The sequence below is a fragment of the Ischnura elegans genome, chromosome 2, assembly GCF_921293095.1.
Source record: "Ischnura elegans chromosome 2, ioIscEleg1.1, whole genome shotgun sequence".
NCBI classification, from domain to species: domain Eukaryota; kingdom Metazoa; phylum Arthropoda; class Insecta; order Odonata; family Coenagrionidae; genus Ischnura; species Ischnura elegans.
This window is the reverse complement of record NC_060247.1, coordinates 77,291,578-77,363,666: the sequence shown is the minus strand read 5'-3', so window position 1 is coordinate 77,363,666 and position 72,089 is coordinate 77,291,578. Positions and strand designations below refer to the sequence as shown.

General features: G+C 37.8%; 2 protein-coding genes across 5 annotated transcripts in view; one reads left to right on the top strand and one right to left on the bottom strand.

Moving 5' to 3' along the window:
* Positions 1 to 12,567, bottom strand: part of LOC124154004 — a 259,170-nt gene extending 246,603 nt beyond the window's left edge. For both annotated transcript variants that reach the window (XM_046527473.1, XM_046527474.1), the window contains exon 1: positions 12,053 to 12,567. The gene's annotated coding sequence lies outside the window, so the exon portion shown is untranslated. The remainder of the gene's footprint in view (positions 1 to 12,052) is intronic.
* A 26,120-nt stretch (positions 12,568 to 38,687) lies between these two features.
* Positions 38,688 to 52,008, top strand: LOC124154003 (hydroxymethylglutaryl-CoA lyase, mitochondrial). 3 transcript variants are annotated; one of them, XM_046527471.1, is made up of 6 exons: positions 38,688 to 38,768; positions 39,671 to 39,837; positions 42,086 to 42,209; positions 43,792 to 44,004; positions 47,927 to 48,139; positions 50,443 to 52,008. In XM_046527471.1, exons 1-6 carry the CDS (start codon positions 38,712 to 38,714, stop codon positions 50,701 to 50,703), a joined length of 1,035 nt encoding a protein of 344 aa, XP_046383427.1. In that variant the 5' UTR covers positions 38,688 to 38,711; the 3' UTR covers positions 50,704 to 52,008. The 3 variants fall into 3 exon arrangements, with proteins under 3 accessions (XP_046383427.1, XP_046383425.1, XP_046383426.1); XM_046527469.1 differs by lacking the exon at positions 38,688 to 38,768 and adding an exon at positions 39,103 to 39,262; XM_046527470.1 differs by lacking the exon at positions 38,688 to 38,768 and adding an exon at positions 39,269 to 39,595.
* The last annotated feature ends 20,081 nt before the right edge of the window (positions 52,009 to 72,089 follow it).

The window sequence follows — 72,089 nt, the reverse complement described above, 5'->3', positions numbered from 1 at the left end:
GAAGGATACCGTAATGAAAATACGATATCCTCTTAACGGTAGCGATCCCTTGAGAATCGAACGGGTCGCCTCCGCAGCATTTCCCGAAGGAGACCTTGTTGGTCTGGAGTGGTAAGGGGGTTGTCCATGAGTCGCGGTGGTCGTGCCTATAGGCGGAGATATGGAGGGGGCAGTAGATTATGGAGGGGTGGGGAATGGAACGGGTTTGTGGGAGGAGAGGGGGATGATGGGTAATGATGTGAAGAGGACGAGGGGAAGGGTAGGAAATACTACCTTGGCCACAGGGTCCAGGTCGAGTCGACAGAAACTTTTTAAAAAGCGAACGTCGGCTCCAACAAGGGATCCAAAAGTCATGTTCGCGTCGCTCCGACGGAATTTAAAAACCATAGGCGGGTTTCTAGACGAAATGTGACCTCCTGCCAAGTCCAAAACTTGACTCGAAATTGTGGAATTCTGCCAAGTCTCGAGGGTAAATACGAGTAAAACCATTGGTCGGGAAGTTCCTAAAGGCTTGGCTACGCGGTACACTAACATCTACGAGTTAATGTCTAAATGTATGAACCCATGAATGAACACGAAAATGCACCTCGTAACCACCCAGCTTGAGTATGATAATGCATTCGTACATGTTACTTTCCGGTCCACTAAAATCATTTATTCGTTCACACATTAATTCGTACGTGTAAATGTACCGAGTAACCAGGCTTTTAAATATGCAATCCTTTCGATAGCCTTAAACCAGCAATTCCACTGTCTTCGCAGCGTTTCAATTGTTGGATTTAAATCACACGTATACGAAATAATTTTATTAAGTTAGTTAATTAAGAAAATAAACAATACAAAAAAGTTTCTGAATGCAAGTAAAAATTTTGGAGGCAGGGAAATTTCTTTAAAGCACAAACAATATTGCAACATACCTGAGATCATCTCGGAGAAATTTCACGTACCGCAACTGCAGTAAATGCATTATCATTCCAAGTTTATGGCTTCTAGAATACAGCTAATATATGTTTATTATGATAGGCAATGAATCGACGGAAGCAAAATACCACTCCAAAATGTCTTTGTGGAATAATATGTTGAGTTATCCTACACCAAATTCAATATAATTAAATAGAAATAATACATATCATAATAATTATAATTACATAAGTGTGATTATTATATAAAATGGATTGACCGTGTGAGTAACAAGGAAGTGCTAAGGAGAGTGGGAGAAAAGAGAAGCCTCCTGAAAACATTAAGCAGAAGAAGGGACAACTTAGTTGGCCACATTTTGAGGCACGATGGTCTGATGAAGACAATCGTTGAAGGACAAGTGGAAGGGAAAAAGGGCAAGGGACGGCCCCGAATGAGTTATATAGGACAGGTTATAAAGGATGTAAAAGAGAATAAATATGTAGCTATGAAGAGACTAGCGGATAGGAGAGAGAAATGGAGAGCTGCGTCAAACCAATCTTAGGATTGTTGACTAATGATGATGACGATGATTATTATATTATATTATGATTATTAGTATTATTTATATTTAACTATCTTAAATTTGGTATAAGATAATGAAAAATGCTCGCTAACTCGCGCGATTTCTAGGCTCCCTTCTAATAGATACATAATCATACTAAGTGATCGAAGGGAAAATCGCACGGAACCAATGAAAGCCAATTAAGTTGACAAAGAAGTGAGAAAAAATGAGTGGAATACGTGAACACGACCGCACTCCAAAACTCACGAAGAAATATTCATTTACGTTTGCCGATGCATCTAGGACCCTAGGGAGTTCACTGACTGATGGACACGATGAGCTCCCTCATTGTTCCTCCCTATTCTTCGATCTGAATCGACCCACGGGCGAAGAAGGCCATTCAGCTCAGCGGGGAGGGGACATTGGAAGAGGAAGAAGAAGGCACGATCGACCTCTCAATTCATTTGCGATGCACTCTCTTCGCTCAGGCATCACCTATAAGATAAGCATCGCGTTTGAGATTCCACGCGCCACCCCACAAAAGATTCTCGCTGCTGGAGTTTTCCCCGAGGAATAAAAGAAATAATGGAATAAAAAAAGGACAACACTGCCTCCGACTGCTTCTCGATTCTTTATCGAATTTGTTCGCGCGTTCGCCACGAGGTGAGAATGGGATTCGAACATGTTGAGGCGGCTGAGTTATTCTCTTCCACGAGCGCTGCCGAAGCGAAGGACTGAACTGAGGCTCATCTTTTACGAGGCTGGGGAGGGGGGTTGTCCATTTCGTCGTGGCCAAAGGGGGACTGCATAGAGGAGGCCATATTCCATCCCTTATAGAAGGTTGATTTCTGTTGCTACTTCGGTCGCATTTTAATCGGTTTTCAATAATGTCGATGATGAGTGCAATACGATCCACTTTTATCCAATATTTCAAAATATAATGTTTAATTGCGAGGAACAGCACTGAAAAGTAATGAATTTGATAGATCACACCTAAACGTGTATAAATTTCGGTTGATACCCCTAATCATATCTTATTTCCCCGTGAAACTCGGATCAATTTGTCCGTCAGCGACACGAGTGGCGACTTTAGTAAACTCATTTATATTCGCGATGGGTGACAACATTGTTAAGCTATCATGAGGGTCCTCATTTGCAATATTCGTGGTCGTGGCCCTGCAGCCAGCGTAGAAGCCATGCCAGTTTCGGAGCACACCATTCGAGTTTGAAAGGGACTGACTACCTACAAGGGAAGAGTAAAACTAAAAAATAAATGGAAATTACTGGTCCTTCGTGTTGATAGACGCTTCCGCGCGGCTTGGCTTCAGGTTTGGAGTGTGACCTGAAGACGACTGCTGCAACGCCGGCGAAACTGTCGTACAAAGACGAATCAACGTGGAGTAAAACCCGGAGTCTTAGCTGCGCCTACTGGCCCATCATCTTCGTATAAAAACTACACGCAGTTCTGCAATTTAACGCGAAAAACGATTTTAAATTTAATTTAATGAATCGACTTTTACGAGTTTTCAGATTTTTCCTGCCGACGAACTTTTTTTTCACTTTCATCATTGAAAATTTTAGATCCGTAACCCTTACAGTTTAGGCTGCTGTATCAATCACCCAATCAGTTAATCAGTTTGCAGCTTTTGTATGCAGGATTGGATGTTGTTTTCATGCAAATTTAAAGGACCAGTCTCTGCTCGTGTTGGGTTGAATTTTACTTTCAAGAATTGAAACTGCATGAAAAAGGTTGAAGATCGTAAGTAATGCTATTTGAAGGTCTGTTTATCCTCAACGTAAATAATAGGAAGGAACAGAGTACCATGACGATGCATATTTATCCTTTTCGAAGAATACTCTTCCTGTCCCAACGGCAGCACTTAACTACCTACTGAAAGGAATATTCTGATTTTCGGCAGCGATTTTTCCAACTAGGTTGTGATCCGCTTAAGACAAGAGTGAATTTGTGCAGAGGATTAAATTGCGCAAGTATCGACTGCCTTAACTTGACTGACTTAACCCGCTGCAAGAGTATTGCGATATTCATTTGCAGGTGTGAACGCCCATGCAACTTTTTTCAACTTCCGCAAATGTGTCTGCAGAGGCGTTCGCACCAGTAAACTATGTCACAATCCAATTGCAGCAAATACATATGTAGAGGAAAACTTTTCCTCGTGCAATCTCACCTACTAATGAGGTTGCACTAGTAACTGCGTGGTTAGCTTTATGCAGATGATTGAGTAACGATTGGTCAATACGGCCCTTATGCCAGCGGATCACATTACCATTAAAATGTGGCAAGAAACTCATGCAGTTAAGTGACTGCTGTTACCTTATCTTCTTGGTGTAAAAAATACATATTTTTTAATGATTCGTGCCGGGTTATGTAAATTAATCTCAAACTTCTATCTTTTTGTAAACAATCTTAATATACCAGCTGAAATTCGGCGGTCAAGGGGGCAATAGTTTTGCCAAATAGGTTGACAGTACTGAAAGTACAGTAAGTACGGAAAGATAATCATTCATTTGGCTGAATTAGAATACCCACAGCGGCACTTTAATTTTTTGCCCGTATGTAATACGTAACAAAAAACTTCCTTGTTCACAATAAAAATGTACAAGTAATCCTAAAAATACTTGGATATCTAATTAATAATTGGCAAATTTTCACGAAGAGACTAAGATAGAGACTAACATTAATAGAGAGAAAAAACAATCCGTTAAAAATCACCACTTGCGGATCAACGGTCAAAAGTAATTCGGGAAAATTACTCGGTAATGGTCGGGAATAACATTTTAGTTCATTTTTACCTCCAACAACTGTTGCCCTGTGATCTTTTCCAGTTCTCAAGATTTCGCAAAGCCGTAATAAAAAGATAATCACGAGACAAAAAACCGAACCGTAGATTCCACACCTGATACCACTTTTACCTCAGACAATGAGCATAAAAGGACACGACAGAAACTTTTATGGCATCGCCGCAGTTGGAAAGGCATTCCTCGTAAAAACAGCTGATATCGCATCAACGAGATGATTACAAAAAAACAAAGCCTCTTGAAACATTTAGGATCGGAGAACGAGTGACATAACATGTTGGGAGAAAATCTAATTTGTACTGTGAGTTTTTCTTTCTAGTGAAGGCGACTGAAAGGTAAAAACCAGCAGCAAGACAGCTTCCATTTTTTTTCTTCAGGGCACACGGTTCTTTGTTATCGGTCACGCTGTCTAGAATTCATGTCAGCTCCCGTGCCATCAACGTAGGGGCAACTGAGCTTCCTCCCCCTCTTCCCATTCAAGCTAAAAACTAACTGTACAGCGCCTTAGAAGTCAGGGAAGCAATCAAAGACGATGACGACATGGGTGGCGTCGAATAAAAAACTACTACTCATGAACGGTAGCGAAGGCCATCATAACGTCTTTTCCTTCAAGACAAGTCAAGCCTCATCAACTCGCGCGCTACATTCGGAAATTAATAGTAATAAAAATCTTGATCTCGTTTGTGGAGGCAACAAATATGTGGCACTATGCGATATTCTCGGAGTAGTCTACACGCATGCACGCATAGTACTACAAACCTATAATTAGTACAATGAAGCCCTAAAATTCCCTCTTTCCCAAGCTAATTCCTTCAGTTTGTTGACATTCTTTTTTTCGTGTGTCCTTATTTATCCATCCAACTCTGGGTTTTTCTTCTGGGACTTTTCCTTTAATTTTTCCATCTATTATATTCATCATGTATTATCGGATTTCCAGAGTGGTTTATGACCATCGAGAATAGCATCACTAGCAATATTTGTGAACAACTGAAGCGCTACTTATTTTTAATACCCTTCAGAGTAAAGTCTAAAATTAAAAGTAATTCAAGGTAAAATAGTACGGAGGCGCCTCCTGAGTTTTCATAAATCGGATATTTTGTCCCATAAGAGAAAATACCGGAAAATAACAATTCAATCTTTCTAAAAAAAACACCAAAACAACTACTAATCGTTTTAAAGGCGTGAAAGCCATCACTAAAATCCTATGCATCATAGTATGCTTCAAACCAGGACTACCTAGCAAATTTAATGTAGCAAAACTAGTTATGGAAGAATGTATCTATTGATGTACTAAAGTTATAAGAAGGAACAATTAATCCATTAGATCCAAAAAAGAAATTTCAACTAATGTTGCACTTTATTCAGTATGATAATTTTCTCAAAAATAGAAGATTATAGAGAGGCGAGAGTACGCTTATCAACAAAACAAGTTAATTTTAGACTAAAGAATGTAAAAATGCTAATGAATGGAGTATGATAATACATGGGCACTCCAATTGCACGAACACCCACTAAATACTTCAGAGCAAAGGTAATAAGCAGTGAGTTAATATCAATTTACAACCTCGAATGAGATTCGCGAGTGTACCAGTCTGCGGAATGCAACATATCACACTCGTAATAGGTCTCCATTTCCGAAAAGCTGGTCTGAACATCGACGCGCCACGACAGAACATCCATTCCAAAAGGCGTCTGCGCCGCCATTTCCGGTGGAGATGCAGAGAAAGCATTAGAAACGGGGCTGTTATTCCCGACTGATCTACCGTCCTCGTCTTACATATTCATGGAGTTATCCACGCGAAGAAGAAAACAAAGAGAAGCGAACGGACGAGAGAGAAACGGGGCTCGGAAGAATAGAGAAAGCACTCGCCAAGTCAATTTCTAATAAATCCACTCGCGCTAAGTAACACACTCCCACTCGTGCCGGTGCCTGGGGAATTGGAAGGGTTGCCCCTAGGAAAATACCTCGCGACTCGCAGTCCATAAATTTTTAAGGGAAGGAATTTCAATCAACGTAGGGCCTGGCTGGTGCAACATACAGCTCAGCACGTGAGAACTCCGCCCCTGCGTTAATCAGCGACAAATCTCCATTTCTATGGCTTCGTTCCAGGATGACACAGCTAGAATGCGTGGGACTAACTGATTACTGACGTTTCCTAATATCTGAAGCGATCTTCTTCATTACTGTGTCTCACATCAATGACGCTTAATGGATGAGATTTAAGCGCTCGAGTAATCACACCTGGACTGAAACTCCGGGGGCGATGGGTCGAATTTCTAGGGGTGGAAAGATGATTGACGATAAGAAGATTGAGTTAGTGTGTGTTGAAGGAGAAAATTATTTCCAGCTACACCCCTTCTTAATTGCAATCCGCAAAACGAACTCGGCCTACGTGCTACTGAGGATCTAGGATCTTTCTACCGAGCTGTACCGAGCATTATCGATTACTTTGCATTAAGAATATACAATACAGCCTTTTTCATTTTCTTGGATTGCTTAATTATAATTATTAAAACAAGCTACGTTTTCATAAATCCGATAGTATATGCCTACCTTTCACTTGCTTCAGCTGATAAATCTTCAATGGGATGTTTATCATAACTTGGCAACTTTATTGGTAATTTATATTCATGAAAATGTATCACAGTCGGCAAAGCACTTTAAAGTTAACAGTGCCTATTCAATTCGTTCGACTTACGGCGGGCTATCGCGCAATTCTATCAACTCGAAGGCAAGAGACCACGGGCACTCACGTAAAAACAGATGAATTATTTCAAATCAGCAACTGGAAAATTTAATAATATTGCCGTGGGATTGCACCATGTGGTAAAATACATTGTTAGGAATGTATTAATACCATAGATATTACCGTATAATCTCAATAAAATTAAAATTTCCATCACAGAATTGTAATCATGCCGAAGCACTGTGACTCAATTTCTTCATCAAATTCCATTGAACAAGCATATTTAAAAAATCCGGTGAGCATGCAAGAGATAATGTTTCAGCTTGCGCTTGGTAAATTTTCGGCATTCACTTTTCCGTGACCCTGTGGTGAGAATTAGGGCCTTCCTTTCGAAAGCAGCATCTGGCAAGCGAAGGTGACATTACGGCATGCAGAGGAAGCTATAATTTACAGCTTCTCTACCAGTGAATCTAGTGCCATTGAAAGAAAGGCGACAAGATACGAATAACAGCAATATTTCAAGGTAACGAGAAACCAAGGTGATAGCTACTTCCAAACAAATTCCAGATTGATCTGACCACGGATCCATATTAATTTAACGAAAACATACCAAATGTGTTTGCGGAATGCATTTCCATATCATGGTTTTCCCACCTATTTACCAAGTCTTGATGGCAGTAAACACGCATTCGATCCACGGGAGTTTATTTATGACTGCAATGACCTTAGAGAGGGGTTCAGAAGTATAAATATTACGTTAACGTTCTCTAGATAAGCTTCAAAAGAATCAGGTGTTGTGGATGCTTTATAGAAGCAGTGTGGATTTTACGAAGAATACAAAATCATGGAGGGCACACTGGTAGACGAACCTACGCATATTTAGTGGAGCTAGCTCGAAAATACCACGCTATATGCTTTGCTAGGAATTTCAATCATTTCTAAGTATAAATAGTTACCAATGTAGTATTTTCGTATTGCCCAAGGAATGTATAAAACTCTTTCACAAACAAGGAACTGATCCTGATGCTAGCAGGTAAATCTTCAATATTTGCAGAAGAAAATGACGTTAAATGCGTAACATAATGATAATATGTGACAAAAAATTATTGAATGCATTAATTTTGAAGAAATTTTTTCTTATCTCGCTCTATCAGAACATTAGGAAGAGAATTTCGTAGCAACTTGAAAAGGTAAATAATTTTATCGATCCATTAACTGCATCATTCGCGTGTGTACATAAAAGAGACGCATGGAATTTTTTTGAGAATTTTCTCTCAGTTCGATTTATCAGAATATTAGGAAATGAATTTCTCAGTAACCTGAAAACATGAGGAATTTTATCGATCACTCTCGGTTGTGCATAAATGAGAAACTTATTGGACCCGATAAGCTCGTCAACAAATGTTATCGTAGCTCTCTTTTTGTCCGGAGTAAGATATCCTCCGAGGCGATTCTCTAGGAGGACACGAGTTTTTTTTTCTGCGATCGGCTCGTCGAAATCGAGCCTCGAGTCTTCTCCGAAATGCAACGCCCAGGCGCGCGCCTCGACGCCTCCGGAAGCGACGTTTCCTCCGCGAGAGAGCCACGGCCCGGGGGAGGGGGGGAGGGTGGGCGGAGAGGGGAGGAGAAGAGCGAGAGAAAGAAAGAACAACCTTCTCCTATTATCGAGGGCAAGGCGGCGGCGAGCGTGCTCTCCGGCGAAGAGAAAAGGGAGGCCTGCGGGGCATCATACGGAGAGAAACACCGACACTTTCATCCGATCCCGGTTTTAGAAGCACGCGTCTCGCGGACGGTGTCTACGACTACACTCCGCACATTCCTATCCGAGACTCAGCCATACGCCATTTACGGTCGTAATACATCGCTTGGAGTTATTTGCGGGAATATGGAACGAATCAACGATTCTACGCACACAATCCCTTCTATTGACTTCCTTCCTCGTTGGAGAAGGTTCTTCTACGCCCGGCGAAAGGCTAACTACAATACATTGAGATATAAAAATAATGTATAAGTACTATCATAAATTTAAAATCTACAAAATCATTCTAAACATCCATTCAGCGCATTTAAATTTTGTAACCTAGTGTGCTATTTAAAGGAAGGATGAAAACACAGGCAGGTAGTCTTCGACTATGTACAAAAATCCTAATCCTAAGAAAAAAAGCAGATAGATTGTATACCCTTAACCATTGACGGATGACAACGGTTTTGAGTTTAACTTCGACAGATACTTACATGACGAGTGATTTTGCAGACAAAGTAATTCAGCAATATCCTGTATATTTCAAATTCAAAGAGACGGCATAGCGCCGTTTCATTTATACGGTAATGAAAAGTATTCATCGCAATTTTTATTATGTGGCTTCAAAAGTTAACTAAAATTAAGTCAATAAAAAAAGCGAGAAGTTATTATCTCCAGGTCTATCTATTTATCTTCAAAACAATTTTTGACCGTTAGAAGTATGCGATAGTGTAGTAGAGTATTATATGATGCATGGGAAAAGTAGGTGTAAATTTTTTCATTATTTTACAACCAAGAAAATTACCAAAGTGAGAACACTCTCTCAGATTTAAGTGCTTGTCCTTTAAATGAGCCAGCCTCTAGTCTTCTGTTACCTAAGGCGTTTTGTATTATCTTGAGTAAAGGAACTAATCATGGAAATAAATTCATGAGCTTTCAGCCGGGCACATCACAGATATAATGCCATTTTTCCAATTCTATAAATGCAGTCTCATCTAATTTGTCTATCTACATAATGTTATAAATTGTACTTTTTCAGTAGTCCACATCCTGAAGCAATGTTCTTTGCGGTGTTTTTTCTGTCACAACGCATTTCTGAATCTTTAGGTAGCATTTCCTGATTTGTGTTTAACGTGCACCTTATCCATAAAAATTTATTTTTCTAGAGAGAGAGTTCAAACACTGCTGAAAATGCTAGTGAAATTATCGCATTGACAACTAACTTGGAAGAAATCAGGCGTTATCCTAGAAAAAAGGTACCAATATCACAAAAATAAAAAAAATTGAATCAAGACCCGGTTTAAGCTTTTTACCGTGTCCTTAAATGGGTACATCATGTCAGCTGAAATAGCTAGATAACAAGAGGGGCTGAAGATGCTGTAAAATGCAAGGCCTGATTCTGAAATTGTCAGATATTTGATTTCTTGGGAATAGAATCCTTTTTAAGTACGCCGAAAATAAGTGGTATAAATGAGGAAAACGGTGGCGATTTAGTTCGTGGGAGGTATTGCGGCAAAGAGGAAAACCCATTCGGCTTAGCAGCTGTCGAAGGTTTTTCTGTGACAGCGAGAGGGGAGAGCAATACAGGTTGCCCTTCGGATTGATCAGCTGCTGGGCTCGGATACAGAACCTGCAGAACATTCTCGCAGTCTGCCTTGGTCGAAAGTGGAGGTGTCTCGTCTGTTCTCCAGGCTTTTCTCTGCGGCTGTCTTGACGCACTGAGGAGACCAAGGGAGCAGGACGCCATTCATCCGGGATGAAGTTCGAATACTTCCAGGTAATCTTTAGGCGATAAGAACCCGAGATTACGCCTAGATGACCTTACATGACCGCACAATCACCCGCGTCTTCCATTTGACACACATCTTTACTACCGCGTACCATCCGGGCGTTGAAGTCTCCGGCAACGGAAAGTCGTTGCTTGAGGCAATGTGTCAGTCGGTGCGCGGATTACGTTAATTTCCTTATTGCAATAGTAAAGAGGACGAAATGATATGTACTTCCATTTTTAAGACCTTAAAATACAAAACTTTCCGCTATTTACGTATGTCAATGAAGAACTTCCGAATATAATGCTACGAGACAAGTGTGGTACAACTCAAAGACCCTACTTCCATCGAAGAGAACCATATACACTTCTTGAAATATATCTGCGTATATAATAACTCACAATGAAGAGTTATAGGAGCGATACCACAGTGAGAATGAAAATTCAAAGTGAAAGGGTTGATCAGGCAAATTTTCCATGTAAACCTGGCATAATCGGTACGGTGCCAATGATACATAAACTCATGGTAAGTGTTAAAACTACTTCTTACGAGCATGAATGAATAATAACGGCGCTAAGAAGGACGCCTACTCGATAATTATAAGGAGGAGAGAGGGTTACAAAGGGAGGGGAAGACTGCAACGCCCACTATTAGTTTCATATGACTTCGAGCGCGCTCGAAAAGATCATGCTCCGCGGATAAGAATTTGAATACCTACGTCTTTCGTAACGACGGCGAGAAAATTTAGGATCGAAAGCAGCGCGAGAAATGAGAAAGTTCATTAGGCAATCTCTCTCTCTCTCGGCCGATCGCCGCCAATGCCTTCTTTAAGTCTCCGCAGAAAAAAGGTGCGAACACAAGGATTTTTGCATTGATGATCCAATGGAAAGAGAATGTGTAATTTAAAGAGATAGACGGCTCCCTCTTCGTGAGATTCCCACACAACTCTCACTTTCGCCGATGGAATCTATTTCCCTGAAGTCGCAAAGGAACCACGCAGAAAACAATGCAAATGTGAGTGATAGTCGGCCATTCTATCACCAATCTTTTCAGTTAAAACTACACTTTTCAATACGCATTTAGTACGTTTTCAATTCTCCCTTAAGTGCAATGAAATAACATTTGATACTTTCCCGGCGAATTCTGTGGGTGAACTTCTCTCGGGATTCCCACCGCGTTAAAAAAATTCCATTTCTGCCGACGTTTCGAGCTCTGACATGGGGCTATTCCTCAGGGCTAGTTTGGCTATGGTCTCCTTAAAGTACCTTTTCAATTTTTTCCATGCCCGCTGACATTTGAAACGAAGTAGATAAGCCTCGAGGAAAAAACCTATCCTATCCGAAAGAGAAAACACCATATCTGACTGGATCGAAGCACAACAAAATTCGTCTTAATCTTGAACTAGCCAAACTCAACTGATAGGAGACAAAACAAGTAATCCTTGGAACTAGTCAGACCGCAACCGTTTTAAGATCCGTTTCAGGAGGACCATTTTCGCGTCTCCTTGACATTTTCGAAAGTCCGCGACGGTGGAGGTTTGGCCGGGGATTTTGTGAGGGAAGAGAACACACTTTACCTTTCAAAGTTTTTGTAAATCCTTAAGCAGCTGCTGCGGCTGGCGCCAAGTCCTCGTCGGGCTTCGAACTGAATTCTCCCGCGCGTGGGCGATCCTCGCGAACCTTACAAGGGTGCGACGACGTAGACGGTCTCCAGGCACAGTCTTATCCTCGTTAAGGTTAGACACAATCCAAGGGGAAATTTTTTTTACGTAAACCGTTGCACTTTTAAGTACCCCTTTCTCTTTGAGTCACGGATCGCGAAGTCGGCGACAAAATAATCCATGAACACACCGAAAAATTATATATGGCACTTAAATATCCTTCTTGAAGGAAACTTCAAAACACTGAAATCGGCACCTTGTTAGCCCAAAAATTTTCCACCGAATCTTTTTCTCTCTCCTTTTTTTTTCTCCTCGCGGCGACGTCGGGTGGTTGGCTGATTTTTTTCCCAGAAGAAAAACAAATCAGGAGAAGGAGCTGCCGGACAGGAGTACGCGGCTCATCCGTGCTACACCGACGGGGACCAAGGGCCTACTGGAAAGAGTTGTGGGCCGAGGGAAGGGAACAAACAGCTCGTAAGGGAGGGGTTCTTCAGGTGGGTGGGGAAAGAAGGGGATGGGGGAGAGATCTTAAGGGGAGGGGGCGTCGAATGAAGGTGAGAGCGAGGGGATAACGACGGTGGTGTCGGGGGATGGGGGGTAGGGGAGAGAGGGGAAGGAGACTGAAAAGTTTTGCCCGGGGAGAAAGGGAGAGGGAAAGGACTCCTTCCCACACTCCCTTCCCGCGGATGAGGGAGTGACGTCACGGAGCTCGCGGGTGGGTTGTCTGCAAGGAGGCCTCCTAGGCGGTCGCGCTCCGGTGGCGGTGGGGGAAAGCGAATGGCGGCAGGCATCCTACTGCCACCTCGCGACGGTGAGGTTAAACAACTAGGTCTGCATCAGCCCACACGCTCGCGGTAGTCCCAAACGCGGGAACTTTCAAATGGCGAACTTCTCGCTAGGTCTAGCAAGGCGTAATGTTTGATAATTAATTAGTATTGATGTTGATGTAGTTAAGGAGTTGTTGATGGGAGGAGAGGGATACTGTTGAGGAAAGTTTTTCGAAGTAGCTGGGCAAAAAGAAACTGTATCTTTAGGAAAATAAAGAGGATTTGGAGAAAAACAAACGTCTGACGTTACAATGGATGTAGGAACCGATGTTAAGGTGAATAGAAGATGCTTAGTACTTGGGCGACGAAACATATCATCGCTTGTATGCAATTTTTTAAGAGGACGTATTACTCCTTATCGACCGGTCATGTTTTGCCTTTTTCGCAACGAATTATTCGTTTTAAACCTCAGTTATCGTATGAAAATTTTATTTTATACAGGGTAGAACTTTGCCAATATTTTCCTGGGTCTTAAATATAAAATATTTAAATCCTGGAAAATACTGCAAGGGAAAACTTTTGAATTTGGGATGGTGGAAAATGTTGATCAGGGTCAATTTTCCTTACCCTAGAAATTTCAAGATGAAAATCAAACTTTGTACCAATAATTTGCCGTAAAAAAGAACGGTGCAGTAAAACTGATGCGAACTCTTAAGAGTAAACCACAATTCTGTTCGTTAGAAGGCAAAATTACTCATGAGGACATTCGAGTATTCCAATGATAATGCTATAGTAATATTATTGCCCCGAAGGAATTTTAATGGAGACTACGAATTAAGCTATAACGGAGAAAGAAGTCTTTCCTAATAATATTGACAACATACCAGAATATCACTTAAGAGCACCAAATTGCCTACGCCCAGGCTACTGTCTTTCAGAGTGTACCGGTCTTAAGATATCATACATAAGAAAGGCTGTTTTTGGAACTTCGGAAGGGACAATGAGAGAGTCTGTGCTAATTTTTATTCGGAAAATGTCTCCCCCTGAACAGGGCAATGTAACAATTAAAGTACATATTTCTCACCTTACTTTACTTAAGTTTTTTTCGTCTTTATGACTTTGCGGGTCACATGAATCCTAGGATAACGGAAATAAAACTCTTCCGGAATTTAATTTTCCCACGGATTACAAAACCATTAATCTTTACCGAGGGGATAAGTGTATTTTTGTTTATTTGGGATACTTACAGGCTTACTGGCAGAACACAAAATATTACTCACTACTCTAGATTCAGTGACAAATCCATCATTCTAAATTCAAGGACTTAGACAAGGACAAGGACCCCTTACGCTATGTGACCCCGACCCGGTATTCCCTCGCAATCCATTTTGGCCCCGCCAAGTGGCACCACTTGTTAGAGCGTCGGGCTGATAGGAAGTGCCTAAAGTTAAAAAAAAACATTGTTACGGCGTCCTAACATCATTATTTTATAGTTTATCGAGTTTGTAATAAAATATATATATATAGTCATTTTTACATTTTTTCTACGCAAAGAATTTTTTTTGTAAAAAATAAATAATCATTCTGGCTTTGATGACAATAAGATGAACGTCGCCGTCAGATTTATATTTTAAGTTGAGTTTTGGTGTTCTTATTTCGGGATCATATTTTTAACTAATTCCTAAGAACCCTAATCGTGAACTAATGTATTCTTCTATATTAAAAAATGAAAAAATATAACATAACCTTGCTTGTTGGTCGCGTGGCGTCTACCAGACACCAGGCCATTTTCTTTTTTCTGCCCACATCATATTTTCGTATTTAATAATCTCATATTCCTTATATCTTAATATTTTACGATTCTGAAATAATCACCACTATGATTTGTCCAATTTATGGAATAAATTTTGATATTTTATTGTTTTTGGAGTCTGGTATCAGCCACGCGACAACTTGAGTTACAATACGTTACATGGCAATAGCTTTGTGATATTTAACGCAAAGTTTTAAATTTTACAGTATAAACTAACAAATACTTAAACCATTTAAGTTTTGATAGGCTTCTTATTGCTACGAATTTTTTATTGTAATCAATTGGATATGATTTTGATGAAATTAAAACTGTAGTGAACGTCCTATTTAGTAATATTATTCAGTCTTAGATTAATACACATATCCCCATCATTATTTTTTGCTGTCCATTCATGAATTTGAATATTCAATGAATGATTTATTGTAGTGAAAAAGTTATTTCTACGTTAATTCATTTTGTTTAACCATTACAAAATGGTGTCTGTGAGACGTCGCGCGACAAGTAGTGTTCCAAAATGTGACGCGACTGACGGAGGGTTGAAGAGGACTGAAGAGAGTAACAACTAGTACATACAAGTAGAATTGAATTGAATTGAATATTTTTATTATGCTCTAGGTAAAACCTATGAGAGCAAAAAAATAGAAAATACAGGAAATGTTTTTACTCTTAATGACAGGCATTATGGGGATTATTGCTAGGCTAACAAGTAGTAGATGTTTATACAAAAAATGTAAAATATTCAATGCTAATAACGCAAAAATATAAGTTTTTACTTAGACAGTAATGAACACACACATACGAATACACATTTATATAGCGAGTTTTGATGGCATCATAACTTTAAGATGATAACTCTAATGAGTTGAGGAGACTGAATTAAGCCCCAGACTTTAAATAGGAGTACAGCCTTCTTTTAAACGACTGAAGTGATTGTGATGTCTTTATATTTGGCGGAAGAGAGTTTCAGAATCTGGACGCAGTTCGATGAAAAGATTTGAAATATATATTGGTGCATAATTGGCTATTTATATAGCTGATATTTAGTATTGATCGACACACGGAGCTCAAGTTATTCGCTTTGGGTAAAGTTATGGCTTATTTGAGGGGGGGTGGGGGGTTCCTAGTTCGATTGCACATGGTTGAAAATTATAAGAGAAATTATGCATGGATCATGGCTAATAAAATGCTTCCTATCCCAGAATTTCATGTGGGTAATCTATGCTTAAATGCTGCATTATTTTAATGCGTGTCAAAGCAGTGCCTAAAATGAATGTCATCGGTTGTTACCCAAAGTCATTTATATTTTTCGCCTTCCTATATAAAGTCCTATAAAAAAGCCAATGTCGTCACCTTTGTATGTAGTGATGTTCCAACTTCTTAATTTCGAATCTTGCACTCACTGATAGACTCAGGAATCCATCATATACCAATGCATCATACCTTTGATATCTTTGTAAATACTCACCTTGAAAACCGGATGGAGTAGTCTACGCATTACCAAGCTACTGTCAACATTTACACAAATTCTACTCTACATCCAATTTCTTGGAAAATGCATGATATATAGCCATCAAGGAATAGTTTATTTATCCTTCAAATTCTTTTATCAAAAGGTCAGTGATATTTTACGTATATTTTCGAGTTTTAGCTTGAAAACACATCATATATATGGCTAAGTTATGGGTATTTAACTAAGTTTAAGTTATTAAGTTGGAAAAGAAATATTTTTCAAAATAAAAGGTTAATAAGATATATCACTATACACATTTCATAAATATTTGCACCATAGTCATTGCGTTAACTACGAGCACAGTTATCTTTTTATGACTCTATAAATGTCTTTTACCACCAAATCAATATCTCAATATACTGCATAAACTTTGTATTAGGTTGGCAACTAAATTCTCGCCGTATTATACTCATTCTTGTTCGAAAATCTGCGTCAAATGACAAGGGAACTGGCAGAGTAAATGATATGCTTCCACACTGCTATGTAGATGCATCTTTAATCGATGGGAAAGGTTGGAGAAGAAGTGTGGAGCATGAGTTTCGCAAACTTTAAGTGGCAACAGCAAAAATCAACGAGCCTCAATCTACGTTAGTTTACTAGCTCGTCACCGTTAAACTCACAATGGACACAAGGAATGATTTCTTTACGGAACGTTACTGGTGACGAAAAATGGTGCCTGCACATCAATATGAAACAACGTAATAAATGAATTAGTCCCGATAAACAAGTGACCTCGCGCGTGAAATAAGATCTTCATCCGCGTAAACAAGATATTGTGCGTATGGTGAGACCTTGTTTAACGATGAAAAGAAGTTGCAAACAACAAAGGAGACTAAATTATTAGCTAAATTATAAAAAATAACTTCTAAAATAGAGAAAAGATAAAGAAATGGCGGGAACTTAGTAGCCAACAAGCATTTTTATTGAAAATGGATTCCTTTTTCGGGAAGAAGTCGAATAACGTTAATTATTTAGGTCATATGAAAAAGGAATTGCTGTTTAAGAAGGTCTACCAGTTTCAGAAAAAGTATTGGAAAACAAGAGTAAAGATGGGCATTACTCCTACTGCCTTGTATTCTATTTATCTGCTGAAAACGATTAAAACCTAGGGATCCACAGATAACCCTCTAGTCTAAATTCGCGTTGAAAACTAGTATTTATTGGTAGCGATAAAATCAAGAACCTTAGCTCGACTTGAACTCGGAATCTCGGAGTAGAAAGCTGTCGTTCATAAAGCGCCATTCTCTCACCCACTCTATTAAACCTTTACGCCCTTACTTTAATCTCCGCCACTGATGTCTTCCCTCATGCCGACGATACCCCATTCATTGCCCACGGTTCAAACCCTAGAACCACGGCTGAACTTCTACAGCGACAAATAGATACAGATGAGTATTTGGCCGACACATGGAAACTTACCGCAAAGCCAAAAAAATGCGTGCACGTCACCTTCAGCTACAGACCAAAAGCTGGCGTCGCGTCGGTACTCCAATATTCTATAGGAGAACTGAACTTAACCGACAAGAAACAATAAAATTCCTTGGCATTGTACAGGATAAAAACTCATATGGAACCACCACATCACAAGCTCCACAGCGAAAGCTAAAGCCGTAGCCACTGCTCTTGGCCCACTGCTCCAGAAAAGGTCAAAACTGTCCCTAAAAACAAAAATTACATCATACAGAACCATACAAAAAACCGCTACCTAGCTACGCTTCTCCAGTTTGATTGACAGCATCAAAAACTCATGTACTGAAAATCTAGAAGACAGAAAACATTCTCATCCGGAAAGTTGCAGCAGCACCATGATTCATCAGAAATAATGACATTCGCAAAGACCTGCGCATCACCCCAATCCTACAAGAATTAAAAGCAAACCTTAAAATTTAAAAAAAATCACTCCCCTGCACTGGACGCATTAAACTTATAAATCTCTGGGATCACAACCCAAACCAATTAGCAAGGCACAGTACCCCAAACTCCGCATTCCTTCCTAACTATATCCCTTCCCCTTAAAATATAAATTCCTTGCCATACTGCGAAAATATAACAAAATTTTAACGTTAGTAAAATTGGGCATTGCAATATTTTCACTGAGTTTTATTCTGACTCTACGCGTTTCGTTGTCACAAAACTGGTAGTGTCTAAATAAAACTCAGTAGAAATACTGCAATGCCGCATTTTACATGCAATACAGTTGTACTAATATTAAGAACTTCCACCGCATCGTGCCTCACATCATACAAGATAGAATTGTTACTTAAATGAAAAATTTGAAAACGCACTGGATACAGCCTAATCGGCTGGGACTAGTGTAGAGAAAGAAGCAGATATTCCGGCGAGGTGAGCTGTCGTCCATAAACCAGTCTACCATTGTAGAATATTTTTTTAATCTACCCTTCAGTTTATGAAAATATACAAACAAGATAATGATAACTTAATGTAAATCGCTTAATTATTCTATAATTTTTGGTTTTTTCCCGGCGAACAATTGCAGTGAAGTTTTCTCGGATTTCACACCGGGTGATGTCCTCCATTTCTCCCTCCGTTTCGATGAACAACTCGCCCATCGTCTTCAGGGATTCAGGAATCCAATGGATTCCTGAGTCCCTGAAGACGATGGGATGGATCCCTGAAGACGATGGGCGAGTTGTTCATCGAAACGTTGTAAGGAGAAATGGAGGACCTGACCCGGTGTGAAACCCGAAAAGACTTCACTGCAACGCTTAATTATTCGACGAAGCTACTGATAGCTGAGAGTACAATAATTTATTACGCAAGTAATACTTCATTTCTGTGCGTAAAATCACGTTCTCTAATTACTCTCGGAAAATTCATAGGCATGATGTAATAAGTTCCCACTATAATTCCAAAATTTTCCGAAAATGTAATTGCAGCAACTGCTGGGCTTGAGAAAGCACAGCGAAGGCTCAAGTAAAAGTATTGATGCATTGCTTCCGCGTAGAGAGGGTAGCTAATTAGAAATTTTTGAGTTATGTTTCCTCTTAGCGAGACGAAATTTGAAACTTGTTCCATTTCGCTGAGTATAACGTCATCTAAATATCTCGATAGACATCATGCCCATATAATGATCAACAAAACATGGAGGCAAAAGAAAAGGCAATGCATTAACAGAGTGGGTGATATAGTGAGCTGTAAAATTAGTCATGGTCTCTGTCAATTTTTTTTTGGCCGTACACTATTTCTGATATTAGGGAAATTTTTGAAGGGAAAAGTCATGTGTCTTTGTAGTTATCCGCGGTTTCGTTGTAAATCCAGCCGGTTTTCAAATTGAAATTCCCTTTCCAACAGCTTCAAATAAATTTGGTAATTTGGTAAACACTTATCACAATAATTACAATGCAAAATTAATATTAAATAAAGAGTTTGTAATTTTTCTCTCAATAAATATACCCAGTTTAAGCTCACTTATCAGTCAGAAGATCGATTTATTTCAGCTTTCTATTACTATCAATGATGGATTAAACGACGCCTCAGTTACTGAATTGACCCAGTGACGACAAAGAAAATGTCAAAAGATATTTCCAGGGAAATTATGAGGTCAAGGTGATATTAATATTTTTATACGCAATCAATTTGGGTAGTTTTACCATGAAGAATAATTACATAAGTCATGTATAGCTAACTGACCTCTTCAAGTAAATTTTTTTCAACGAAGGATGTATTATTCATACAAGAATAATCAAATAGGCACTTCTGAGATAGGAATCAATTTTTTAGAAAGACGAAATCATACAATGAACTCAGCTTCGAATGCACTTAATTAAAATTCCCATAACGTAATATAATAAGCACTACAACCAAAGCCCCAAACTCGATGTTATGTAAAAGCGCACAATCCGTAATTCACTTTATAAAAGGATAAATTACATTTTTGAGCCTAATTCACAAAGGCTATTTTAGGAAACGAAAAAAATCAAAATTATTTCCTTAGAATATTTTAGCATTCTTCCTTCCCTAGTCGTGTGTAGCAATAAATCGTTGGTATTGGAACTCAGCGATGTCAGCATGAATTATTAACCTTGACACTTCTCGACCTCCGAAAACACGCTCTCAAAACAATACACTGACTTAAGCGATATTACCTCCAAGGCTACGCGACGAAATTTCTTCGTATCGTTTCGATTCAATGTTACGAAAAATAAAGATTCGACGATATTAATTTTCCGAAATTTAAAAACTAGTTCAAATTTTATTTCATGTAAACGGAAAAGTAAAAATTTACTTCCTCAGAATTTGAGAGGGAAAATCGATAATGCAGTGAAAGTGGCTAGGCTCTCAAAACCTCCGAATGTGACTTTGAGACAACACAAAGTTGGCACTAACGGCCACATGGAGAGTTATAACATGAATGATTACCTAAAGAAGGAGTAATGAAAATTAAGAACTGAATATATATTCTAGATTACTCGAGTATAAATATAGTTTGAAGAGTTTTTTATTAGTTGGCTATACACAAAGCTGAAGTCTATGAAATTAAGGGGATAGATAGAGATAATATCATTTGCCCGTCACATGGTTTAGTCAAGGATTATTGAAGTCATAAAAAATGCGAGTCCCTGAGAAACGGGCACGGAAATGAACTAGGGGAACTAGGTGAATAATCAAGCAAAACTTCTCTGATGGCAAAGAGACGAACATGGAAATGCGACATTTTTCAGACAAAAATCCTCACCTCGTTCCTGTCTATGACGAAAGCAAGAGAATAGACATCATTATTTGCTTTAATGGCATTAAAACAATAATTTATTCAGTAAATGAAAACAAAAGTCAAGTTACTCCCTAGCTTAGACATCGTTTACTTATATGGTTAATTCTTCTTGGCGATGAAACTTTCGAAAACGAAGTTTCCCATTGCAGTAAAAATGATAAAACTATAATGATTTTCGACGCTCATTTTTACTTACTTCCATTTTAATTTTTAACTGTCGTCCTGCATGGATAAATTTCACTATTAGCCGCCGACTTATTTGCGCATAGAAGAACACATTTTCATACAATTATGAGGATATCATTGGAAACGGTTGCAAATAATAGTGTCGAAAATGTACAATGTCAGCCCTTATTATATCCTAGAATAAGAATACACAAGCTAAATTCATATACGGCTGCTTCAAGAAAGTAGTTTCTCCGCGGATTCTGCGTCAACCATTGATAAAAGAGCAGAATAAAAAGGAGAACATCAAAAACAAGCCAGAACACTGGGAACTGTAGTCTTTAGAAAACTATGCGTGTGTGGGGAGACTGGTGGCAGAAAATGCATTTATTCAGTTGCCCCACCCATGTTTACATATCCAAAGCGTTGAAGGCCTGCAATGATTCCCGCTGGCACCGCAAAAACCTCTCAAGAATTATCGTTTAGAGGTCACTCTCAGTCTACATGAGTCAGTTCAAAGTGGACTTAGTGTCGGACGCTCCTGTTTTATGCTTCTACCTAGATATACCAAGAAACGGAAGCTATATTTCAACAAAAGTTTAAGGATTTACATCTTTGTCCTTCGAGCGTATGAAACTTTATTTCTAAAAATAGAAGTCATTCGATATACGATAAAAACACCCACATTGCTGAATTTCATTGGTATCATTAGGTCGTGTTTGCAGTTTTTCCCTCAAGAATCAACCAAAATGGTAAGTCAGATCTTTCTAGCCATTGAAGCACAATTCGTGCAGCGATATCTATTTCTGCATGCTTCCTGTCGAGGCAGGTTCAGTTGGTACCGTCGGCTTTTTTATAATCCAGATTTGTCGAGATGATAAAGTTGACAACATGCTGTTGACGACATAAAAAGGGAATTAACAAAAACTGTAAAAAAAATGCAAGAGAAATCTCAGACCGTTGTCAAATAAGCTTTAGCCATACTTGGGATAATAATGTTATGACAGACAAATACAAAATTAATTCAGGAAATGTCCGAGGATTCCTAAAGTGTCTTCAACGAACCTACTCAGAGCTAAAATATTTCCAAAATCATCTATCCCTGGTCATTTCATATTGATATTGAACGAATACGTGTTTCGTATAGAATCTCTGTAATTATACATAGATTCCTTCTATCACATTCCGTAGTATTGAAACGCTGATATTCCAATGTTAATCATTAATCAGAGTGTTCCAAATATTCCAATGTTAATCATTAAACAGCGTCTGATCACTCATAATAACTGAGTGATCAGACGCTTCTCACACTTCAAGGGTTTCTGCCCGAGAGGATATGTCCGTTGTTCGATTGGAAAATATTATAGCCTGTAATAGACACAGAATGAAAATAAACCCAGAGTCGGCTTTGGTTTCTTGGATAGAAGTCACCGGGAGCTTAATTTTTGGTACCTACATGGAAAGCATTAATGATTAAATATTTTAATTTTCAGGCGAATACACGCACCAGCCTACTTGCATTCTCTTTCCATGAGTCACTAAAGGAAAGAAACTGAAACTGTATAGCATCTAAAGGCCGTTTTACACGGTACACGGAATTGCGCAATCTGACGTACGTGCGAAGGCGCAATCAAAATTGCGTCGTGTAAAGCGGTGAATTGCCAGAACACATGCGAGAATGCGTGGATGCGAGACGGCAAAATAGTCCCTGTTCTAATTTTGTTCATGCATTCGCACAATTCCACGCCATTTTGGAAATAAATGCAGCTCTAACCTGCGCAATTCCGTGCCCCGTGTAAAACGACCTTAAGAACTCTCAACAACTGCCTGGTTTCGAACTCGGAGCCTTACGAAACTAACCCTCTAGGCATAACGATACAATAATGCACTATACGGCGGTCAAATTTTCATTATTCTCCTCCGAGGTATAGTCCTCAAACAATCTTTACATTTTTTGGCATCCTCTTGATTATTCTTCCTCCACCGCATTTTCATATTGATTCTCCATTTCACTTTTTCCGCACGCATCAACACATCGCTGAACACATCCTGGCATACTAACCTAATTGTACATCGCATCTTAAGTCATCCATTTCCTCCTTTGTTAAACAGGTTTTCCAAACTCATACACCCAAAATTTTGAATGACCAAATCCTGTTTTCTAATATTTATTTATCTAATGGACATTAGTACCCAAAGAGCTGCGTATAATGCGGGGGTAACTCGAAAAATTTTTTTTGAGATACCAAAGCATTAATTTTATTAAAAGAATCGGAGTTAGAGATTTATCAACTAAACTGAAGAATATAAATAAATAAAACTTTTTAAGGTTTACTATTATTTTAATATGGGCACGACTCATTTTTTCTTTATTTCCAATATGGAGAGGTTTCTTAGTTTTCTTAAGAAAACCAAGAAAACCAAGACCTTAGTATGCAGCAGAAGAGAAGAAGTCAAGACCAACATTAAAATAGGGAGGCAAAAACTGATAGAAGTGGATGAATTCTGTTATTTGGGAAGCAAGATAACTAGTGACGGGAGAAGCAAGAAAGAAATTATCAGCATAATAGCCCAGGCGAAGAGAGCATTCCACCAAAAGAGAGACCTGCTTACAGCGGGAAACTTAAATATGGATGTAAAGAAACAATTTATAAGAACCTACATCTGGAGTATGCTCCTATACGGAAGTGAGGCATGGACAATGACCGCAGCGGAGAAAGCAAGGATAGAGGCTTTTGAAATGTGGTGCTACAGAAGAATGATGAAAATCAAATGGATCGACCGAGTTAGTAACGAGGAAGTCCTAAGAAGGGTAGGAGAGAAGAGAAGCCTCATGAAAACCTTAATAAGAAGACGGAACAACCTTATAGGCCACATCTTGAGACATCATGGCCTGATGAAGACAATCGTCGAAGGACAGGTGGAAGGCAAGAATGGAAAAGGAAGACCTCGAACAAAATATATGGAACAAGTAAAGAGAGATGTGAAAGAGAAGAAATACGTAGGAGTGAAAAGATTAGCTGATAGGAGAACTGAGTGGAGAGCTGCGTCAAACCAATCCTAGGATTGTTGACCAGTGATGATGATGATGATGATGGAGAGGTTTCACAAAGTAAAGCCTGAAGTTATCAGTCATAAACTGTAGGAAGGCGGGATATGTTGTTGAACAGGTTTCCTATTTAAGTCCACGCTAAATTTGGAATGGATCGATCCTTTTTTCGAAACTATTGGTCATAAGTAACCGAACTTCTTGGTAAAATACGAGGGTGTCCCACAAACGTATTTTTCAGATATTAAAGATTCAAAATCACTGTGTCACTTTTTTGTTGGCGGAATTAACGGCTACAAGGAGGCATAGTTCGGAATTATAGTTTCAGCAAGTTTTTTTTTCGTTTATATGATTTCCGATCAAAAGTTTTCTCACAATCGAATACTATTGAGAGCAAAGATCTTATCTAAGTTTTGGCTCAATATAATCGACATGGTCAAGTGGAATGCATTCGGTGGTGGAACCTGATTGCTTCCATACTCGGTACCTCTTGGCTCATGTACTTGTCAGAAAATGTACAAAAATTCTGAATTCAATAAACCTGTCCTAAATTTTCTGCCCTGAATACTAACGAAAAATATGCTTTCATCATAGCACAGAAATATTTGAAAGGAAAACCAGTCCTTAGTCAATGGTCATATTGTTTTCTCTCGAACACCATGCTTCAGTGGTTAAAGAGGAACAGATTGCCAATAAGAACGCCGATTTCGCCAGCCATCCCTTTCTTTGGCACGCTAATATTGAATACCTTCCTGATCGAGATAAATTCCCAACACAATGAATTAACTCATTTTCCCATATTAATTATTGATGCGAATCTGAGCTAACGAGTAGCGAAAAAATTACTCTCTGAAAAGTTCTGCGCCTGGGAAATTTGATTTATTTTCCATGAATTTGGGATAGATTCCTCCAGAAGATTACAATATTCCATATCTTCATTTTGTGAATATTTATTCTGAATAATCAAACGAATTTGACAATTTTTGGGTCATCACAATGACTAAAACCCAACAATCGTAGAAGTAGAAACAGTTCTTTTTATTAACGCCGACGAAAAAAATGAATTTTATTATTGGATAAAAGTGTACTTATCATGACATTTTTAATATCAATGGCTAAAATCACATTGGTTATTCCTCACTTCATTGAAAAGGAAACAGCGTACAAAAGTTTTTATGCCATTTTTGAGCTATGCGAATGCTTCGCTAATCATAAATCTTTGTTTATTGATATACTAGTTGTTTCAGGTGAGATTTGGTGGAACCGTTCCATCATGAATGAAACATCCTTTGAAGATCCAAATAAAAAAAATGTAAGAAAAATCCACAATGGACCTTTCATTGATACCTCATAATGACTGCGTTAGGCTTAACTTAAAACTAAATGGATGGGTGGAACAAAAACGATTAGGGATGTATGTTAGAGAAAAACGAATAGAGTGATAAAGATGTCAGGAAAAAATGCGTTGGCAAAGGAGGCGTTCGTGTATAAGAAAGAGCTGATGGAACGATTGTTAAGTAAGAGGCTAGGCTAGGGAAATGTCTGATCTGGAGTGTAGCGTTTTACGATAGGGAAACTTGGCCACTGAGGAAAGTGGACGAAAAAAATTGGAAGCGTTCGAGATATGCAAGGAAACTGCATAAAGGAGGCTCAATTCCATTTCATGGAAGCTGATTTCCGTTGCTTCGGTCGCATTTTAATCGGTTTTCAAAAATGTCCGCGCCGCGGTGATGAGTTCAATGCGGTCCACAGCTTTCTAATATTTTGCAATATAATGTTTGTCATTGTGAGTGAACGCATTGAAAAGTAATGAATTTGACGGATCCCATCATCATGCATAAAAATTTCGGTCAATACCCCAAATTATACCTTATTTCCCCGTTAAACTCAGAACAATTGGTCCGTCACGAAGGCGACTTTTGTAATCCTATTTAAATGCGCGGTGAGTGAGAAGACATTTAGAAGCCGACTTGAGGATCCTCTTTCATAAGGAGTGCGAGCAGTACATTTTGATCTGGAGTCGAGTATCGAGTTGAGTTTAAAACTACTCGCGAGTATCGAGTCGAGTCATGTCGAGTGTGCTAATTGTGAACTAGGAAATACAGCAATACAGGCAATGCATGATCCAACATATTCTCATGTTTTCTATCCCCAATTTTCTATTCTGAATACTTAGGTTGATGTTAAAAGGAAAAGGTAAAAAGGAATTTTGATGTCAATTGTGTCATAATTAGGAAAGTAAAGAAAGAAGGATAGGATACAAAAGTGTCTCATAAGAAAATATGAGCGGTACATTGGTTCACTCCGATTACGTCGCCGGGTCAGAAGACGATCGGCCACCGCGTCTGACAAAAAACTAATCGGGGCCTTCGTCGACTAATTTGGTGGTTTACTGCTACGTATACAATTAGCTGAATCTCATCGGCTATGGAATTATAACGACTTATCGTACTTAAAAATGGTATTATTACGTGAGTTTTATGATGGCGCCTTTTGTTGGCAGATTTCTGAACTTAATGACTTCGACAGCTTTGTAACCGAAACTACTCGACTCGACTCGACATTCGAAATGCTACCCGAAACACTCGAGTCGAGTACCAACTACTCGACTCGGCTCGCACTCGTACTCGCACACACCTACTCTATTGTAATATTCGTGGAGATATGGATGAGAAAGAGAATGGAGAAAGTGAAGTGGACGGAAAGGAAGAGAAGCAACGAAGAGCTGGACACGATGGGTGACGATAAGAAAGTTCTGGATGACATACGGAGGTAGTGATGGAAAAATCGATGTCGATAAAAATCGAAAATCGAGTTTTAATATTCAAAGATCGAGGAAATCGAGATCGAGGCATGTTCTTCGAATTTCAATCCAAGGGCGTACCCAGGATCAAAACTAGAGGGGGGCAAGCCGTGGTCGTTCAAGTTGTAACACAGAAAAGGTTATGGAAACCAAAATTTCAACAAAATTATAACAGCGCCTTATTATTTTTTTTAATTATTTGCTCGGAAAAAATAGTTTTATTTCAAATTCATCTTATATGCAAAAATCACTTTTCTTGGAAAGAAAGAAAATTTGGTCAAAAATTTTGCTTTGAAATAAATTAACTTTTGCTTCTTTAATTTTGCGGCACCTACCCTCTCCTGCTCTCCGCTGGGTACGCCCATGTTTCGTTCCAAACTCGATTCTTCACCTTCGATTTTGACCATTTCGTTTGATCTCGGCAGCGTCACTAGCGGCCTACGATAAAGTAATTAGTCCCATGTGAAATACTTCTTTCGAAAGCTGGTAACATTGGAAAGGCACGTTCTCGATCAAGAAATCATCGCAATCAGTTGATCTTTCTTAAAAATTTCAGTGAAGCCGAGTGGTTCAGAGCCGTGACCCCAAATTTAAATGTATGTGCATTTGTAAATGTTTACTGCGAATATTTCAAGCATGTATTCTGAGTTGATTTTTTCTGTACCACTCAAATGTGACTGTGATTGAAGAGGGAGAAATTTTAAGCGTTTTTCAAATGAATAATGAACATATTTTGGTACAAACTTGTTTTTAAGAAAGAGCCGTCGATGTTTTCGATTAAGCGATATTTTGATTCAAATTTCGATTTTTGTTGAAAAGTCGAACAATCGATTGTCGGAACTATCGTGCATTCACTCGACGATTGTTAAAACCTGTGCTGCCCTCTTGTGCTGACATCTTAAGTGAACGGGAAATTGACGGTTAGCAAAGCTGTTGAGGTTTGCAGGGACAAGATATCACTATGTTCAACGTGTATTTACCAAATAATTTTTCATCCGCCCATATTCTTCCTTCCTAGGACAAATCCATGGTCAAATCCATTTAAAAAATAGAGCTTCACGAGCTTTTCGTCTTTCTCTTGTCGCTTCCGTTTGCGGTCTCCCAGCGCCTAACCATGGTAAAGTGACAACATTCGGAACTACTTGAACAATTGTCAGGACATGCATTCACACGGCTAGGTCGGCCAACTATCGTTAGGACGATCGGTCGGACAATCGTAATGTGAACGAGGCATATGCGGAGGAAAGAGAGAGGCTGAGACGGAGCAAGTGAGGAGCGGGGAGGGAATGTTGGAAGACGTTTGAGAGGAGGAATTTTAGGTAAGCGGGAAAGTAGAGAGCGGGGTAAGCGGTAAGAGAATGAGTTATAGGATGAAAGTGAATAGGTCTCACTGGGAATAGGGAACTTGCATACATTTCAGAAACAGTTGTGAGCTCCAAAATCATGTAGAAATACATGTTTGCGTTTCACAGTGAAAAGGTTTTATTACTTTTTGATGTCGTTAGCGATATTTTATTCATTAAAGTTCAAGAGAATTTTCAAATACGAGTGGGACTCGAAAACGCCCGATGATTGGCTAGCGGCAAATTGACGTCATAGTTCAGTACGAGGAAGCGAAGGAAGCAGCATAGGCATTTGGACACAAGCGACGGCTTGGTTGTGAGGCATTTTCTTAGTTCCAGTACAGTGAGTCCTCGTTTAACGTCCCTTACCGTTCCTGAAAAATGTGACGATAAACGAAATGACGTTAATCGAAACATATATCCCATAAGAAACAATGTTAAAAGTGAATATCGGCTTCTATACGCGAAAAAAGTTTAGCGTCTCATATCTGGGGAATTTTTTACGATGAGAATTCGCTATGGTGGTCGCCCGGGCAACATCGTCGCAATTAAAGGAACCAACCGATGTGCATCTGAAATGTTTTATAGTTCATAACAAAGTGAGACTTGCGTATAACATTGGCGAAAGCGTATACTCATGTGAAATGTGTATTCTTTTGGCAGTCCGGTAGAGAGTCTTACGGTGAACTTATTTCCACCTCGAAGCTGTCGATGATACTTTCAACTTAAAAATACCTTGCCTGGAGGGCGACAGGAAGCTCTGAGGAAGCCAGACTATTAATGTTTCAATTTAGTAGCGATAATATAGACGAACTTCCAACACAATCTACCATCTTGTAACTCAAAACCCCGAAACCACTTCCTATATTCTGCAGAAAGAATCGGTCAATCGCATTTCGATTAATATAATAAATACAACGTCTTCAGGTGTTAATAAGTTACTTTTGTAATTAGAAGGCCTTCCTAAAGTAACATAAAAATTTGAATATTTTCCAAACAGAGTCTTTAATACATTTTGGGAGCTTTTCTCACGATATATCTGAAACCTACTCTAAAGGTGAGCTCATCGTCATTGCGATCGGTTGTCACTTAAAAATTCCGTATCGGAAATCCTAGAGGGATGACCTTCGACGATGACCATGATCACCTGCACTCTCACTATCACTGGAACCCGTGGTGAAAATATCATCCCAATCCAATTTCTAATTGGTTTTAACTGGGAAAGAGCAACATAGAACTGCACATTCTTTGGACAAATTTGGGTTTGACTTTCCCTCAAACATCCCATTTCCCCTGTGGTGCACATCAGTCCTATCTTTATACGATGGCCTAACAACCTTTAAATGGATCCTTGGTTTATCCTGACAACCAACTAAATGGAAATTGCTGATCCACACGTCTTCCTCTATCTCCACAGTTTCCAAATCAAGGGCCGCGGAACATTCCTCATTGTGACTCAACTTTTTCTGAAAAGCAAGCCGGCGTAGAATAAAATCAAAGAATGCTGCGATTCATTTTTTGTGACCACCTCTGGATTCCATTATTTTTCCATCTACAACTTCCTTTATCTTTGGGACAAGATGATGTATAAATATTTTCATTAATTTATAACAAAATATAAGTTCTAAAAATACCCAAAAGCCATTTTATTAATCCGCACTGACGAGTGTAAATTAATGTGGAAGATGAATGCTGTAGACGTAGTAGTTTTCCTTAGGTTGAATTGCAAAGTTCATGAAGTTGACAAAACGGCTAATTTTTCGGTGCGCGGAGTCATTTATATTGCACTGGCCGTGTCTATACATTTTTCAATTTTTTTGTAATAAAATAAATCAGAATTTAGGATAAAATTTCCTTTAAAATGACATATAGTTCATTATTATAGCATGCAGTGAAGCCAGGGTATAAATTTGCAAAGTACTGCGGCACATCATTTTGACGCCGACAGTAGAAGAAAACGCTGTCTTCTTGGCTGGCACTCGAATGCATGAGGATCAACGTTGCTCTGTATTTTCATATTTCCTCCCTTGACTTTAAACATCATGGAATTTTCTGTGTCCTTCCATAACTGAAATTGAACACGTGCAATAAATAATTTGAGTCCATCGTAACCATCGAAAAACACCTATCTCGATTTTTGTTGTGAAGGTGAGTTTTATTCTACGGCGGCCGAATTATCGAAAAATCTCAGTTTCAAGTTATTCAGTCAATGAAATATGGAAATATTATTTATATTAAAGTTATCTTCGCTCACATAGCACACGGGTTTATCATTCCGTTTATTATACTCTTATTTTTCCGTAACGCTCATCCCGACAGACGGCATGCATCGAGGCTTTTCTTCTAATTTCCTCCGTGGGAATGCAGACGAAAATTTTTTCTGGGGTGTTATTGCACAGAGGAACAATGCACCAGTTGTAATTTTTCCTTATTTCACCCATGTTCTCCTTTAAACGCAACGTGGCTCTTCCAAACCTGCAGTTACTGGGCTTGGATCTGGACTCCTACTGAACTATGACGTCACGGCCAAAGATTAGTGGGGGCGGTATTTTTTAGCCCGCGAAACTCGGGAGACTTTTGGGAGTCATTTTCTAGGGTAAAAACTGAATTTTAAGCGGAAAAAAGTATATTGCGGTACTAAGTGTTTACTGTAGTATATCAGCATACTGTTTATAAAAAGTATGCAATTTCCCTATTAAATCGAGAAGTTCAATTTGGGGAGTGAGGACTCAAGGGCGTACCCAGGATCAAAACTATGGGAGAGGGGCAAGCCGTGGTCGTTCAAGTTATAACATTTTAGCTCAGATAGGGTTAATGAAATCAAAATTTAAATCAAGTTATATCAAGAAAATTATGGCAACGATCGTAGTTTTTATAATTATTTGCTTGAAACAAAAATGATTTTAATTTTTATTCCCATTCTTATACTAACATCATTTTTCTTCAAAAGGAAGTTTGTTAAAAAAATTCGTTCTAAAATAAATATATTTTCGCTTCTAGGGGGGACAGCTGCCTCCTCCCCCTGGCGAAAAATCTGTGTAACAAATATGTGTAAAAATATGGTACATTATGTAAAATTACACATTTACTACACTTTTCTACTCACAAAGTTACACAAATCGTACAGTCTGTACATCCTGTACATCATTGATACCACAGCCGTACTCAATGTGATGCATCAGATGTTACACAGATTGTACCACTAAGTTACCAGTCTATTCATGCACCAGAAGTGTACTCAATATATACACATCAATCACTATTTTTGGGGACACAAATGTCATCACAATTTTACCACTGTGTCACGATACCATTATATTATGTAATTATTATTTTTTAATATAAAGGATTAAATATCGTATTTTGAAACTTGCGCCAAAGGCCAAAGCGACCGGCGGCCATCTTGCATACCATGTCCCAACAGCCGTCGCGCTGAAACATTCGCAGCTACTGTATTTTGTGACTTTGCGAATTAAGCTATGCTGTAGAATCTTATTTTACAAGCAAATTTACGTTGAAGTACGCAATGGAAGAAGTAAATAATCCGTGTTTCGCAATGAAGACTGGCAAAAAGGAATTGGTAGAATACCATTTCAGGGACTTTTTAAATCGACGCCGGATTAAGTTCCTGTCTGTTTCTGTGTACTGAATTACCGGGTAAAGTGGATCCTAGCGGCACGAAGAGAGATATAAGAATATATCCTTGTCAGCATCAACACATATCTGCTGAGCTGACCATGCAAATGTAAGTAAATGGAACATTTTTTCTATTCGTTAGTAAATCACCGAGGTTGTGCATGTAATCTTTTGTATGTACTAATACGATTAATGAACCGCTAATTTCTGTTCAATAAGTATTTAAGATTATTAATTACTATGTTCACAGTTTAATTACAATTTAGCATGATCTTTGCTTTCGCGGCCATAGTAAAAATACAATCCATTCAGACCGATTAAGTGGAAATATCAGGGTTCTCGCAGAAGAATCCACTTTGTTAGCAGTTAGTTATGGCATTAAAGTATCAGTCTCAATCTCAATTAAATCGTATACGAAGAGTTTTTTCTTGAAAATGTATAACCATTGGAAATACGTCGAAGAATTATAATAATTAATAAGCTGTTCAAAACATAGCCATCAATTTAACTCTCTCCGATCATTATCATTTAGGTATTGATTTGTGCTTCAGTACATTTTTTACGAATGCCTAAATTGCAATGAAAGTCATAAAGAGTTTTAATGTTATCAATTTTCACAATTTGCTGGCAATTTCAGTAGAAGTTGGAATTGGGGCAGAAATAATATCTTCGGAAAATAATATTTCAACTGGTTTTAATATATATTGTATGTCAGTTTGTGAATGCAGTGTACATAACAGGACATAACTGAATTGTCAATAAGACCTGAAGATGCTGGCAATAATGCTGGTGAAACTATTGTTATACAAAATGTCTCATGCGACAGATTCCTATAAAATATTAGGTATCATCATGAATATTTACAATTCTGTAAAAGACTTGACGCATCTACCTTTGAAAATGAAGATTAAAATGTATATACTTTGTTAATTTTATTGCAGATTTCCGAGTTGGCCCTAATTGGAGGCAACACTTCTAAATAAATGATTTTAACGAACTATCCGGTATGTCATGAAAGACATCTTGGAAGCCAACTATAGCTGGATAGGCTACAAAAATAAAAGAGTATTTTCTGAGCTTGGCCTGAAAACAATAATTTTTGGTAAGTTTTATGTTACATTTTTTCATCATTAGAGGAGAGATACTATCTGAGGCAATTCTAAATCAAAAGGATATTTCTTTGTGAAAACACCCCAAAAACATCTATCCCTTTCTTCAGTAAGACTTATTTCTTATTAAGCTCTTCATCCCCACTACATAAGTTATTGTCTAACATATCTCTTCCTTATTTTCCATATAAATTGATCCTTCAAAAATTTTATAAATTACCTATGATGATTAATTGGACTAAATGTTGTTGATATCATTGTCATAGAGAATACCCCTTCTTTTACAGATGCAGTTCGACTTTATCACCTAAGTGCTTCATCTAAGGAATTAGAAAATTACACAAAGCATTGGCTTAGACATGACAAATTTAGGGATGCCTAGAAGAAAGGCCATCATATTGATCATCCTAATCAGTAGTGCAGTTCTCACTTCTTTGTAGCATTAGTGTGTAATTAATTTTCCCATATTATGTCAATTGGTGTTTTAACTTTTAAGTTATATTGAATAACAATATTAAATTTCCTAAATTTGATATCTTTGTGGAAGCATTCTGAAGCTGTTTATTAGTGTGGCTTCTTTTAAAATTCTGTTAGAAAATAAATAGAGTTGTGATAACATAAATGCATAAAATTACTAGAATTTATTTTTCTGTTAATAACCAAATGAGTTTGATTAATGGTTGCACAAAAGTCCGCAGAGGTGATGACCATGTTGTCAAAGCTGGCCAGCGATTTAAATGGAAGACATAACACTGGCTTGGGGAAGAAGAAAATCTCAGGAGCCTGGCTTCGTAAGTTACTTCAAATTTTATTTTACCTATTGGCTTAATATAAGTTGGCTGGAATCAACATGGTATGAGGTAAAATAAATAAGAGCAGTAACTTAAGGGGTTGTTATTTATGAAAATGTTGTGAAAAATAAGGTTCTCTCAACCACTGTTTCATTTCATTAAAAAAAAGAAAGATTGTTTTGACAGAAAGTGTAATGTTATGCATTAAACCAAATTTTTGTCCATTTTATCAAGTTATAAAATTTTGCTTGACAAATGTTCTTAATTTTACTTTTTCATTTAACAGGAACTATCAAGATCATCAAGAGGGAGTAGAGGAGGCAACAATTGATGATTTATAGTTCTTCTTCAAACAGCAATAAAGATTGATTTTTAAACATTCCTGCATTTATGTTTTTAATTTTAATCCTAATTGCATGGTACCCTTGTAACCATTATTGTACACCTGTGTACTAAATGGTACTATAGTGTACATCATGTACACATCATGTACCACTGCAGACTCTGTACTCACTGTACACAATTCAGCGCCAATTGTTACACAAGTTACACACAAAACCTACACAGATTGGGCCACTTTACCACAAAGTTACACAGATTGTACACTGGAGTTATAACTATGTACACTATGGTTACACACAGCCTTCACAGAGTTTACCATTTTCCTACACTAATGGTACACTCAAAAGTTACCATTAGGTTACACAAATGTTTATACCATTCTTTTTCGCCAGGGCCCACCCCCGCTGGGTACGCCCATGTGGGGACCGGCAGGGTGATTAACAAAATGTATGCAAACCTACCTTAAGCCATTGAATAGCTTTAATAATAATTTTATTTACATAGGCACCAAATTAAACACTAGAATTAAGAATATACCGACGATATCTGAGAGTAAATTGAGATTCTTTACATTCTACGGACCAAAACTGTTTGCGGTATTAGCGCAGACTGTGTTATGCCCTTCGCTCAAAGTACTGGGATTTCTCGCTCCAAAGACAAACACGAATTTGATTTCCGTTCGAGGCACAGGCAAAATATTTGAAAATTGAAGTGGGATTACTTTACCTGATGGCAGAGGTAATTAGAATCTTTTCACTTTCCTCATATTGTACAATGCGTTAGTTCAATTAACTTAATTGAAGTTAACTATAAGTTAATAATATTAGTTTCTATTATCATAGGCAGTATTAAAACTCATTATGTATTTCCATTAGTTTTTCGCAATCGGGAAATTGCTGAAACTTTCACTCCCATTAAAACGACGGAATTGAACATTTTTCTTTTATTTATCTCGAAACTTCGGGGAATGAGGAGGAAGCTTGGGGATTGGGAATCGGAAGATGTAGAACGGCATAAACCGATAAAATATATAATTAACTCGAAACTTATTTTAAACCTGTATCTTATTATACGCCCTGAAACACATCGACTTACCATATTTCGACTGGATTGGAGTATAGCGCCCCTTAATGGTTAGAAATAAAATTATTTACTTCAACCGGTAGCCGGTATCACTCTATCATTTTTTCCATCCCTTTCGAGGGACAGCTCCACCTATCGCCCCAATGACGGCGGCATAAATGGCCAATTCACGCGATCATTTTCCGCGATGGCTCGAGGGATGGGCTTTCAATCATTTGACGCCCGCCTTTTTCCGTCCCTGATGCCATCGCTCGCACAGTCTCTCAGCCAATCAGAACGCACGGGCGCTAACAGCGATTGTAACGACTCGCTTGGCTTTTTATTGAATGACAGTTGCAAATACCGTAAGTGCGGGAAAAAACGATGGGAAAAGGAACGACCGTGTGATTAAAAAAAAGTGATGAGTTGAGCGATAACTCTTTTTATTCCTGAAAACCTATCGCGGGAGCTATCATTCTGAGGGACGGAAAAAAATGATCGTATTTTTCAGTCTTAATTACTTCGAGAAAATTCCAATATTTTATCCCACGTTTCCAAGTAAATTCCAAGCTTTTATGCTCACATAAATTCTAATTTTGTGGTATCAATAGCCATATTTAGGACGTCAGCAAGATAAAAATCCCATTTATCATTCAAACATGCCTTTGAAAGTCCCTCATAGTTATATGCGCAGTTTAATCATTCGTAATTACGCAAAGGGCACTACTATACGTAAGCGTCAACGGCCTGAAAAACCACAGGCGTAGTACAGCAGGAGAGCGGGGAGGGCACTTATGAGAGATGACGTTAGCCGAAGCCAATCAAGGTCGAAGTTAGCTGATAATAGTCCGTCCCTCCGTTACCATGGAAACCATCGTGAGGTCCAAGACCCTAAAAAAATGGAAGAAAAAGCCTCAACGTTGCGTGCGCAATTCACGGCGCCACTCAAAGCCAGCGGCAAGGTCACACAACTGAAAACGCTTGTTAGCGAATCCATTCTGGGGAGTAGCTCTTGATTGGAAGAACTTCGAAGTAAATCTATGCATATCCCCTAAATAACGATGGCATATTTCCTTATATCCAAATGGCCTTAAAGCCTTCCCTATACATCCTCTTACACAGGTACGAAATTTGATAGCGTGTCATACCGGGACCCTTTTTTATTATAGGTACTACAATTTTTATTTAGCAATCATTTATAGCTATCAGTGTAAGATATGACGGACCAATTTACGAGTCATAAGTATAATATCAGTGAATATTTCTTCATGATAACTTTTCATGTGGGCGATTTGTAGGTCATTGGTAGCTAAATAAATTATTGATACTATGTGAAGAAAAACCGTATAAAATTCCTAAAAAATATGTGCATCTCGGGTGGATTAAATTTATCATAGGATCTATAAGTATTGATAATTTATCATTCTAGCAACGGATAAACGTTCATTCATGGTCACACGTACTTATATATACTTCGGCAAAATTTATATAAAAATGGTTAAGATACATCCAATGAGCCATGTCTCGCTATAAAAAAAAGACCCAGACTGATGATACCGAGACGACTGATACGAGAACCATTTGTTACATACGTAACCATTATACTGTAAGTTTGCAATTGCCTCACCGGGGTCGGTAACCGGGCCAGGCCGTCCACTTCCATGCTTATCAAAGAATCACTTTCCCACGATTGTCTTTGTCTTGGTTCACTCAATAGACTCTGGCATTCGCGTTATTTATGCAAATCATATTCAGTTCAGCATCTCCCCTCTCTTCGATTTTCTGCAACCTCAAATTGCGTGCTTACGAACCCAATCGAATGCATTGGTGAAAATAGATTTTAATCAATCAGGAGAATTGTGATGATTAAACACACAAAAGAGTTAATCTCCTTAAGAATTAATTTTTTGGATATAAAAGAAAGGAATTTTGTGTAGCGAAAACTAATGCGAGCAATGATGAGAAACCTGGCATCAGAACCAGTGTCAACACAAAGGCACCAACTCTTACAAAAATCACCATCCCATTACGTCACGAATGCATGAAATTAGCTCTCAAGTACAGCATTGGGCTATTACAAAGTCGATTTACTATTGCCTTTTTAATTTACCAGTGCAGTGTCCCAAAAAATAATATGAACACAATGCATTGGAATGGAAAAAGGAAATTGATAAATCTGATGAACAATCAATTTTGAGGTCGGAAATTTTGAGATGAAAATCAAACAAACTTTTTGTGAAAGAATCGCATATGAAAACTATTCTCTATGGCCCATTTCGATGAACATCGAAATCAGGAGTGAATAAGGCATTTAATCATGAGGGGCGGATTCAGCATCAAATTTTACCCGGGTACGGGGAGTTTGCAGTACCCTCTGGGAGAGAGGGGCGTTCTCTTAAGTAGAAGTTCCAATTTTTTACGCATTTTCTCTACAACAAATACAACTCACAGACTTTTAGCCATGAATTTGCATATACTCTCCCTTCACTCCTAAACAAGGATAGAAAAACTATGAAACCAATGAAAATCAAATTTTTTGATAAAATTTTGGAGGGGGCATGAGCCGTGTACCACCCGCACAAATCCATCACTACTAATTAACCTCAGCCTTGACACTGCCCCCATAACATTGAAGGACTTCGTAACAGCACTAGGCCGAAAGCTTTCCAATTTCGTGCTGATTGGGGTCAAGTCCTTAGGAAGAAACCTATATTTTATGGTGATAGCCGGTCAAAATGCTGAAAATGAAGCGGAGGAAGCCGCAGTCTTTTCAATCCCTGCAGTGCAATGAGGGCTTCCGAGAAGTTCTTCTTCGACCGCTTTTATTTCTTCTTAGGCTGATTTTTCTAGGTCATGAAAATCAACCTAAGCTAACTAAGAAACTTGCTCGATGTATTTGCTTTAGTAAGAGTGAAAATGCAATCTCGAAATATACTAAATGAGATAGCGTTGAAAATTTTAAATAGGCAGGAATTTTTTCCATAAAAAGATATTTGCAAGGCAGCATGAAATCCACAACAAATAATATTTAAGAAGTTACCAAGGGTGCTATATCATCGAGTAACCTGTTCGCAAATTTTTGTGATGCGACCTTTTTAGTTTTGGGCTCGCGCTGAAGAATTACCTCAGAAGAGAAACCTATTTGTTCAACGAATAGATTAATTTAGCAAGGTGTTTGTGCTACTTTGAGCAGTTACCGCAGTGATGTGGATGTGCTTTCAAAAAAAGTTGCATATTGTGAGAGCTATCATCAAAATATCGTTGTTAGATATTCATGGTAATAAGCAAAAAGGAGTATATTTCAATATACCGGCATTTGCAATTCAGAATAAAAGGTCTGATTGTGAGAAAAATTCTCTGAGAACAATGGTTTTGTCTATGGTGTCACCTGAGGTTTTAAGGCCAGGGAGGAAACTCCACAGCTCATTCTTCCTCCGGATTCCGAGAGTCAACATGCCTGGGTTGGAGTCATTCCTCAGCTGCCACGAATCTCAAAGGAACGAGAATAATGCAAGTATTACCGAAGAAAGTACATTTTCTGCATCGTGATACCAATTTTTATACAACTACAGGAAAATTTAGCTTCGACCAAGTCATAATTTGCGTCCTGTTATCTCATAACTTTGGAATATGGCTTTATGATCTCGTCAAGTATCACGTAGTACCGTTATTTTAGATTTGACGAAGCCTCCACGGTATAACAGACTGAACATGTCTGAACCTTCGAAAAAAAGTAGAGCGTGTCTAGTTTTGAATACGAGCCCCTGCAAAACAAAAAAGTAACGTTTCACACGCCGAAGTATTCTGTTGGTAACATTGTAATTATATTGTTGGTGGAAACCGTGGAAACTGTAATGTTGGTAATGGCTTACCGTGATCGGTGGAACAGCTGAGCTGAGAGACGTGCAGTCGTTTAAGTGAGCAAAATGGCAATTTTGAAGCTTCTAATCCGGAGAAATTTGTTAACATCGAGGAATTTGAGTCAATTCCGGGGCGCTGCATTAGTAAGTTTTAAATAGGATGGTTGAAAGGAAAATTTGAGTGAAAGATTCATTTCAATCTCCATGAATAGGAAGTACTTCTGCTCTATTGTTCTTAGTTTCATAGTAATGCAATAAACAGTTTTACTATGTGCCCTCAATTTTCATCCATAATGCGTATATGACGAACTCTAGGCGAGCATGCCCTTTGAAAAACTTCTGTTTGAATAGTACCTTCAATTATATTTTCGAAAATATGTATGGTTATGAACTGGAAGGGCTGTTATGTGGAAATTGGTTCACGATTTGTATAAGCTCTGCCAAAGAAAAGATTACGATGATATTGGTTGCAAAGAGGTGAGAGTATATGTTTTCTTTTATACAAGTTAAACTTGGTTTTCTATATTCTCAAAAATGGCTTTCGTTTACTAGGGATCGACTGTGATACCGCACCCCATCTTTCCTCGTCATGTAAGGATTGTGGAAGTCGGCCCCAGGGATGGGCTTCAAAATGAGAAGACTGTGGTGCCCACCAACGTTAAAATACAGTTCATCAACATGCTAGCCGAAGCTGGGCTTAAAACAATCGAAGTTACCAGGTAAGAATTAGCCTCTTCCATTAGGACGCCCTTACAAGATTTCTCAAATTTGGATGAAGTATCATTATATTTGTTACTGATGTCAGTTTTCATTTTTACCATGGACTGGTACCTATTTATAACAGGTAATGTTTTATTTCTGTCAACTCGCCAAAGTATATGACATTTAAGTGAATAGTTCATCATTTCGTGGTTACCTGCATTAAATAAATGGGGTATCAAAGTAAATAAGGGAATAATGCATACAAGGCCAAGATTTTGGCAGTTTGTGCGGATTTATTTGGGAAAATAAGGTGATTTTTTAGTATCTCATACTAATCAAAAATTAAAGTCATGTCAGATGTTATTTTTCCACAGTAATTTTCTTTAAGGCAGTCAAGTTTCTTGCCTTCACTTACATTAATTAGTACTATCCTGCTCATGTAGTGGCAGTGCTTTCACCTTAACCCTCTTGTCTAATTTTCAAAATCACTGAAAGTGTCAAGGCTAGTTTTAAATTTGCTTCAGGTTAGTGCCACATAATTGATGCCCCTTATGGTGTCATCAAAAAGATACATCCTTATTTCAGAAAAGGGTATAACTTTTGAGATGCAGGATATTTTTATATAACCTCACAAATTTTTTATATTTTAATTTTATATATTCCGTGAATGTAGGTGTACTCAATGTGCTGCCTAATTTTATTATGTTTACATTTCAATCTCTCTTTTCAGCCTTATTTTCAGGTAGTTAATTAGGTAATTAATCTCGCATTAAATCCTCTTTAGTTTTGAAGTCTTCATCTTGCAGATTTTTTTCCCTCTTGCATAGAAGGAAGATATTTATTAATCCAAGAAATGAAAAATAGATAATTGATGAATGACTTCACCCCACCTTAAGTCTTATTTTTCTTTAAAAACTTTTAAGAATATGTTTGTCTTTAGTTTCTATAGCCTTGATCACACGATTATTTTTCCCATTCCTTTTGAGGGGGTAGCTCTAGTATTGGTGGAAAAAATTAGTGTTTCTTGCAATCATTTTCTGTGGTGGTTTCAGGGATGGGTCTTCAGTCCCTTCTTCCATCACTTGGCACATCCCCTTTTTGGTCGCTGAAATCATTGCTGGCACCATCCTTCAGCCAATCAGAACACCCAGCTGCTAACAGCAGTCGTAATGCCACGCTTGCCTTTTTATATAATGACATCCCTAAATATGAAATGTGATGTAGTAAGTGATGGAAAAAGGGACATTGAGACAGTGGCGGATACAGATGGGGGGTGCGGGGGGCACGTGCCCCTCCCTTGCGGGTCCGGCCGTATTGGCAAACATTGCAGAACCACGATTGTGACTTTTTTATATCATAAGATGGCATTGTCTTATATATGTGTAGAATTACATTAATTAAAATTTTATTTTACTCTGCCTGTGACTTGATTATTTTTTATCGCGATAAAAGTAAAGGCAACTCAATATATCTTTTGCGCCCCCCCCTTGAGTGTTTTCTGTATCCGCCCCTGCATTGAGAATGAACATGGGATTCAGATAATGGTGGGTCGAGTGATCATTTCTTTGGTCCCTGAAAAGCTATCGCTGGAGCTATCTCTCAGAGAGATAGAAAAAATGATGGTGTGATTCAGGCTTATCAATATTGTCATGGAATGGAGCGTGGTGACTGAATGGGAAGTTCATACTCTTGCTGCTGATGATGTTTTAGATAAGTGTTGAATGAGGAAAATCTTAAGGAAATAATGATTTACTGAAATATCTAGGCATGTTCTGTATTTCAATGCATAACCATTTCTTTACCCTTTAGCTGCTTATTAGTCTCACCATGGTGGGTGTTGTGTTAGTTTAATATGCATTTGTTTTTCCATTTATCAAAGTCTTGTAAATTATAGTAGACTAATCTATATTCTGGATTTTATGTGCAACAAATAGAGAGGGAATTAAGTGACTCTCTGGAATCTATCAAGTGCGTGAAGGAGAGAATTTCAATCGCAGTTATTTTTGTCGAAAAATATTGCTATTTCCAAAAATTAAACATAAAATGTAAGCATTTATGTGGAGTGCAATTAGATAAAGGCCCTGTGAATAATTAAAACAATAATCCTAATTGATTCATTTTATGTCATAACAGAGACTGAAGCCAAAGGTGAACAAGTATTTTTTGAGAATTGTTCTTGAGAAGTGAGTTTACTTTAGAGAGTCTATTAAAGATACGTTTTTGCCAACATGTATTATTTATGTGGATGCATTTCTTTCTCTTCAGCTTTGTGTCACCAAAATGGGTCCCACAGATGGCTGATCACAAAGAGGTACTTGGGGGAATCACTAAACATCCTGGTGTTTCATATCCAACTTTGGTTCCGAACATGAAGGGCCTCCAAGCTGCTGTAAGTGCACCGTTAATTTTCTTGTAAAATGTGTCGTTTCTTAAAAGGTCGGGTCGGGTCAAAAGAGGTTGGGGAAGAAAGTTTGTAAAAGCATAGCATTAACATGCAAGAGGAAGAGAGGAAATAAAATTGCAAAATCTTAATGATTGATTTAAAACGGATTGTCTAGTATCCTCTCAAGTAATGAGACATACATTCAGTGCTAAAGCCTATAATATCAACACTCTTTTCTGAAGCCGTGATGTTGTCTGCAGTATGACTTGAAAATGAAACAATGAGGGGCATTTGTTTTTTTCACTTCCAATCTTTCGCTGCAAGGATTTGAAGTAGCAAATAATAATAATAATTATATGTAATAATGTTTATTGGCCACATTGGTTTGCATTACAAACATAACACAAGTGCATAATATAACATTTTTTGTTGTGCAATGCCCTATGCAGGTGATTATGTACAGTGACGGTAAATCCATCCTGATTTTGTTACTAGATATTGAGCATTTTTATCATTGGGGAATTTATTCATTGAACAAATTTGAATACCAGCTTCAATATAGTGTGGATATTTTGGTTTAATTTTTGATAGCAGATATTAGGAAATAAAACACTATGGGAAAAGACAGGGACCAGAATAGTCACAAACAAATTTTTAGAAACGCATTTGCTTATACACATTTGGACTGATGAAAGGCCTATCTTATGGGAAAATCATTGGTTTTTATGTTGATTTGCTAGCATTAGATAATAAAATTACGATATGTCCATAAAACTAGCAAATATCCCAGATAGCACAGATTTTGCCTTATCTCTAAATACGAGGATATTATACTTACATACATGCCGTGATGCCGCTATCTGGAATCAGAGATCAAGTATGAAGAATCCACGCCGCATTTGGGGATAAATCGAAGATGAATGTCCGCATAGCTGGAGATACACCTATCCTTACGCCGTAATTGCCGGTAGGTGGCGGCCGCTTCGCGTACAATCGCTGCGCCACCACACGAGATTAATGAGAATTACATGAAAATAATGTAAATATGTACATAAATTGGATTTCGATGAGGAAAGATTCAATGCATTATATTTAATGCATTAAACTATTACTGCATAGATGTATTGTTTTAACTCACAAACCCCTCTATACACAACAACACAAATGTAAAAACGAAGCCACTAATTACGTTAACGGCAATGGAGGACATCAGCACAGCTATGCGGCCAATTTTGGCAGTATGGTACTGTGACAACCCCTCCCCAAATGCTTGAAATTGCAGGAAAAAAGGGGTAATAAACGTGGAAGATAAGCTTATCCCCACAATATCTGATTTCTCCAAGGATAAGTTCAAATCTGTGCTATCTGGGATGTCTTTTTTACTTATCACAATCAGACATATTACTTTGGTTGTTCAAATATTCATGAAATTGCTGCTTACAAATTCGATTTTATAATTTCTTACCCAATTTTGAAACTTTAAATCAGTATGTATGATGTCGTATAGTTTTTAAAGGACCAAAAAATTGATGGAAGAATTTTTGGGATATGCCTTTGATGCACAATTTAAACTTGAACTTTTTGATAGATTGATGCTGGTGTGGAAGAAATAGCTGTGTTTGGTTCAGCCTCAGAAGCCTTCTCTCAAAAGAACATCAACTGCAGCATTGACGAGAGCCTCGAAAGATTTGCAACAGTGGCTCATTTTGCCATAAGGTCTGGCATCCGAGTTCGTGGCTATGTATCCTGTGTGTGTGGATGTCCCTACCAGGGAGCAGTTGCACCTGAAGATGTTGCAAGGGTGAGTTATTTTGCCCTCAGTTGTGTGTGTAATTTAAGTCCTGAGTGCAACAACCAAATACGTAATGACCAATTTTTGCAAATATGAGATTGCCACAAACACACATCCTCCTTCCCTTTACTAGGGCTGAGAAAAGTTCCAAATCGGTTCTGCGGACATTGCGTTCTTCTCTCTTGAGTTCAAGAACCATTATTTTTTTCTCATTTTTATTGAAAACTCATCTTTGGTGATCTTGTTTTGGCTATCATGTATTCAATTAATAATTACCTTGTTATTTCATAGTTTATGCTCTATCATCTCGTCATGCTGCTATTATCATCTGTTTATGCTATTGCGATTAGTTGATATATGTACTGTGTCACATCAAGCACCGTCTGAAATAATAACACTTCACAGAGCCGTCTGGGATTCATCAATCTGACAGCCACCATCTTACAGCAAGAATTCCACCTGTCACAAATTTGTAACTTACGAGTTTCAGTTAACAATCTAACTATAGAATGTCTTGGGATTATCAAGTTTTACTAATTATACTAATCTATTCGGTCCGCATATAAGTTCCCACTGTTTTCTAATTGATAGCTGTAGCACTTTAAGAATACTGGGACTAGCCGCAGTAATATCTTTACGGAGTCACCCGCAACACACAAATTGTGCGAAAAATCCACAGAGAAAAAAATCATTCGCCTTGACTATGATTTGAACCCGGATCCCCTGATTTCCAGTCGAGTGCTTTACCCAGTTAACCCCTTCGAGACGGTGGAGTTCTCTCCTTAACATGACTCCTGTACTGAGCCCTGAGAGATTCTTCTGTCTTCTCCGTATGGAGCATTTTTGCAAACATTCATTAAGATGGGTGTCGCGGATAATCACACACTCTCAGCACCAACCTTTTTCGACCCTTCCTAGCACGGACTCCACATTATCTAGGACTCTGAGGGTAGTTGGGCTCCTTCCTTTCGGGGTTTATAACCCCACCAGCGGCATTGGTTCGCGGTCAATCATGCTTTGTTTATATGAATTAGCTACATGGATAATTGTTGCTTGAACGTAAATTGCAGACTTCGAATTGAATTCTTCGTTTTATTCTGAGAATTGTGAAATTTTGAACGAAGCTCTACGGTCAATGATAATGCATTTAATGCAGCAACAATTTTCATGTCGTTGTTTACACTGAAATCGAGGTATAAGCTAATATTTATTGTAGAATTTCGTTTAAAAAATTTAAACTGCTCAAAAGACAAATAATTAAATTCTTAGTTTATATTTTTTGAGAAAGGAACAAATATTGATTCCGCAAAATGACTGGATAAACAATTTTATGACCGCAGTCTGTGTGAAAAATCCACTGAGAAAAAATCATTCGCGTTGACCAGGAGGATATAGCAATGATTACAGGTCAATTTGAACATATTGGAAGCATCATGAACAATGCTTAGATGCTTAGATATGTCCAAATTTTGACAAGGGTGAGTTTGTATTTGCAAGATATCCTTATTGTTTTCAGGAAAATGTCTGAATTATGGCCAAGTAACTGTCATTTGTGAGAAGAGTTGATTTTCTTCTTTCATTTGAAGAAAACGGCAATTGAATCACATAGAGAGCTCCAAGAAGTTTTCGGAGATGCTGCTTTAAGTGAAAAAAAGTGCTGTGATAGGTTCCATTGCTTCAAAGACGGTCATTTCAACTTTGACAGCTGTCTGCATGAAGGGAGGCCAAATACCATTGTAGACGCTGAAATCGAGGCATCGATCGATGAAGATCCATACCAAACTCAAAAACAGCTTTCTTCAGCATTTGGAATTTCCCACGTAGCCATTTCCAACTGATGGAATGCATTAGGAATGATGAAAAAGCCAGGAACTTGGGTTTCTTATGGTTTGAAGCCAAGGGAAGTTGAGCGTTGTATTTTCACCCATGAACAACAGCTTCAGCGGCCAAAAAGAAGGGTTTTCTTCATTGCATCATAGTGAAAAATGACTTTTTCTCAGTGGAATGTTCACACCTAGTGTAAAAATGTACATGGTATGAGAATGAAAACAAGTGAGTTTCACTTTAGGGGCCCTAATGCGTAGATCATACAGCCAAATTTAATGTTGTTAAATTATGATCTAAGGGTGTCTTTACTTACGGCTCCATTAAATGCAAAAATCATTATGTAAAAGTTTTATGGTCTCTTTTTTAAAATTACGCTCTTACCAATGGAACCATTTCAGAAACAATTTTATTACCAGATGAATTATGCACATACATATTCCTGGCTTCCTTCCCCATCATTCCTGGCTTCGCAACATTATTCCCATTCCTAAATATTTACTCACTTTAACTCCTTTTGTAAAAATACCTGAAGTTCTGAGCTGTTGGAGGCACCAAGTAAGGTAGTGAGTTCCATTTTAACTGCCACCATAAGAGGGAATTATCGTTTTGTTAGAACATTTTTTGCAATAGTTTCTTGTTTTTGTGTTGTATCTGGGGTAATGTGATAAGATCCATGGAATTATTTATTTCTAATGTTCTAATTATTGAATGTTTGGAAGAAAATTTCTTAGCTTTTCTACAAAAACACACACTTTATTGCCGACTAGTTTCGGTTACACTGTACCATTTTCAAGACTAGTATTCACTAGTCTTGAAAATGGTACAGTGTAACCGAAACTAGTCGGCAATAAAGTGTGTGTTTTTGTAGAAAAGCTAAGAAATTTCCTTCCAAACATTAAATATGGAATTCTACAAAGTAAAGGCCTCAACAATTCAGTTCTATTCATTATTCTAATTATTGATCTAACAGTAAGTGTTGACTGAACAATTTGTTACTTAAAGCGTATAATGATGTTTATAACATTTTGCCGGCAGTAAATTGGTATTTTTGCTGAAGAAAAAAGTATCTTAGCTTGATGCAGTCCTTTATGTAGTAGAAAGAACCTACAAAAAATGAAATAGGATTTTGGATACAAAGCCAAAAGTTGGTAAGGTTGGAGAAGTCCATTGACCATGCTACAAGGTTGGCAGCTTGGCTGAACTTATTTTTTTTAAAGTATCTCTCTTTATTTTGACCAATGAAGATGATCTCTATAGAAATAGTGCAAACATAAAGTTCACCTTAATCATAAATAAGATAGGTGCAGATGAAATAAAATTGTAGTAAAAAGTATCTCTTTCCACAATGTAGGCCATAAATATTATGGTGGCTATTTAATTAATTCTGAAAGGGCTTTGATAGCAAGAAAAAGCCATTGCTTCCAAAATCAGCCATATTATCCTGTTTTCAGTTCATTAATTCTTTATGTGTATTTTAAAAATGAATTGTATGACATTTCAAAGATTTTTTTGGTGTAAACACACTGATTCAGTGGTGAACTTGGTCTAATTTTGCAAGATTTGATTATTTTTTAAAAATTTGCATTGCTCCACATGTAAATATCAATTAATGTATACATAATAATTAATGGATTAAGGCATGATGTGATTATTCATAAATACACCAATAACAAGCCGCAGAATATGTGCTGTTAACTCCAAAAAATGGCTTGTACTGTCAATATTTTTAGAGAGCTGTTTCAGGCCAATGTTTTGTTGTTGGCTATTCTATAATGCTCACTATGAAATCCAAGTACATGTTTTACTTTTGTTAATGGTCTCAAGACCATGGTATATTGACTGAGACTTTCTTTTAACTTCATCAAAATCTTTTATCATGAAGAAGTCAGATTAGTGGGATTTAACATTGTGTATTTAGGCAATTTTATAGTTCATTAACTGGTTATTCAACTGCTTATCTACTGTACTGAGTCTCTGCTTTCAGTTAATATTGCCTTTAATATGTTTTAGTGCATACTAAGTAAAATGCAGAAGTATACGCATTAAATCTACGAATCATAGTATCCCGCAGTGTGCTACATATTACATTGTTGGCTTACTTTAGGTTGCTATTGCTCTCCGAAAAATGGGCTGCTATGAGATATCTCTTGGTGATACCATTGGTGTTGGTACCCCTGGCTCTGTACGAAGGCTTCTCACACATCTGCTAAACCCAGATGGTGGCTCCCACGAGCACAAGTTTTCTCCTTCAGAATTGGCTGTCCATTTCCATAACACCTACGGGCAGGCCCTTCCTAATGTCCTGACAGCACTTGAGGTGAGTTATTAACTCATTTAGTTAGTTGGAAATGATTTTATTGCTCTAATTTTCCATTTTTTAAAAATTCTTTGTTGTTGCCAAATCAAGAATTTATTATTGGAAAATCGTGAAACATATGTATTTATATATTTTTTATTGCAAACCAAGATTTCACCTTTATTCTTTAAGCTATAATGAATTAATATTATTAAAAATGTCTTGGTTCTGAATCTGGTTGTGTTTCTGGCTTTAGTGCTAGATCCTGGTTCATATGTATGGGTCTTAACACTAGGAAGACTGGGGTAAGCCGCATGCCAACTATGACCACCAGCGGTCAATTGACCGTTTGCCCTTTTCATCCTTTTCTTGTGCTCTTTCACTCGTTGTCCCCCCATATTTTCATTTAACAAGTGTGGAAGTGTTATAATAATGTGTTATGGTTAGGTGTAGTGTTAGGAAAGAAATTGAACATTGCAAAAAATGTTAATTACATGCACTTAAAACAATGTTGCTGTAAAATAAAAACGTCTCACTCACATCATTAAAAAATAATACATCATTTATTTTCAAGTACAAGTAGGATTTCAAAATGTTATTTCTTGTTGGTTAAACAAAAATATCAGTGAATCATAAAAGGCAGCATTACAATGAAGCACAGCAAATTTGGTCTCAAGGTATGAATTTCTTTACTTTTATGAGCAAATGTTGCAAATTTTCTGTTACGTTCATGGCGTTCACACGTGTACTTGCGAGACATAGTGTAAAACATCAGAGTAAAAATGAAATAATTTTCCTCGAACATCGAAAAACATTAATTTTTGCACATGTAAATTAAAAAAGCGTAAATGATGTTTCTGGGACAGAAACTGTGGTGCAAAGGAGATGCAAAATGCCGATATCGGCACTTCAACCTGAATAGAATATGCCTGGTAGAATCCGGGTGAAACTTTCATCACCCTATGGCAAACAATGTGATAAAAACCTAAGAGATGGAGAGATCAACGAATCAAGAATGCCACGATACTCTACAAAACGACAAAGGAGACAGCGCTTAGATAAAGTGACCGAAATTGTGAAATGAGACGCATATTTGAATCTCATGAAGATAGAAAAGAATGCGTTTGGAATATGTTGTTGTGTGTTTGATTTTATCAATCCTCTAAGCCTGGAGTTGAACTTGAGCATCTCAGTAAGATGTCTTCTAGAGATCAAGCGTAACAGGACAATGAGACCTACAGAGATGCTGATAGACCCAGAAATATATTCAAACATGTTCAATGAGCTTGTTGTAGAAAATATCTATGGAATGTGCAGAAAGGAGGAATATTGAAGGAAACCATCAGAAGAAGCGACGATCACGGGAAAGCCAGAATGCGTTCAAGCAAACAAGTTGACAGGGAGGCAGTGGGAAACATCCATGATCGTTTACACTTGAAATGATCACCAGATATGTCTGTGAGTGACTGACCACATCATTTTCAGGAAAGAAAGAACAACACACACCGCACGCCGCAACGGATGAAAATTTCAACTTCTTTAATCTAGGGAAAATGTTGTCGCATTTGAAATAAATTTCATTCTTTCATTGAACTGAGCACAGAAAAAGTTTTCACAAAATTTGTTCAAAAGATTTGGTTTACTATGTTGGAGGATTGAGGCAAATATCACCAGTTTTTGTGAACCGGAAGACCACAATGTGGACTGAACTAAGGGAATGGGTGACTACAGCATCTATGAAGAGGCAATGACCAGCTTGCAAGTTGTAATATGTCACAGGAAGGGTATTCCCCGGGCACTAATGGGCAGCCCCGCATGCTACATGGTGCGCAGGAGAAGTGGAAGTGCGGCAGTGCCTGGCTTGGTTTGCAGCAGCTATGCACAAACGCAGCAATGGATTTCAGTTAAAATAATGTTCATCACTGCCCATAGAATACTTAGTAGGCATTGTAGCGACTCCATATGGCGTAAGATAACGACATTGTTCTTACATGTCTCTCCTTCAAATCTGTATGATAAACTGTAAAATCATACGTAAATACTGTTCTAATGACATGAAAGAAACACAAATGGTGGTTGTCCCCAGGCATGCTGGTGTTGATGGTTTCCTTATTAAAGAATTCAGCGGTGGAGAAGAATTTTGTTGACAGAAAAATGAAGCAAATAGTTTTGCTCTGTGATATTGCACATTGAAAACTGACTTTGTTTCAGAATGGTATGGCTGTTGCCTATTTATTTGTGTTTTTTAACTTTTCAGTGGAAGTCTTGTTTCTATCGGTGGCTTTTCCTTTCAGTTAATTCTGTAAACTTCTTTTAAATTCTAGTTTGGTGTTCAAGTTGTCGATTCTTCCACTGGAGGCCTTGGTGGGTGTCCGTATGCAAAAGGGGCATCTGGTAACGTGGCAACGGAAGATCTGGTTTACATGCTTGAAGGTATGGGTATTTCAACCGGTGTGAACTTGGAGAAGTTACTGGAAGCTGCCAACTTTATTTCTGCAGCAATTGGGAGGCCCCCTGCATCCAATGTTGCTAGAGCTATGGCCCCACCAGCCGGTGGACTCAAAATCAAAGATTCCCACCTCTGAAGACACCGATTTCCCAAACCTTGAAATGTGATATGTATAATGATATTCTCAGTGAAAACTGTTACTCAGGCTAAATGGCATAACGAAAAATATTTTATGCCCATGTGGTAACAGGATAATCAAACTTGCATTGTATCAGGGTGTACAGGCATGCATAAATTTCTATGTTCCATCTCACTTGGATAAAGTTTGAATTTTTCATGGTCGCAATTATACTTTGTTGATTTGTCAGCATTGGAAGTGTGCCTTTGCTAAAAATACATGGAATCAAACAACATGGACAAAATCCTGATACATTGGAGAGCTTGAAAGTTGTTTGTGCATACACATTACTGAAATGCATTTTCTAAGGAATTTTTCCATCTGTCTCTCTCCAGGTATGGGTTGAGAAGGAAATTACTTATGTAAGGTAGCTGATTGTTAAATTTTTCTTTTCTATTTTACAAGAAAATGGCTTTCACAATTTCATTTTTATCAAAAACTCAAGTCTAAGAAATCATTTTTTTAAATGTGGCATCCAAACTAACTAGTACCTTTTCATTTTACCTTTAGATTTGTCTCTCAGCTAGAGAGATTTCTGGATTGCAAACTGCACAAGGCTGCATCCTCATTCAGCACTGTCTATGTACATGTCTGTCTACTCAATCAGCACTATGTGTAATTTCAGTTTATTTAAGTTCCATTTTGGCTTTTATGTAGTACCCTTGTGAATTCTTTTAGCTATATTTAGCTAAGTTTTTGTTGTTAAATAGTAACTTTTGATTCCCTTAATGTGATCTTAAAATGCCACTTAGATTGCCATTTTATCGGGACCATGATTTTGGAATAAACTTGCATTGTTGTATGAAGGGAAATGGTGAAAAATTAATATGAAGTTAGTATAATCCAACGCCTATACGAGTTGACCCCAGAGAGGCATGTAAACTCAAAGTTGCTCAAAGTTAAAAATAATTTTTAAAGTCCTGACACTCCTCCGTAGAAAAATGATGATCAAATGTTTTTCAAAGGGCAGGCATATTCAAAGTTTGAGGTTGACAATTATTTTTTGAACTGGTGGTCATTTTTATCATTCAAAGCAACAAAAAGACTTGATCTCCATTAACATTGAAAAGAAAAAAACTATAGCCTATTTAAGTTATGTCCTATATGTATAATGAAAATCGAAAAGTTTATCAAAACAATTATGTATGGTATTTGTATCAAATGCTAGGTCTTTCAACTCATATTCATATTTGCATGACATTTTGTGAATGTTTTATGTACCTGTAGATTGAAAAGTGGTAATATTATTTTTTTAAGTATTTACACATGCTGTTTAATTTATTGCACATTCTGCAAGTCCACGAACTGTTGCTGAAATGACACCTCCACCATTTAGTGCACCACCCTATCAGCACAATGCGACCGCATTGCAATTGAAAATAACTCTTGATGATATAAATGCATGAGATTGCATTATATCACCATCAATTCAAGTGCATACTATAAAAGTCTATTATAGTTTGCTGGGCATACACCAGGAATCATGTTATGAATATCAGTTAGCTATGTACGATCAAATATTCTATGAATAACTTTTCCATGCTAATCATGGGCCAATGATAATAATTCCAAGTTAAGCAGAGCCTCATTTGTTTGATTATAGCGAGGTTAATGTAAGTCTCTCGCGCAGTCAAGGCTTGATAATTTTTGTTGTTCTTTGTTAAATACAGAATGGGTATGAGGTGAAGAAACACCCAGCCATTGAAGAATGCTGATATATGCAGGGGCAAAGTTACTTTTGCGCCTGGTCTACATGGAGCAGACAGAGTGAATAAGTGGAAAATGAAAAAGCATCTATGTAGCCAACATGAATGAATCAATGGAACTGAATAAAACTTTTGTCGAATCATTTCCACAAAAGTCAAATCTTAAGGGTTTAATTCAAGGTTGAACAAAAAATTGACAACTGTGAAAATAGCATCTTTAACCCGGCAGTGGTCGCGTGGGGTGTCCCAGACACCCCAGCCTTATAAAAGCACTATTTTTTCTTGCAATTGTGACTGCAATGATCTGTAACCTCCTCTAGCTGATTTTTTAAGCTTTCTGAGGATACATGTAAAATATGATTATAAAATCAATGCAAGTTTTTAAGAAAAATTACTTTTGTCAGAGCTCTGCTGAGCGGGGTGCGCCAGACACCCCACGCGACTGTTCTCGTTACGGTTTGCCGCCTAGTATTCATAGTCGCCTTAAATGTTTTTCATGCATTTTCATCACATTTGATAGCTACTCTTTCTGAAACTGACGACGAAAGTTGTCTTTTTACGTTTACGTAAGGAAATGTTTATGTATTGGTATATTTTTTTGCCTAAATTCATGTAAACAAATAGAAAGTAAGTTATTTCTAATAATGTTACAAGGATTTTTCTCGAAGTGATCCACGAAAAATCGATCATGTAATACTTGCAGCACGTTCACTCAGTACACTATGGATTCCTGCAGTCTTTCTGTAAAAGGAAAAAGCCTATATATTTTGACTTTTGATTGAAAATTTGAAGGAGGGGTTATTTGTTTCTGACGTCAACCCGTGTAAAAAATGCGATGTTTTAGATGTGATTTTTTGAAGACTTCGTTCAATTACGTTAGTGCAGAACTTATTCACAAAAATCATTATTTATATGTTTCTGTGAATTTACCATTGAAGATTGGCCTTATGATACCTACATATATCATTTTCAATTTATACTAGATGTCAGCTACCTCTAGTGTAAAAGAAAGAGACTTTGTCTTTTGAATGAATCTTTGAGGGAAGAAGATTCATTCTGATGAAAAAGAAGATGAATGTCATATGGCTGCGCATGGCACGTACACTGGATAGCAGTGCAGAGATGATGAACTTTTGTAAAAGGGAAAAGAGATTATGTACGTTAGGAAGTATAAAGTTACAATGTGGAATATGCAGGGATCAAAACCAAACGTAAGAACATAAAAGTGTAGCAGTGTTCCTGAGAAGAGTGGACTTATTGGCAAAAAAAAAATTGGATTCAAAACACGAATGGTTTGTTTTCTTATGATGTTCATTGAAAGAATGGTAGAGAAAATTGTAAATTGCACTAATATTCCGATAGAGTAAGTCACTGAAAATTATCCTCGTAAAATAGATAGTGAAACAGATACGAAAGACATTTTTTTTAGCCGGGGCAAATAAAACTGAGTAACTGATTTTTTTATTATTTTGGAACCACAATGGATTAGGAGTGGAAATATGCTATTCCTCCATGAGCATAACATATTTCTCTTTTCCCCTTTATCTCTTCGTTTCGACAACGAGACTAATAGAGCAGAGAAAATGAAAAGTGACAAATTAGCACCAAGCAGAGATGTATTTGAGATGTTTGCTCGCAATACATGGTAACATTATTGAATTGGGCCATGAGAAAAAGCTGTTGAGCAATTGATTCCTTTTCAAAGAAGATGTTCATATAGGCAATATTTACATTCCAACCCCGCAAAATATAGCATCAAATTCTTTGCATTGGCAAAAATTCGATTGTATATGAACTTTGAGATGTACCTACTCAGGGTGACAACCAGAAGGTCCATTTTTTGTAGATAACAGTCCAAAAGAGGTGGTAATGCGAATGTTTTCTTTTGTAATCAGAAACGGTAGGAACATAATCTGAACTACTGGTTCAATAATATTCCGCAAGCAGATGAAATTCTAAGCAATAATTTGACGGTTGCTGGAACAGTGCGCAAAAAATAAAAGAGATTTAGCACGGAAAGTTGTATATGTAAAAAAAGAAGAAAATAGCAGCAGCAGGTTTAGGGAGAAAAAACTCTAGTTTTCTGCATCGAAAAATGGTCAAAAAATGTAATTCTTTCGCCAACAGTTCTCACAGATATTCCTATCAACGAATCCAAGACGAACAGATAATAAAAGAAAACCGGAAATATTAACCTTTTATAACTCAACTAAAGGAGGTGTAGCAACATTAGACAAAATAGACAGTACCTATCATACAAACAGAAACATCAGGAGATGACCATTTTCTTTCATTTGCCAAACACTGCTCGCATCAGTGCACTTGTTGCACCTAGGTATTCCAATTCACAATCAAAATTGCAGATAAGTTTTCTTCGTAAGATAACTCGATCCTTAACTTTTCCATTCAGTAAAATTAGATTGGTAATGAACACGATGTCCAGAGACTTGAAAAAATAGAGGAATATGCTTGAAATGAGCCTGAGAAAAGGATGAGGAGAAAACAAGAAAAAAAGTTGGAAGATGTGTTTTTCCAACAGATTTGAAAACAAAAATATACTGTGAACTATGTTAGAAACTAATGCGTGGTACACAATTGCTGAAAATTTTGAGAAGTGATTAGAAGCAAATAAATAGTTTACATGATTTATTTTCTACATTCTTTAGATTCAATAAAACTTTTCAATAGCGCGAAATTGAACTTCTGTTGGAGACTACATATTTGTTAGTTTACCTTTCCAATGCTGTATATAATTTGTAACAGGAGTATTTCAATAGTTATAAGTGACCGTAATATCATCGTAAATTTTTCCTCAAGAAAACATTTTGATAAATCGATTCCATATCGATAAATAAATTATTTTAGTACATTTATTAGTATTAACGTAAGGCAAATAGAGGTCGACGCTGAAAATATGATGAGATACAGTGATTGATGTTTATAAAAGTATATGCCATGCATTTATATCTCAACATTTCAACTGTGTTCTTTGGCTGAAAAAAATGGCAATTTTTCCGGAGGAACTGGGACTGCCTACTGGAAAATAGGGCATTCAAAAATATTTTCTTAAAAAAATAAAAGTTGAATTTATGGTTTGAAATATATAGTATAGCCATTCCTAAATAAACAAATGAAACGTCGAGATGTGAAATTTTTAAATAATATATACTATTTGAAAGAAATTGAAGAAAATCTTTTGGGGTGTCTGAGACACCCCATGCGACCGTTTATGTTCGGAAAATGGGCGCGACTACCGCCGGGTTAAATATTGACTTCAGATCAGTATTTCAGTCTCTGGTCATTGTGATATCACACAACCTTGAAGAACAAAGAAAAAATATGTAAAACACTGGGTGAGGTCAGCGTAGTATGCTAAAATATCTGAGGCATTATTTGCTTTTTTTGCAAGAACCATGCATCTGTGGCTTTGTGATGTGCTATAGCATGATCGCACGCCAGTCTCCCGGGAGGGAGTTTTTGATGTCTGGTTTCCCAGGAACACAGATGACATGAAGCTTCGATCATGCCGTATGATCATGGAATGGTATCTCACAATGGCCGTTTTCCAATTTGCAATTATTCACCCTCCGTGCACTTTTCGATCGTCAACTTACGGATGTGACGACAGCAAGGGTGGATCCAATCTGCAAGGGAACGAAGGGTAAGTGAGCAAGGGAGCTCGGATGCTCCCTCACTACCTTCCCTTTGTAGGAAGTGGACGTCAAAATGGCGGCAATGGAAAACTCAGAAATCTTGAACTGGAGTTGTAAGTAATTTTTTGTTTATTATGTGAAGAGAGAGCATCCAATTGGTGCCAGAAAAGTCAAAATACTAAGCAGCCTAAATTACAAACTTAAACAAACCGAGTAGTAGGGTTAAATTAATTCTTAAATCAACCACAAGATGTCCTAACCCGACCCTGCGCTTCACATTTCGTTACTGCCAATAGTTCGCATTATTTCCGTTCACACTTTATAGCGCCAGTAGAGCATTTGTAAGGGAGCAGGGTGCAAGGGAGAAGGGGAACGAGGGAATGAGTGCATACTACGTGGATTGGAAAACAGCCAATATGTTGTTGCATCTCAATCAACCTGCTCACAATGCCACTGTGTCACCAAAAATATGCAAAAACTTCTAGTGGAAACTGTTAAAAATAATGTGATGACATTGTTAGTGGTATCTTCTACATCAGTCTGTAAATTGAAAACATCAGATATTTTTAATAATAACACGTTAAATTGAGTTGATTAGGAGAACTAGACATATGAGCGCTCACGTATATTTTCGAGTAAGTACAGGATAAAAAAATGTCCTTGAAGGGAAAATAAAATCATCAATGCTAATGCATTCATTGAAGGAAAAAAGTGAATGTAAAATCTGCATGCATATGGACTTGATTCCAATTTGCAAAAGCCAACAGTGAATACCACCCTGCTCAGGGCATCAGTCACCTAGGCCACAGTGTCAATTCACCAACTTTTAGGAAAGGTAGCCTTAACTTGAAATCTAATGAGGGAGTGAAAGTCTTCATTAGGACTGAGAGCCTGAAAGATTAAACTTGGATCTGTATGAGTGTGGATATATGTTCATCAGCTCTTGGAGCTCCTTTTGCTGTTTGACTCTGGATATTCCCTGTTGCAAGCCTTCCTCATCGGCACTCAGTGACCTCTTCCAGCAAGGGCCAAAGCTCTTGCCCATTGTGTACCAACCTTCCAGTTTTTTTTCCCAGAAATTCACCGAATTCATTCAACTGGTGAGTGAACCAATCTTTATCTTGACCTCAATTTTAAACGTTGATTAGTGTCTTGGAGTGTAGGTCTTTAAGAGTGAAATGCAAAATTTTTGGCCGACCTTTCGGTGTATTAAAAACCTTCATCAGGGCTTTTGCAAGAATATATGAAATTTTTTTAAGTACAGTGAAAATAATGGCTTACGTAAATTAATACTTGTTTCAACTAATTTTCAAACAATTGTAGATAGTTATTTCATTAAATATATATTAGGGTTCTACAAAATGACAAATTTCGTAGCATTATTCTAACAATTTTACAAATTGATGAGGGTATGGGTTAGACGTTAAGGTTTTCCACTAAGCAAAATTTTATGTTCTATAAAACTTTATTTTCAATATCAGAGATGACTACTCAAACATATACAGAAAAAGCTCTTCTATCTCTGTTAAATAGCATTGATATAAAACAAAAGCAGAATGAATGTCTGAGGTGATTGAGGGGCTGCACCCTTAACCTTCGGATGTATGGAGTGCTGGATATGTTATACTGAGCCTCCAGTAGATCAAATGTATTGATATCATCTGTAAGGTGAGACTTTATGTTCCAGCTGACTTAGATGACCAAACCATCAATTTTACATGATCTAATTAAAATGGAATTTAACTCAAGAGCTGTTGAAACAAAGTCTATTGTTTCTTCAAACTAAGTAAATAGAATAGGTGAGGTGTTCATTAATTATTTTGGATAAATACTAGTATTTGCTACAGCAAGATTGTCCAAACTTTCCCCAAAGTTACGCTGAAAAAAATTCCAATATTTGTAACTTAAGTCACCTCATAACAGGCTAATAGGAATAAAGATAAAAACTAGAACAATCAACTAACATTGTTCTGGTCATATTTCATGCTTTAAAATGATGAGCATGATATGTATATGACTGGATTCCTATTAACTTGTATGCCAATTATTCTGGAAGAACTAACCTAAATGTCCCGTTTCATCATTTTCAGCTTACTAGTGGATGGATATCTTTTCATTCAGTCAATTGCATCAGTTCTAAGATATGCAATGACAGTGGCGGAAGGTGCTTGTTTGCTGAAAAGCTATTGTTCATTTAGTATTTAAAAATTAACACATAGGATTCTTTCTAAATGAAATCGAAGTGATTTATCTGTATCACTTTGTCGTACATGCATAAAGAGTTCACTGTTTTACCCACACGGTGTGGATTAATAAGTCACTCCATGAAGTGGCACACTTTGGGAATCTTGCCAGGTTGTCTGCTGACCAGAGATTAGGAGCACTTTACTAAAGTTTTTAATATAAGTTTTATTGCATGAAGCACAGTTTGCACAGATTCGCAATCACCAACAACCTCCAGCTCACTATCTACAGTATTGGAGGCTCCCCAAACAATTCCATTAACAACAACAATTCCGTTACTAGCCAACAGTAACCATCAATGACCCCTTGTCTTACATTCATCACTTGTGCTCAACATAGAAATCCCCTCTGAACTAGGAGTAGTACACATGGGCGTACCCATTGGGGGGCAGGATGGGAGAGCTGTCCCCCTGGAAACAAAAGAAAATTTATTTCATAACGAAATATTTGAACAAATTTTCTTTCAGTCCAAGAAAAGTGATATAAGTAAACATGTAATCAAAATAGAAATATTTTTCCCGAGAAAATAATTTTAAATATCAATAAAGCACTGTTATAACCTCCTTGAAATTTTGGTTTCCATTACCTTTTCTGTGTTACAACTTGAACAAACTTGGCGTGACCCCCTTTAGTTTTGATCCTGGGTAGTACACTTAACGTCACTGTGTGGGCTGGTTAGTTCACAACTAGCAAGGATTCTCAGGGATTCTCCTCATAATTCAGAAAACAGATTTTGTGCATATGCATGCTATGTAGGATGTGTGCTGTGCATTGATTAGTGATACCCCTTCACAAAGTTATAGCTTAGATGCATGTGTTACATATTTTTAGCCGAAGGATGAGAGCACTTGTTACACTTGACTTGTGGTAACACACAATATTTTTGCACAGCTGCTTACTTGTTCTGTGGATTATTCTGGTATCTTGAGTGCTTCTTCAGACAAAACCAAGTACTTTAGAAAACTTTCTGTATAAATAGGAGATTGGTTTGGTATGGCGACTAGAGGGCTGGCTTCCCACCCAGATGGTCCGGGTTCAAATCGTGGTGGTGGCAAAGATTTTCCAGAGGCTGCCCCAATCCCTACCTGAGTGATTTGGGGATGGCACTTCAAGTGGAGCTCTCTGTCCATCAGATAGGATGTTAAGCCTTCCTACCCTTGGCACCTTCCATTAATGGAATGTGCCAAGGTAGGCTAATGCCAACATCGGGTTTCTCTCCACCCTTCCCTCATGGTGCAAATGACCTTAGCTGTCAGTCGCCTCCTCCAAATACCATACCATACCATGAAAGTCTAGCAATATGGGGTGTGTGGATGCTAAATTAGGCGCATTATGTTTTTGTATCTCTTTGTTAATATCGACTACATTTCCAGAAGAGAGTTCAGTGAAGTGGGGCAATGGTAGATGGTGAAGCATATTTGTGATCTTCTATGCTAGCCAGCTACCACTGGATAATTATATGTACTATTTTCAGACTGTGGTCTGAAATTCAGATGCGAAGAATACTAGACGTGCGTTAAGACAGATATTTTATGCCAAAGGAAAATGTTCATTTTTATAGTGAAGTAGCTTGCATTTCAATAAGTGTGATAGAGAATAGAGAGCAAGTTGATCTTAAAACTGCAAATTTTTCCATGTGTTTAGTAGGAGAAACTTTTTTTTCTTTAATGTTGTCCCAAGTGCACTTAAAGCATCAATATTGCACCTATAAATTGTGTGTCCCTGTTCATGACAGAATTGAAAAAATTGTTTTTTAAATTTGGTCTGCACGTGTAAATACAGGAGATATAGGAGAAATATATGTATATGCAAGAAAAAATTGAGCCTCACAAATGTGTGTATTTTGTAATCTTGAATGTTCACAGTTTACTACTGATATATTTGCACTTGAATGTGAACGTATTGTGATCTCTTTTTCCGCAAGCTTCTTAAAATAGAAGTTATGTGCTATTAATGCATTCAATTCTGTGATAGTTTGGCAGCAGCCCCTGCCAATTACTTCAATTATTTGACACTTCTCATTTGCTTGATGCCTATGCATATAATTGTCTCTCTATCTTCAACTTGATCTTTGCCTTAATGGCTCTCCCTGATATAATTTAAATTCTTGTGTGGATATTTTTTGCGGAAGATTTATGCAATTTAAAATAGATATCATCATGGTATGTACATGATATTTTCAGGGCAAAATTTTAGCAAAGCTCAATGATCAGTGAGGATATTTTCATCCATCAATGATTAAGGGTATTCACCAAAAATGTGTGTTGTATTAATTTCTGAATAATTTCAGCGAGCCATTTGTCTAATTCATAATATACCATCTAGATGACTTAAGGTGCAACCAATATACACAAGTGAATGTTTAATAAAATTATCTAATATTTGGAGTGATGAATTTGCAAAGATAAGTATTTTTGTGGTACCCAGGCATTATTAAAAAAATAAATATTATTCTCTGTAGCAAAAGTACGTTAGTGTATTTACTAACTTCCACACAGGGTCGGATTTAGGGAGGAGGGTCTTGAGAATGATGAACCCCAAAATTTTATCAATTTTTTATAATTACGTATTAGTTTAACAGTCATTGTATCCTTTTAAAGGACTAAATATATTATAAGGGAGAGTATATGTAAATGCATGGCTGCAAGTCCCAAACGTGAGAGAACTTTGAGTTGTATTTATCGTTGAGCATAGCTCTCTCTACTGTAAAGACTCCCTCTTTCCCAGAGAGGTATTAAATACTCCACCTATTCAGGTCATTCCCCACAAATTTGATGGTGAATCCCTCTTCCCTCGTCCCTGCTTCCATATCAACTAATAATAATAATATTTTATTTACCTGTTTGGTCATACATAAGATAGACATAGGCTTTGTCGTAATAAACTATTCATTTACAGTACATACAACAATTCAAAAATCAAATTCCATAGGAGTTTTATCTTCACATTGGAAATTTTAAACATTTAAAATTAATCTCAAGATACAATAGTACATATACATTTTTTATGCAGGTTTTTGGAGTGATAAGTATATTTACAAGTACATATATTTTTCCAGCATTACATAAATTACAGTCCATTTTGGTTTCTTAGAGAAAAAGAAAACCTATCCACAGTATAAAAAACTTCACTAAGTAGAAAGGTTTATAGTTTCCTTTTAAATTGCCCAATCAGTATAATATTCCTTATACTCTGAGGTAGAATGTTATATACATAATTTTATTCCTTTATTGTATGGACCATCACTGCAAAGTTTTGTGTTTCTCAGTAAGACATGAAGTTTATCACTAGATCTTGTTTTGTAGCTATGGTACTTGTTATTTTTAACAAAAGAGTATATATTTCTTTTTATAAGTGTCAGTGTCTTAAGGATGCATAAAGATGATAATGTTAAGATTTTTGGTTTTTAAAGTGAATTCTGCATGATTCTCTATATGGCAATTGTGACATGGTTTGTAAAACTTTTTTTTTTATCGTAAAGATATCTGATGCGGTGTGCTAGTGATTCCACTGTTTGTTGTCAAATTTCATGCAAAGGAATTTATGCATTTCATTGAATAAGCTCTAAAAGTCATTTATACAATGCTGAAAGTTAAAGTCATTGTTTATTATGACTGAAATGGGCGTAGGTATTATGGCTTGCTCTCCATACAAATTTGACCCTGAAATTGACATAGGCCTTTTCTAGAAATGCGGTAGATTTCAGGATCAAATTTCTCACCGACTGAAATATTTGGGCTATGGTGTCATTCGTTTATGCACACTATCTGATTTTTTTTAAATTTTGTTCAATGTTTAATCAATGAATACTCTCATATTTAAATTATAGATATTCTGTGTGTATCCCCTACTAAAAATTCTGAATAGATTCCTCAAAAAATTGTGAACAAAATGGCTATTAGCCATGTTTGAGTTGTGATCTAACTGGGGCATTACGTCTCTAGCCATCCATCTTTGAGAGTCTCGGATTAGGGGATAAAATTAGGTGTGTTTCTGTGAAAAATATCTTGATAGTTACTGTTTGCGGAAGGGTTTAGTTTTTTCAAATTCAAACCAAATTGCATTCAACAGATATGTATTTTTTGCGTTCTGGCTTCAACAAGGTCATAGAGTTCACGGACAGAGGATAGGTGCCTCTGGGTTAGTCATTTCCCGAGTAAATGTTTCGCAGGTAGTTGCAACGAGAAAACAAATTTGGCTGGGGTGACTAAAACCCTGTAAGTCTCTTCTCACTCCCTGACTATATACCTGAGGGTGGCCCAAGAGGAAGGGAAGCTAAAGAACAACCTATGTAGTTGGATTGGCATGTTACAGTGACTTAGAGATAATATTCCAATTGGGATAATTTAGTTCGTTAAAAGGCGATAATATCCATGAATACATGGAATGGATGACATATACATATTATTAAACATGGGTCAGGTGGTGCAGGGTAGCATTTAGCTTAGGGATGTGCAGTTACAGATACTAAAGTTTGGGCAGATATCCATCTTATTTAATGTGTTAGCTAAAAAGTGGCTGGGGAAGAGTTAGACATGGGAATTCAAAAGTAAGAAAAGATGAATAATAAGTCTGAATTTGTAAGTGTTGATTAGTTAGTGGGATAGTAATGAGGTAACAGTGGGATGAAAGTTCGTCTTGATACCTTTCAGTTTTAGGAAGATGTAATTACCAGGGTTGGTCATGGAAGAGGAATGAATTTTTCAAAGTTCTGCAAATCCCAAAGTTCTAGAGTGTTCACCAAAAGCAGTGAGGTTGGCAGCAAATACAATAAGTTCCCACAGAAAATGGGAGAAGGTGAGAGAAGCCTTTCACCAAACCCTTTTACATAGCTTTTCATGAAAATAGACTCCTCTGGGTACCTAATAAGAAGATTTCTGCACACACGGCATAAGCTTTTGAATGGTCTCTCATTAACTTGTGCACCAACAAGATACTTTGATTTCAAGCTGTGGGCTCACAAATACATAACTCTTATATTCACATTCATTTAATGGTGAATAACTCTGATTCATGTATTTTTATTTTTCATGCTGAAACCAAATTTTGTTTATTTTTATGAAGTGACGATAGGCTTACAGAGGCATAATGACAAAACTGAATTCTGAGAGAATGTATTTTGTGCTATTGGCTTACAATTCAAAAAATGTATAATTAAATTTAATGATGCTATGATTCAGTGGTGTACCTGGGGGGGAAGAATAGGGTGGTTTCCTATTATTTTTTTATAGCCAAAATCGAAAGATTATTACTCCTGGAGTACGTATTTCACGCTATTAGATTTTTTAATGACAATATCTATTTTTCGCGATTAAATGAAAAGTGAAAATTTTCAAGCGCGCGAAAACGCAATGCGTAAGTGTGAATGCCGGGAAATCTCTCCGTGTGACGTATTTCTGGTTCCCGCTGCCGCCTTGTGAGGTGACCTTGAGGCGAGTTGAGCGCTGATACGACGCAGGTTGCTAGTGGGTAGCTGAGTACCCTGCTGCCTGGTAGCGCTTGGCTTAAATAAGGATTATTAATACCTTATCAAACGAAGAAAACTTTCCGACCTTAGCCAGTTCTAATAAGTGATTATTAAGACATGTGCCCCTGAGCTCTGCACCTCATGCATGCATTGGTAACCTCAGACGATGTATAACTCCTATGGTCTCGTATAGAAACTAGGTCCCTGTGACGTCACGTGGAGTGGCATCGCATGGGTGCCAATCTGGTCCTTTTCAAATGAGGATAAAAATGGACCATTGCCATTTGTCTAAAGCGGTATTTCTAAAACAAAATAATTAGTATATTATGAATACACTAATGGTGGGTAACGAATCGCAATCAATGCCATTCGTTTTCTTTGATGAAGGAAACTACCCTATTAGGGAGATAGTTGTCCGTCCCCCCCAAAGCCTGAGGGGAGTAAAATATTATTTAAAGCTATTTTCTAGTTTTGACATATAATAACTGCATCTGCTTAAAGTTAAAGATCATTTGTAAATACCATGGCAGTGCTACGAGTCACTGAGTATCGACCAGTGACTAAGGAGTGAGGGAGGGTGCATGTGCCCTCAACTGTGGGACACTCCTCCCCCAACCCCCCACACCATTCGAAGCATATTCCTAGTTATGCCACTGCTATAATTACTTCATTTTAATACGTATAAGTGATAAAATATATTAAGAAGAGCTATGAATGGTTGAGATAGTGGTTGTATATCTGCTGCAGACTGACATTCAACTGCTAGCCAGTGGCGGATACCGAAAAAACTTAAGGGGGGGGGGTGGAGGGAGGCTGAAAAGACACCTTGAAATACCTTTATTTTTATCATAAAAAATATCAAGTCACATACAACGTTTAATAAAGTTTTATTTAATATGATTATACACATATACAAGACAATGCCATCTTATGACATAAAAAGTTATGATCATGGTTCTGCAATGTTCGGTAATGCGGGTGGCCCCTCTAGGGAGGGAAGCGCACCCCCCATATGTATCTGCCACTGCTGCTAGCTGTCAGATACCACAAACGGCAGGTGGAAGTCCCACAGCTGTCGTGAAAATCAATCGGGAGATTTCAGACGTATGTGTAGTACGTTACATATGTTCAGACCCATATAGAACACCCAGGGTACACCCTCCAGGCAGTGAATTCTGTGTGAGTAAGCAACTGCTTATTTTGTCCTTATAAGTTGCTGATTATGCAGCGCAGGTAAATATCAGTACCTTGATGGGCAGTTGGAATTACTTTGTTACCTCTATATTACATGAGCAAAACAAAATTTTTACTCACTATGAATGATCATTCATAAATAGGGTAGTTTCCTTCATCAAAGAAAACAAAAGGCATTGATGGCGATTCGTTACCCACCATTAGTGTATTCATAATACACAAATTATTTGGTTTTTGAAATACCGGTTTAGACGAATGGCAAGGGTCAAATTTTATCCTCATTTGAAAAAGGCCAGATTGGCGCCCATGCGATTCCACTCCACGTGACGTCACAGGGACCTAGTTTCTACACGAGAGGATAGGAGTTATGCATCGTCAGAGGCTACCAATGCATGCATGAGTCACAGAGCTCAGGGAAACATGTCTTAATAATCACCTATTAAAACTGGCTAAGGTCGGAAAGTTTTCTTCGCTTGATAAGGTATTAATAAACCTTTTTTAAGCCATGCGCTACCAGACAGGAAGGTACTCAGCTACCCGTTAGCATCCTGCGTCCTATCAGCGCTCAGAGCCTCGATCAAGGTCACCTACCAGGCGGGAGGGGGAACCAGAAATGCGTCGTACGGACTTTTTCCCTTCATTCCTACTTAGCCGTCGCGTTTTCGCGCGCTTGAAATTTTTCACTTTTCATTTGATCGCGAAAAATAGATATCGTCATTTAAAAATCTAAAAGTGTGAAATACGTACTCCAGGAGTAATAATCTTTCGATTTAGGCAATAAAAAAATAATAGGAAACCACCCTATTGCGAAGTAATAACTTCATAAATTCGTTTGCGTGTGCATCAAAGAATCAACTTACCAAAATAATTACGTAAATATTAATCATGTGCGTTTTGTGTACGCAGTTGCGAAATACTTACCTACTGCTTACGTAATCATTAAATAATCCCGAGAGATTTTGTTTGCGCATGCATGCGCACCTTACGTTAACACCAATTTTACGTAAACTTGTATTACTTGTGCTGGCTGGGGAAGCGCTGCGCGCATGTGGGATATGGCGTAGCATACTCTCGAAGTTTCTGGTATTGATATTTTACAGCAACATTTGATTATCTACGCGCCAGATAATCCAACTTTAAGACCAAAAGAGGTGCTGTAACTTGCAGAACTTGTTAAAGTATGAATTAAAATAACGGACAGCTCGATTTTGGCAGTTAAAATCGGCACGCTGGTGAACTCGAAACTGATCGCATGGTTTCGATCAGTTTCGATATCAATGCGATCGACTTATTCGATTGATTTGTTTTGATTTGTTGATTGAAAATGAAATGTAAAGTTATCATTGATAGTGGTGGCGAAAGATTTACGCTCAGTTTTATATTCCCTCATTTCTCGGGCATTTATAATGCATTATTTTTGCAAGTGTACTAGTTCATCCAATGTCTACCCATCGTTTCCCTTGTACTCTTGTACAGTGTGCCTTTTTTGTTCAGATGTTTTGTGATGTTATTGCGCCGAGGTACATCAGTCTGGTGTGTGGACGACAGTGTTGGCCAAGCATATTTATCGGAAATAGCAGTGAAAAATAGATTATCGGCAAATTTCATATATATTCGGCGTCGAAAGAGAAGCGATTGTTTTCACTTCCTTGTTTCTACCGACTTACCATTTCTTGCAAGCTTCTTAGTCTTCAATCCATTGGACCTTGGATGGCTTGACGCAGAAAACCATAGAGTGGATTGTGCGAACGATATTGTAACGATATTTGAGTGGGAGGTGTATGGCTGGTGTTTTCTATCAGCGGATGTCAAGGTTAGTCCATGCAAATTCCTTTCATTTGGCTGTGGATTAATTGAGTAGATAAGTACAGGTTTACCGTTGAATACGGAAATACCTACGCCTGGGGCATGGTTATCGTTAAAGAAAAAGGTTTTCAATGCTATCCTGGGCCTTTTCGAAGTAGAAGAGAGATTTGAGCCCTCACTCAACCCAAAAAACGATCTAAATGATGCACCGGCAGAGAATCAGTGGGTAAAATAGAGTTGACTCATGGGGAGGGCTTTCCTTAGGCGGATCTAGGGGGGGGGGGGGGCACGGGGGCATGTGCTCCCCCCTCCTATTCCATTTTAAATATGTATTTTCAATATTCATGTATTGCCATGAGAAAAAACTTCTCATGGCCCGGATTTGGGACCACGGACCATTGGCTTTCCGGGCCATTGCGCAGACAGCTACGATATCCAGGTTCCTGAATGCTCAAGGCAATTGTACCGAGGCTGATTGTAGAAGATGCAGGGCCCTCGCGTGGCAAAGATCCGTGGTTCCATTCCAGGTCCAGGGAATTTTTTTCTAATGGCAATGTATGTATATTTCATCTCCATTAATAAGCCAATCTTCAAAATATTACACATATATAGCTTCAAATTACATTTACAGATTATGTACCCCCGCGTGAAGCTAAATATTTCAAATTTCTATTCCCTTAACTGTTATTTACAATTCTAAAGAATTTCTTCTAAGCGATGAGGGGGTTGCATCCCCACTCAGTTTCGCCTTTGCAAAGAATCCTTTAATGCTTTGCAAGTCTTAGGAGATTTTATTTTTATTCGACTCCATATCCTAAGTTGTTCAGGAAATTTGACTTGACATTCCAAGCGTCAAGGATTCAGGCGGCATGTTTTAACGTTTTTCACCGGAGGCAAATCCGTCCCGGAGTTTTGATAGCGGCTGAAAACAGAATTGTGTGTGTATTTGTCGCGGAATTAAGATGAGGTGCCGTGGAATTAAGATCGATGAGGAGGTCAAGAATAAAGAACGATGGGAGCAACCGAGGTCACTTATGTTAGAGTGAACTTTTCGAGATTCTAAGTTTTTGCAAAATGTAAACGGCCCCAACATTAAGAGACACATTTCGAAGATAGTCACTACGAAGACTTAATCACTACCCTAACCGCACCCACAACGAGGTCATTCAGTAAATAAGTACTTCCGTGCTTAGCCTCTCAGCTAAGATTCGATGCAAATGATTTTACATTCACTCGATAGCTATAATCACGCGTTATTTTTTCACTCGGAAATCCATGAAACATTTTAGCAACGCACACCTGAGGGCATCATTAAGTATGCTTATCACTCGGTCATCTGAGCTGCAATTGACTCTATCACGTCAAAACCTTCGTTTTATTTAGGATTGGTCGAAATAATGTATTATTTTAATAACAGGCAGTAGTTCCATGCTTGTCTGCTACCGTTAACTGATTGGTAGCACGGTTTTGTGCACGTGTTCAGGGACTGAAACGTGACGGTCAGAATTTTAATCTTAATGATGGAGTAGTTAAGATAATCCTCATAAATGACGCTATTTCTGAACTTGTTCGAGATAAATAGTAGTGTGCTGCCGGTCCAGGCGTATGTGCGCGTATTCCTAGCAGTTCCCTCGGCGCAGTTTCCTGGTGTTCCATAATTGGGTATCGGTGCATGAGCTTTCAATTGCCTAGGAAAATGAGGTATTATTACCATGTGGGTTTTTAAAACTCAAAAATCCTTCCCTTCATCAATTTTATAAATAGAGAGGTGTAAGCGTATGGTTTTGAAATCATAACTGAAAATAATCATTCATAATTCTATGGATGTAGAGACTGGGTGACTTAGGCCGAAGGAAGCGGTGATGGTAAGAGGTTCTGACCCTCATGAAATGTTTCCAAATGAAAATTCCACTTCTTCCCCAACACCCCGAAAATTCTTCTTTCTACGGATTTGACGCAGCGCAAATATTTTACGAAGGTTTCGTATTATTTGTCCGTTTTTTCAAAGTTTAGCTGGGCATTGTTAGTTCTCGTTTAATTTTTTTCTTTCTTTTCAATTGTTTTTTCACGCTTGACCATGATTATAGTCAAAGGAGGAACATTATAGTTACAGGGAATTTGGGAGCACATGATGAAAATTCAAAAGGATGAATGCAAATTTGGATACAGACAGACATGGGAGAAGAAGAGACAACTTCCTGGAGCGTAAGTAATTTTCATACCCAGATGTGAAATTAAGGATCGGGGCGAAATTTTTTATATTTTTGATTAACTTTGCATTACTTTCCAAATAGAGGGCTTTTCTATCGGGCCTTAGCCTTAGCCCGTCGTCTGCAGTTGATTATTCTGTAGTGCTTATGTCCTCATAACACAAATTTCCACTCTGATTTGTTGGGTTAATATTTTTTTTCCTTCCATAAAGTCCCTCTGAGAAAATATGATCTTGATGTTTTTAACGAAAAAATTGTTTATTTTTTCACCCTCTATTACCCATATCTCTATGTGATATTTTACCAAAACTTGTAATGAATCTGCGTATTGAAATCAAGATTTAGGTTTTCAAACTAAGAATTTAATCCAAATAAATTAACGACTCATATTTCGACTGACTTTTGAATTAAAATCTGACTGTTCAAACGATACTTATTGATTTCGAATCAAGAATGCATTTGGGGAATGGAGATGAACCGTGCCAAGAATAGTTTCTCTGGGGTATCATTTGGAAAGAGGATGTATTTTTGGAGTCATCCATTTTAGAAGTTTTGCCGGTGAGCAGGTACGACTGTAGTCGCACTACACACCCGACGGCTACTACAATCTCGGGGAATGGGTTGGAGCCGGAACATCCCCCTACCCTGGTTGGCTGTAGCCCTTAGGTGGCAAGTTACCGGAACGCGCCAGAACGCCGTTCCCCCACTGGTTAAGAAAAGACATTACAGTCAAATAACACTTTTATCAATTTTGTTGCCTCAAAATTTCTAATATGCACATTTGCAGCCAAAAAAAATTCAATAAAATGTAAATAATAACTTGCAATAAAAAACAGACAGTGTTATCCTTCACTTGTGAATAAAGTTAAGGAAAGTGCGTTTCGGCACTGCTAATTTTGCCATGACGTCACTGATAAAGCCTAATATCTCCTCATATGCCATGATACCGGTTGGGGGTACGTATATAATATGTTTTTCGTATTATTCTTTTCTTCTCGCAAGGGAAACGAGAGATTTGTCCTGAAGAGGCCTCAAATTTTTTTGGTTTTATTTTTTTATCAGTCCCACATTTTTTATCGGGTAAGGTTCATTGAAAAAAAAATGATGTTTCCGACCCGTGCTAGTTTACAGAGAGTATGAGGACCCAAGGAGGGTCCTTAGAAGGCTACAACGCACCGGGACCTAGTACTACAACTGATACGCCCGCGCTCCCGGGGAGGGGAGTGGAATGGGAAGAGAAAAGGATGAAGGCGCCGCCGCGATAGAAGCCCGTCGACGCTTCCAGGGTAGGGATAGGGATGGAAGGTTAGGATAGGGAATACCCTCGCCAATAGGAAAGGGACCAGGGCCCACCACTAGCGAAACCATACTTTAATGTGCCAACGATTTTGGAAGATTTTACAATAAATAAGTAAAATCCAAAGATCGAATCGTTGGATAATTTACCCAGTTCACAACTCAACTCATCAGGATACCAATAATTCTGTTCAATATCCTGCGGGTCCTTCGTATTTGCCTCAGACTTATTGAAAATGAATGACGCCGATGGGTAAAGATCCAAAATTCATTAATTTATTCACTCTGCAGCCAAGGCCATCTCTTTGCCTTCCTCGGGGAACTCTCCCGTCAGTTTTCCCCTCCATTGTATACCTCCTGATATCATTGTCTTATGGTATGGCTTGTCCATAGGTTTCTTTTTGACGTGTGATTCTTCACAGTTCCCACCTTGTCATATACTTCGGCAATTCTCACTCTATCCGTCTATTTTTTTCTTCAGCACCAGATATCCAATACTGTAAGTCTTTTCTAATCAGCTTCTCCGATTCCTTGTCCGTATTTTTGATCCGTAGAGTGCCACTGTTCACACCATTTCTTTCATACTCTTTCCTTGCCTCCATTCTCATGCATTAAGAGCAGAGAAGTGCTCTTTTTCATCACGAATGCCGTGTTAGCTTGCGCTATAAGACGCTTGATGCCTGTTGTGCTTCGTAATCCTCTCATTGTCAGTAACATCAAATTGGAGTGGTACTAGCGGTAAATTTCAAAGGTATCATTTGAATGTATTACCATGAGAAAAAATTATATATTTTTATGTCATGAAATGGTGTACCAACATGCTTTTATTTATTTTGCTCTTACACTATTGATTTTTAACTATATAATGAATCTTGATTTTTTAATTTAAATTTTTAGTTGCTGTATAATTATTATTTTGAAAAACTATCTATGTCAAAACCGATATTTCGGTCCGGCACTTTTCGATAGAAGAGAAGCCGATATAACGGCCCGCGGCACTAAACGGGTCAAAAACTGGGTTATGGCGCACCAGATCAGTGGCGCAGCAAGGGGGGGGGGGTTTGGGGGATAAACCCCCCCCCCCCCCCAGAGCTCAGACAATTTTTTAAGTTTAATCTATTTTATTTATTTAGATTAATATTACTTATAGAATAGTGTAAAGATTAATAAAATATCCCTCAGAAGGCCGTAAAACTCACCATTTATAACCATTTATCTTAAATTTTTTTTTTCTGGCTGAGGGCCCTCGCACCTCCCGTTTACCCTGGCAGGTATGCCATACCCCCAGGCACCCCAGTATTAGTTGCGCCTGAAACCCCCCTAGCCTTAATTCCTAGCTGCGCCCCTGCTCCAGATAACCAAAAATTCTTAGACATGTAGGGATGGTGTAAATATTTCGTAATAATCGTCTCCAAACAGTTGAGTCCCGACGTAGAAAGCCTCTCTCTGTGAATGTAAGCTGTCGTCCTCCTTGGCCGCAAACAGCTTTCCCGTCGTTAACTGTTTGGGTTCCCCGTTAAGGCCCCGTCGATACGCGCTTTCTTATTCCTCGTCTGCAGGCGTGCGTAATTTTCATTTTTCTGGAATTTCTCCTGAACGTTCAACCGTCGGATGATCACCGGAGAAGAGAAAAATCATGTCGCTTTTACCTCTCAAAAGTCGCGTGATTTCGGATGGGAGAAGTTTCTCCAATACTTACCCTTCCATGAACTATGCATAATCGTATCTACCCATTGACAAGGTGCCAAAATAATATTTTTCACTTTCT

Bases quoted from the DNA above. Each gene is read 5' to 3' on its own strand.
- LOC124154003 (XM_046527469.1), top strand. From the start codon at position 39,185: ATGGCAATTTTGAAGCTTCTAATCCGGAGAAATTTGTTAACATCGAGG. The intron at 42,210-43,791 runs GTAAGTGCACCG...ACTTTTTGATAG, and splicing joins TGAAGGGCCTCCAAGCTGCT to ATTGATGCTGGTGTGGAAGA. The intron at 48,140-50,442 runs GTGAGTTATTAA...TTTAAATTCTAG, and splicing joins ATGTCCTGACAGCACTTGAG to TTTGGTGTTCAAGTTGTCGA.